The sequence below is a fragment of the Solanum lycopersicum genome, chromosome 4 (assembly GCF_036512215.1).
Source record: "Solanum lycopersicum chromosome 4, SLM_r2.1".
NCBI classification, from domain to species: Eukaryota; Viridiplantae; Streptophyta; class Magnoliopsida; order Solanales; family Solanaceae; genus Solanum; species Solanum lycopersicum.
The window spans coordinates 52991307-53042631 of record NC_090803.1 but is presented as its reverse complement, the minus strand read 5'-3'; the positions used below and the strand labels follow the sequence as shown (position 1 = coordinate 53042631).

General features: G+C 32.3%; 1 protein-coding gene, 2 long non-coding RNA genes and 3 other non-coding genes across 6 annotated transcripts; 3 read left to right on the top strand and 3 right to left on the bottom strand.

Moving 5' to 3' along the window:
* Positions 1-7832: 7832 nt before the first annotated feature.
* On the top strand, positions 7833-12212 carry LOC138348298 (uncharacterized). The gene is made up of 2 exons (XR_011220732.1): positions 7833-8716; positions 11942-12212. It is a non-coding gene; the product is annotated as an uncharacterized lncRNA (long non-coding RNA).
* Positions 12213-19263: 7051 nt separating this feature from the next.
* On the bottom strand, positions 19264-24577 carry LOC101249630 (uncharacterized). The gene is made up of 3 exons (XR_741121.4): positions 24048-24577; positions 19871-20117; positions 19264-19622 (listed from the first exon to the last, which is right to left on the bottom strand). It is a non-coding gene; the product is annotated as an uncharacterized lncRNA (long non-coding RNA).
* Positions 24578-32306: 7729 nt separating this feature from the next.
* On the top strand, positions 32307-33486 carry LOC101250109 (protein MIZU-KUSSEI 1). Its single transcript, XM_004237395.5, has one exon. The coding sequence runs from the start codon at positions 32551-32553 to the stop codon at positions 33259-33261; it is 711 nt and encodes a 236-aa protein (XP_004237443.1). The 5' UTR covers positions 32307-32550; the 3' UTR covers positions 33262-33486.
* Positions 33487-35358: 1872 nt separating this feature from the next.
* Positions 35359-35430, bottom strand: TRNAD-GUC (transfer RNA aspartic acid (anticodon GUC)). Its single transcript has one exon. It is a non-coding gene; the product is annotated as a tRNA-Asp (tRNA).
* Positions 35431-36050: 620 nt separating this feature from the next.
* On the top strand, positions 36051-36122 carry TRNAD-GUC (transfer RNA aspartic acid (anticodon GUC)). The gene has a single exon. It is a non-coding gene; the product is annotated as a tRNA-Asp (tRNA).
* A 563-nt stretch (positions 36123-36685) lies between these two features.
* LOC112941393 (U1 spliceosomal RNA) lies at positions 36686-36846 on the bottom strand. The gene has a single exon (XR_003246675.1). It is a non-coding gene; the product is annotated as a U1 spliceosomal RNA (small nuclear RNA).
* Positions 36847-51325: the final 14479 nt, after the last annotated feature.

The window sequence follows — 51325 nt, the reverse complement described above, 5'->3', positions numbered from 1 at the left end:
GTCACAGAGTCTTAAATAAAATCGACTCTCTAAACTTTGTGACGGAAGCAGTAGGACGGACCGTCGCAGGCACGACGGACCGTCACAGGCTGCGTAAACCTGACTGGGTCGGATTTATGTTAAAAGTTTAAAGGGGCGTTTTGGACTATTCCTGCTTATAATTATAAAGCTAGGGGTTTAATGTTAATAATTCAATTACTTGGGGGTTAAAGGAGACAACCTTGAAATAAATAGTGGATTACTTTTGTCATCTTTTACACTTAATTATATGGTAATTAGGGTAAAATAAAAAGAGTTTGTATAAGGAAAAATAGAAAGAACAGAAGAGGGGGAACGAACGATCGAGAGAGGGAGAAACGAAGAGGAAATCAAAGCATTGGAGAAGTAGATTTCTTGATCACGAATTCTTCGGTGGAGGTAGGTTATGATTTATGCTATTTCGTAGTAAACTCTTAATAGCGAATGATATGTATTGGATAGTATTGTAAAGTCTTCTATATGCTTAATTGTGTGCTTGCATGATGTGATTATATATAATTGTGATAAAATAAGCATGATGAGGCTGTTGAATCTTAAACCTTAAAACCTCTTTGTTAATGATGATGCCTTGGTATAAAGGAAGGCTTGATGAACTAAAAGAATGAGGTTAGTGGATCGGGTGTCACGTTCCGGTACCAGGATAGTAATAGTGGATCGGGTGTCACGTTCCGGTACCAGGATAGTAATAGTGGATCGGGTGTCACGTTCCGACACCAGGATAGTATTAATGGATCGGGTGTCACGTTCTGGCACCAGGATAGAAAAGGATCAGAGTGTCACGTTTCGACACCTAGATAGTATTAATGGATTGGGTGTCACGTTCCGACACTAGGATAGAAGAGGATCGGAGTGTCACATTCCGACACCAGGATAGTATGAGGAGGATCGGAGTGTCACGTTCCGACACCAGGATAGTAAAAAGAATGAATCTTGAATTATGTTAATATACTCAATTTAATGAACCTGATTTCCAAATGAGTATGGTGTGGAAGCTTGAGTCCTCATAGATGTGCTTGGGTTGTGCCCAATGGTTATGGTACTTGTTGTTGTCAACTGTTAAGTGTTATGGTTGATTTTACGTTATTATCTGATATATATTGCTTTCTATTTTGAGTTGGCCGATGATATCTACTCAGTACTTGTGCTTGTACTGAACCTTCTTGTATGTTTTTTCTTTGTTATTTGTGTAGTGCAACAAACGTCTCGTCGTCTTCAACTCAACCGCAACTCTAGCCAGTCTTCACCACGTCAGATTTCAGGGTGAGCTATTGTTTCTAGCTCGGACTGATTCTTTCCTTTGCGTCTTGATGTCTTGAAGTTCGGACATGGACCATCTCTTTCACTTATTTTAGCTTCTTAGATACTCTTAGATTTAGTAATTTGAGGATAGATGTTCTTGTGATGATGACTTCTGGATTTTGGGGATAATGATAAGTTTTGAGTTTTAGAAGTTATTAATTGATTTCGTTAATGAGTTTTAAGTCTTTCGCATTATATTCTATTTATTATGGTTGAAATGTTGGGGTTTAGATAGGTTGGTTCGCTCACATAGTAGGATAAGTGTGGGTGCCACTCACGGTCCGTTTTGGGTCGTGACAAACTTGGTATCAAAGCATTAGGTTCGTTGGTCTCATCACACAAGAACGAGTCTAGTAGAGTCTTGAGGAACGGTAGGGGGACACCTTTACTTTTCTTTGAGAGGCTATAGGACTTTAGGAAAATTCCATTCTTTCTTTCTTTCGTGCTATTACTTGGATCCAATTGGTATCTAGGTGATACAAATTGGTATCTGACCATCTTCACTCTATTTCGCAGATGGTTAGAACTAGAGCAACAACTTTGCCAACTCCAACACCGACAAGACAAGATGCGTCTGAGCCAGCCACTGGGGCTGTAGCTCGAAGAGGAGCAGTGGCAAGAGGCCGTGGTAGAGGTCGAGGGAGGACGTCCTCTAGAGAAAGAGGACAAGCACCTGGCCCATCTAGTACTAGGGCGGTGACTCTTCCACCGACTGAGGAAGTAGTAAGAGAGGGTGAGGAAGGGGAAAATGAACAAGTGCAGAATGAGGAATTACCACCCCAACCTACCCCAGAGATGATTAATCGGGTTCTTGCTTATCTTAGCGGGTTATCTAATCAAGGCCAGACACCTCCGGTGTTTTCTACACCAGCACCTCAGGTTCCGGGAGTACAACATGCCGCTACTGTGGCTCCCCGCATGGATGCCTCATTGGAAATAGGCACGTTTCCTCGGTTGACTATAGGGCCTATAATGACAAGTGATCAGCATGAACTTTTCAGTAAGTTCTTGAAATTGAAACCTCCAGTCTTCAAGGGTGCTGAATCTGAGGATGCTTATGATTTTCTGGTTGATTGTCATGAGTTGCTACATAAGATGGGCATAGTGGAGAGATTCGGTGTTGAGTTTGTAACCTATCAGTTTCAGGGAAATGTCAAAATGTGGTGGCGATCGTATGTTGAGTGTCAACCAGCACAAGCACCACTTATGACTTGGGCATCATTCTCTAGCTTTTTTATGGAAAAGTATATACCCCGGACTTTGAGGGATAGGAGGAGAGATGAGTTCCTGAGCCTAGAGCAAGGCAGGATGTCGGTTACTGCGTATGAGGCTAAGTTTCGTGCATTATCTAGGTATGCCACCCAGCTTTGCTTCAGTCTACAAGAGCGGATTCACCGTTTTGTGAAGGGATTGAGGTCAAATTTGCAGATTCCAGCCTTACAGGTATCTACTGCAGCAAAATCCTTTCAGGAAGTGGTAGACTTTGTGATAGAGGTTGAGGGAGTGAAGCCAGATGACTTCACCATGGCATCAGCAACTAAGAAGTTTCGTAAGAGAGGAGAGTTTAATGGTTCTTACTCCAGAGGGCAGGGCTCAGGAGGTTACCCAGCCCGACCTATTCAGTCGTCACTGCAGGCTGTAGCTGGGGGTCCACCACAGACCGGTTAACATTTCTCTGAGTTTGGAGGTTACCCCCAGACTTTATCATTCTCACAGAGACCTATGTTTGAACCCAGAGAGTGTTACGGATATGGGGAAACTGGACATATTAAGAGGTATTGTCCAAAACAGAGTTGTAGACCCCCAATAGTCAGAGGTAGAGGTGGTCATGGAAGAGGCCGCTATTCGGGAGGACGTGGAGGCCGAGGTAATGGTGGTCACCAAAACGGTCGGGGTGACGGGCAAACTGGAGCTTCTGCAGCGCAACATGGTAGGGGCAACAGACAGACAGGTGATAGGGCCCATTGTTATGCTTTCCCTGGGAGATCTGAAGCGGAGACATCAGATGTTGTTATCACAGGTAATCTTTTCATTTGTGATTGCATGGCTTCTGTATTGTTTGATCCTGGATCCACATTTTCATATGTATCTTCCTCATTTGCTACTGGTCTTAATTTACATGGTGAATTGCTTGACATACCTATTCGTGTTTCTACTCCGGTGGGTGAGTCTGTGATAGTTGAAAAGGTGTATAGGTCTTGTCTTGTGACTTTTGTGGGGAGCAATACTCATGTAGACTTGGTTATCTTAGAAATGGTTGACTTCGATGTAATTCTGGGTATGACTTGGCTGTCTCCAAATTTTGCAATCTTAGATTGTAATGCTAAAACTGTAACGTTGGCCAAGCCTGGGACAGATCCGTTAGTGTGGGAGGGTAACTACACTTCCACTCCATTTCGTATTATCTCCTTTCTTCGTGTTAATAGAATGGTTAGTAAGGGTTGTTTAGCTTTCTTGGCACACCTCAGGAATGATACTACTTAAGTACCTTCAATTGAGTCGGTTTCGATAGTCCGTGAGTTTCTGGATGTGTTTCCTGCAGACCTTCCTAGTATGCCACCGGATAGAGATATTGATTTCTGTATCGATCTGGAGCCAGGTACTCGCCCCATTTCCATACCCCCTCATAGAATGGCTCCCGCTAAGTTAAGGGAGTTAAAGGCCCAACTTCAAGAGTTGTTAGGGAAAGGCTTTATTAGACCAAGGGCATCCCCTTGGGGTGCTCCTGTCTTATTTGTGAAGAAGAAGGATGGAAGTTTTCGGATGTGCATAGACTACAGACAACTGAATAAGGTAACCATTAAGAACAGGTATCCTCTTCCTCGCATCGATGATTTTTTCGATCAGTTACAAGGTGCTTGTACCTTCTCAAAAATCGATTTGAGATCTGGTTATCATCAATTGAAAATACGGACACCGGATGTGCCCAAGACTGCTTTTTGGACCAGGTATGGACATTATGAGTTCTTAGTAATGTATTTTGGGCTTACGAATGCCCCTGCTGCTTTCATGAGTTTGATAAACAGGATTTTTAAGCCATATCTGGATCTCTTTGTCATCGTATTCATTGATGACATACTGGTATACTCAAAGAGCAAGAAAGAACATGAGGAGCACTTGAGAATTGTATTGGAAATGTTGAACGAGAAAAAGCTTTATGCCAAATTCTCCAAGTGTGAGTTTTGGCTAGATTCAGTGTCCTTCTTGGGGCATGTGGTCTCTAAGGATGGAGTGATGGTGGATCCTTCTAAGATCGAAGCAGTGAAGAGTTGGGTAAGACCTACGAATGTTACAGAGGTAAGGAGCTTTGTTGGTTTAGCTAGCTACTACCGTCGGTTTGTCAAGGGATTTTCTTCTGTTGCTTCTCACTTGACAAACTTGACTAAGCAGAGTGTTCCATTTGTATGGTCGGACGAGTGTGAAGAAAGCTTTCAGAAGCTCAAGACTTTGTTGACTACTGCACCAATTCTCACCTTGCCAGTGGAAGGAAAGAACTTCGTTGCTTATTGTGATACATCCTATTCTTGTTTGGGTGCAGTGCTAATGCAAGAGAAGAATGTAATTGCTTATGCTTCAAGACAATTAAAGGTGCATGAACGTAATTATTCGACCCACGATTTGGAGTTGGCTGCGATAGTGTTTGCATTAAAGCAATGGAGACATTATCTATATGAGGTTAAGTGTGAAGTCTATACGGATCATCGTAGCCTACAGTATGTCTTTACTCAGAAAGATTTGAATTTGAGACAGAGGAGATGGATGGAACTACTGAAGGACTACGATATCACTATTTTGTATCACCCAGGAAAAGCTAACGTTGTGGCAGATGTGTTAAGTAGAAAAGCAGGGAGCATGGGAAGTCTAGCTCACTTGCTGGTTTCTAGACGCCCATTGGCTAGAGAGGTTCAGACTCTGGCTAATGACCTTATGAGGCTAGAAGTAAATGAGAAGGGAGGATTTTTGGCCTGTGTGGAAGCAAGATCTTCCTTTCTTTATAAGATTTAGGGAAAGCAGTTTACTGATGAGAAGCTGATCCGAATTCGAGATAAGGTATTGCGAGGAGAGGCTAAAGAAACAAAAATCGATGAGGACGGTGTTTTGAGGATTAAGGGAAGAGTATGTGTACCCCGCGTCGATGATTCTAACAGAGGCTCATAGTTCAAGGTATTCTATACATCCTGGTGCAACCAAGATGTATCGTGACCTAAAGCAACATTTTTGGTGGAGTAGGATGAAGCGGGACATTGTTGATTTCGTTGCTCAATGCCCAAACTGTCAGCAGGTAAAGTATGAACACCAGAGGCCTGGAGGGACACTCTAGAGAATGGCCATTCCTGAATGGAAGTGGGAGAGCATTGCAATGGACTTCGTGGTTGGTCTTCCAAAGACAATGGGTAAGTATGACTCCATTTGGGTAATTGTTGATAGGTTAACTAAGTCTGCTCACTTCATTCCGGTTAAGGTGACTTACAATGCAGAGAAGTTGGCCAAACTTTACATCTCAGAAATTGTTCGATTGCATGGAGTTCCACTTTCCATCATATCAGATAGAGGTACACAGTTTACTTCTAAGTTTTGGAAAACATTGCATGCTGAATTAGGTACTAGGTTGGACCTTAGTACTGCATTTCACCCTCAGACTCGATGGCTAGTCAGAGCGAACGATCCATGTGTTAGAAGATATGCTTCGTGCATGTGTGATAGAATTCGGTGGTCATTGGGATAACTTCTTACCCTTAGCAGAGTTCTCATGCAACAATAGCTATCACTCAAGTATTGATATGGCCCCATTTGAGGCACTGTATGGGAGAAGATGTAGGTCTCCCATTGGGTGGTTTGATGCATTTGAGGTTAGACTTTGGGGTACTGACCTTCTGAGGGAATCATTAGATAAAGATAAATGCATTCAGGAAAAGCTTCTAGCAGCACAAAGTAGGCAGAAAGAATATGCAGATCGAAAGGTTAGAGACATGGAGTTTATGGAGGGCGAGCAAGTTTTGCTAAAGGTTTCACCCATGAAAGGGGTGATGCGGTTTGGTAAGCGAGGTAAGCTTAGTCCGAGGTATATTGGTCCATTTGAAGTTCTGAAGCGCGTGGGGGAGGTAGCTTATGAATTAGCCTTACCCCCAGGACTGTCAGGAGTGCATCCGATATTTCATGTGTCTATGTTGAAAAGATACCATGGGGATGGAAACTACATCATTTGTTGGGATTCAGTTCTTCTTGATGAGAATTTGTCTTGTGAAAAGGATTCTGTTGCTATTTTAGATAAAGAAGTCCGCAAGTTGAGGTCAAGGGAGATTGCATCCATCAAGGTTCAGTGGAAGAATCGGCCAGTCGAAGAGTCCACTTGGGAGAAGAAGGCTGATATGCAAGAAAGATACCCACGTCTGTTTTCAGATTCAGGTACTCCTTTTCACCTTGTTTTTCTTCTTGTGATCGTTCGAGGACGAACGATGGGTAAATCATCTATTGTAACGACCTGTTTAGTCGTTTTGAGCAGTAGAGTTTATTCTGATAATAACTGTCTAGGTCGACGGATCCCACGACGCACCGTCATGGGCACGACGGACCGTCGAGGGGGTCTCGTTCCAAAACACTTAGATTCTGGAAATTTGGGTACTGAGAACAACTCTCTGAACTTCGCGACGACATGACAGGACGGACCGTCGTAGGCACGACAAACCGTCACAGAGTCTTAAATAAAATCGACTCTCTAAACTTTGTGACGGAAGCAGCAGGACGGACCGTCGCAGGCACGACGGGCCGTCATAAGCTGCGTAAACCTCACTGGGTCGGATTTCTGTTAAAAGTTTAAAGGGGCGTTTTGGACTATTCCTACTTATAATTATAAAGTTAGGGGTTTAATGTTAATAATTCAATTACTTGGGAGTTAAAGGAGACAACCTTGAAATAAATAGTGGGTTACTTTTGTCATCTTTTATACTTAATTATATGGTAATTAGGGTAAAAGAAAAAGAGTTTGTATAAGGAAAAATAGAAAGAACAGAAGAGGGGGAACGAACGATCGAGAGCGGGAGAAACGAAGAGGAAAGCAAAGCATTGGAGAAGTAGATTTCTTGATCACGAATTCTTCGGTGGAGGTAGGTTATGGTTGTTGACACCCAATTTTTGACCCGCGTTGGTATAAATTAATTATCGAACTTCGTGAGTTTTTTAAATTATTTAAAGTTAGTTAGTTTTATAAATCTTGCGAAAATAAAATATATGTACATATATACATATATGTATATACATGTATGTATATGTATATATGTATATCTTAAACCCATTCCTTTACCCATCGGCCCACTCTTATTCCCAGGCCCAATTACCCCTCAACCCAACACTAACTTAAATATCCAAGCCCACTCCAACTCAAATCCCCTTTTCCAACTATGCCAGCCCAACACATTTAACCCAACTCAATTCTTACCCGACCCGACCCATTTCCCTTTCCCTTCTTCTTCCCCCAGCACCCCCACGCGACCCCCCTCCCTCTTCTTCTTTCCCTTCTCCCATAATTCCCCAGAAATCACGTGAAAAACAGAGAAACGCCAGCAACCCCATCGCGTCTCTCCCCGCGTCTCCCTCACGTCCTCTCTCCTCTCCTTCCCTCTCTCCCGCGTCTCCCCCACGCTCGCTCTCTCCTTCCCCCCTCGACAGAAACCCAGAAAAACAGACTGACTCCTGCAAACGCCAACAACCCCACGCTCTTCTCCTTCCATCTTTCTCTTCGCGTGAACCAGACAGAAGCGCAGAGACCCATACGCTGTCGAGTAGGTCTGCGAGGTGTCAATTTCATCCTCTCCAACACGCCTGTGCCATGTGAAGTTTGACCGAAATGGGATTTAGTTTCGAATTCAAAAGGAGAAAAGGGGGGCTATTTCTTCTCCTCTATAAATACCCCTTTTCTTCATCAGAAAAGGGGTTAGAGATTTTTCATCGAAAAATTCGGAAAAAAAGCAGAACTTGGGTTGGATTTTTGGTGGCTGAAAATTTTAGGGTTTTTGAAAACTTTGAGTTTGAAAAAAAAAATTCTTGAAGAACATTCTGCTTCTTTTCCTGTCTGTAGAAGAACAGTCGAAAATCTCTTGGAATTTTTGGGAAAAGGTTTTAACGGGGAGAGTTGAGAATCAAGAAGGAGTAGTTGAAACTCTCTTGGGGAAAATCAAAAAATCCTTTTGGGGCTTCACTGTTTGGTTTCAGAAGAACGGAGGAGATCGAATTTTTTTTTTTGAGAAGAGAAACGTTCTGTTTCATTAACAGTGTGTCGATCGCGGTGTTCCGTCGAAACGTCGTAGCCGTCTCGGTGTGTCCTTTTCGTCGAGGAAGTTCTTGCTCTGCTCGCTTGCCTCCAGTTCGCTGTCCGGAAAAGGTACGGCTCGTCCCTTTCGATCTTCTCTCATCTATGTCGATGTGTTGCGACGATTTTGTTTGGTGTGATTGATTCGACGGATATGCTTCAACTTGGTTTAAATTCCGTTTGAAACTGCTTGAATGCAGATTTTTGCTTTGATCGTATTTCTATTTCCAGTTTAGCGTGAGTACATGATACTAGTGCAGGTGTTGTGATTTTCCTGTTGTTTAATGGTTCAATGATCGTGTCTTGCATTCATTGTTGTGTTGTTCGAGCTATGAAACAATCGAGTTCAAGTCTGCTCTTCTCTGTTCTTTTGCTTTCCCTTCTTCCTTTGAAAAGTTTCCTACAATCTGTAATATGCCATCTTTGTTCAAGCAAATCGCCTATTCACTGTTTTGGCCTTGGTTTTCTTGGTGTTGTTTCATAGTCAATGTTTTGGCCTTAATTTCACAGTGTTGTTCGTAGTTAAGCAGTATGGTAGTGGCCTTCGTTTTGTTTCACTTTGTTTCATGCTACTTGGAGTTGATGAATCTTGTCATTTACATTCAGCCTGGGTGTGAGTTGTTTTGTTTGTAATCTTCCAATGAGAAAACATATTCTTGCCTTCCTTGAATATACTGTTTTTCGTGAATTAATCGAAATGAAGACTTTGCCCCTATGCAAGCAGAATGTGGGTTTTGTTCTCCTCTGTTTTATTTGCCTAATTTAAGTTTTCCATTGTTCATTTAGACATTCAGCATTTTAAGGGTTTAGGATAGTTTAGCTTGCCATGATTGCCGCTGTATTTATTTTTGGACATGAGGGTTCATAAGTGCACATCCATATTGCTGTTAATGCATGCTGTTTTGCTTTTCTTTTTTATGAGATTTTGTAAGCTCCTCGCTTAGCTCATACGAGTTTTTTTTTTCCCTTTGAAATCGCTGTTCCAGTTTAATTCAAATCCTCAAATGGGTGTACTTTTCTTTTTTTATTTCTCTGTTTTGCTCGAGATTCGTTTGGTTATTTTATCGCTTCATGTGCTAATCTATTCTCTTTTTATTGCATGTAAAACTATTCTCGAGTCCTCATGGACCTCACTCCAATTCCTTGCACCTTCTCGTTGAGCCATAAAGGCTCAAAACACCTTTTTCCGAGTCAGCCAACCCCTGAAAGGATGTACAGCATCGAAAGAAAACCAGCAGAAACTGCTGGAAAAGTTGTTGCAGGGATTTGAAGAACATGTATACAGCAGTATACCTGTTTTATACATCTGTTATACGCTGATATACAGGTCGAAATGTGCACAGAAGGCCTAATCCAAAATTTGGGTCGATGGCAGTGAAAATACGCTGCTTAAAATGAATTTTCAACTCTCGAAAGTCGAAAAACAGGCTGATATACAGTCTGTATACACTGATATACATACACGATATAATATAAATATGTGTAAAAAATGTGATTGGCAAGGGAACGTAGAGGGACGCCTATTCTAATTAAAATTCGGAATTATGCAAACAATGCGGACGTAGGGTGCAGCCCGTATACATTAGTATACATTATCGGGCGACGATATACACTTGTTAAGTAAGTTTTAAAAATTGTACAGGTACAAATACGCAGGGCAATACAGGGAAAAGTAGCGGAAAATATATATTCAAATAGGTGCAGGGCTTGAGAGGTCCAAATGGGTCAAATATATGCTGTATACAGCATGTATACACTTGTGTATACTTTGTGATTCTTTTTCAGGATTGGGCCAGGGCCCTTCAGCCCCCCTTTTATTAACAGGCCCAAAGGCCATTTGTTTCTGCAGGTTTTAAAGAAGGCCCAAGTATAAGGATTAGTTTATGACAAGTGGGCCAAAGCCCAAATGAAAGAATTTGGGCAATCAAGCCCAAGTTCAAATATTTCTTTCTCTATTATTTATTTGTTTGAATTATTTAATATCTTGGTAGAATATTAAAAAATCTCCTAAAGGGGTAGCCATTTTTCATTATTTAAATTTTATTATTTTTGTTTTACTTACTTTTATCACAATTTAGTTTTCCTTAAATTAATTCCCTCAAAATATTTCCCTTTAGAAATAAATAAAAATAATAACAATGAAATAAAAAATATTAAAACGAATTTCTTTTTATTTAGTTAACAATTTATTTTTAATAGTCATTTAGTCAAATCGCCGGTCAACCGCAAGTTAGCGGACATCCCGAGGGCCTAATACCTTCTCGGGATGTACATTGAACTTCGAACCTTTGTTTTTCAATTGATTTTAATCTGTTTTAAATCTTTTGAAATTTTTCTTGATTTTATCAAAATCAAGTGGCGACTCCGTAATTCGAAAAGTCGATTTTTCTTAAATAATAAGATTAATTGATTTTTCGAAACCTAGTCAATATTTTTTCATTTTTAAACCAAAAAAATAGTTAATAGTAATTTTTAAATAAAACAATGGTTTATGCTATTCCGTAGTAAACTCTTAATAGCGAATGATATGTATTGGATAGTATTGTAAAGTCTTCTATATGCTTAATTGTGTGCTTGCATGATGTGATTATATATAATTGTGATAAAATAAGCATGATGAGGCTATTGAATCTTAAACCTTAAAACCTCTTTGTTAATGATGATGTCTTGGTATAAAGGAAGGCTTGATGAACTAAAAGAATGAGGTTAGTGGATCGGGTGTCACATTCCGGCACCAGGATAGTAATAGTGGATCGGGTGTCACGTTCCGACACCAGGATAGTATTAATGGATCGGGTGTCACGTTCCGACACCAGGATAGAAGAGGATCAGAGTGTCACGTTCCGACACCAGGATAGTATTAATGGATCGGGTGTCACGTTCCGACACCAGGATAGAAGAGGATCGGAGTGTCACGTTCCGACACCAGGACAGTATGAGGAGGATCGAAGTGTCACGTTCCGACATCAGGATAGTATGAGGAGGATCGGAGTGTCACATTCCGACACGAAGATAGTAAAAAGAATGAATCTTGAATTATGTTAATATACTCAATTTAATGAACCTGATTTTCAAATGAGTATGGTGTGGAGGCTTGAGTCCTCATAGATGTGCTTGGGTTGTGTCCAATGGTTGTGGTACTTGTTGTTGTCACCTGTTAAGTGTTATGGTTGATTTTACGTTATTATCTGATATATATTGCTTTTTATTTTGAGTTGGCCGATGATATCTACTCAGTACTTGTGCTTGTACTGACCCCTACTTGTATGTTTTTTCTTTGTTATTTGTGGAGTGCAGCAAACGTACCGTCGTCTTCAACTCAACCGCAACTCTAGCCAGTCTTCACCACGTCAGATTTCAGGGTGAGCTATTGTTTCTAGCTCGGACTGGATTCTTTCCTCTGCGTCTTGATGTCTTGAAGTTCGGACATGGACCATCTCTTTTACTTATTTTAGCTTCTTAGATACTCTTAAATTTAGTAATTTGAGAATAGATGTTCTTGTGATGATGACTTCTAGATTTTGGGGATAATGATAAGTTTTGAGTTTTAGAAGTTATTAATTGATTTCGTTAATGAGTTTTAAGTCTTCCGCATTATATTCTGTTTATTATGGTTGAAATGTGGGTGCCACTCGCGGCCCGTTTTGGGTCGTGACAGTATATCTGTTTTCTCAAATATAAAAGGAAATACTTATATATAACTTTTACAAAATTTTAAATTTATTTAAAGACATGGATAAAATGAATATAAGAGTTTGAAAACTCGATGATAGTCGTAAATATTTGATACTTTAGTACATAAAGTTTGTTATGATCAATTTTTTAATGATTATAGTATTTATTAAAAGAAGATTATAGAAATCTATATACGGTTGGAATACGGATATATGTTTATTATTGGGAAAATGACGAAATTATCTTGAACATGATTTTAAAAAGATTTTTATTTATATAAATAATTGTTTTAAATGATTTAATATTGAAGAACTCAAAAATTAATTGAATTATGAAGGACCAAAAATTAAGTGCCAACAACATGAATATCAACACAAACAAAGATAACAAAATATCAAACTCAGTTTTATTCAGTTTCTGGAAGAAAATAATGCATAAGAGAAGTTTTTTATAAGTTAGAGATTTTATAAGTGAATCCAATAACATATTTATTGTCAAAACATATTTATTTGTATATCAACATAAAACTATAGACAACTCTTTAGAGAATGTTGCTAAATATTTACTATCATACAAGTCATAAAATATTTCATATGAAAATATATTTATAAATAAAAATAAGAAAATTGATATAATATGAAACATTTTAACAAAAATATTATTGAGTAACTTTCACATATAGCAAAAATAAAAATCATATTTGTATGTTATAACTATAGTTTGTATAATTGTGCTCAAACATAAATATATATATTTCGCTATACATATTTCGCTATACATATATAAAAAAAAACATATACAAAGAAGGCAATTGTATAATTCACTATACATATATAAAATAAAGTAGTTGTATACAACACGAAAGAGAGAGAAAGAAAAAGAAAATTGGGCAGGAAAGTATTTATATTGTATAATTATAAGTGTATAGGACGAAGATATATGTATTTACATGTGTATATAGAAGTTTTTCTCGTCTTATACAAATAGAAACACAGTTTATACATTTCGTTTCTGTTTGTATAAGCGATAAAGGTGAGGGTGGCAAGCAAGATTTGGGAGAATGGCGAACGAGATTTGGAAAAGTAGAGAGAGGGGAACGAAAATATATGTATATATATAATTTCCTCTCGCTTTAAACACAAACACATTTCATACAATTTGTATTTATATAAAAGTGTGCCACCAAAAGAGAGTGGCGAGCGAGATCCCACAAGGGAGAGAGACAAAAATAACAATAATTTACCATAGATACAGTTTAATCAAAGTATATTTATAACGTTTAATATGAATTAATAATTTGCTATTATATACAATTTTTCCAATATTAAATATGTATAACCCACAACATAATTTCATATCAAATCATTATTTTGTAAGTAAATTTATCAAATTCCATCTAATGTGACAAATACTACACAAGTATGAATAATCGTGTTTGTTAAACTTTCTATATATACTCTATTAATATTTCTATGCTCAATTATAATTGTCTATTACTTTAAAAATACATTTTCACTTTTATTTATTATCTTTAAAGTATCAAGAAAAACATAATTATTTATATTAAAAAAACTACATTAAAAATTTATGCACGGAAAAAAGCTAAAAAAATTATCCAATATATAGAGTGAAGTATGATCAAGAATTAAAAAGATTCAAAAAGTTTCTTGAAAAAATTCGTCTCCCAACACAAAAAAGAAGGAGTATATTGAATCAAAATCATTACTCCATCAGATAAATGGAGATTTTCTTTGGTAATTACTAACTAGTTGAAAAATATGAGAACTACGAATCTAAAGGTACAAATTATCATTTATGATATTAGCAACTAATTTCAATGCAACTCATTCATTTTTATCGAGAAGCTAATATGGTGGCAGACTAATTTGTCAACATGACCTGTACGGGCGGAAATGAAACACATTTTTTTTGCGAAGTGAAAGGTTTAATTCACCAACTCTAGCTGAGAAGTTAAATCACTTTTCTTTTTTTGGTTCAGAATTAAAATAGAACGAAAAATGAGATAGTCAATATCATGTATCTATCATAAATAACTCTATAAATAGGTCAATTCTGTGTAACCTCCTACCTCCTACCGTTCACAACATCCTTGCTTCAAATAGGTGACAAATACCTTTCATGAGGAAAAACAATATGAAAAATATAATTTTTTTATAAGCTAAATAGCTTCCCCCTCTATTGTGTGAACCTTTTATAATGTAGTCTGTTGGTTAAGGATAGTCCATGTCCTCCAACAATTATAATTGTGACGATTCAAATCATTGTAATTGGCGATGAGAGAACAATTAATACTAATTAGCTAACCAAATACTACACAACTTAATCAAAACTAGGCATTTGAAATTACAAAGGAAGGTTTAAATGCTAAAGCAAATAAATTTATCATAGACTCCAAAATTTTAATCAAACAAATACAGAATAATATCTAGAACCTAAAAAATCAATGTACCAACACATGTAAAGTTCAACAAATCTAAGAAAATGGGTACAATCCAATTAAACATAAGAAAATCATAATGTACTAGTTTAAGTCCGAAATGGGAACATAAACGAAAAGAGAACCCATGGCAGCTCGGAAGAACTGACTTACCCTTGAATTCGATGACGATCATTGATCTTCTAAATGAGATCTGTCAATGACCGCTTGAAGATGTCATGTACTCAACAAAGAAAGAGTAAGTGCTGTATCTGTACACAACCGCAGTGTATTATCACGTGACTATCCCACTAAGTGCAACATATATAAGCTGTTACAAAATAATAATAACATGCATAAATCGAACATATGCAATATCAACATCATTTACGAACAACGTACAATTTCACAATTCTCAAGATATACAGTTATGTCAAGTCAATGGTCCTTTCATGGAATTCACACTCAAATTTTAGTGTATCGGGACGTGGTACCCATTTCAAGTTAGTGTGTTTGTGACGCTCGTTCCAATGTTTATGCTGGTATGTGGCTACCGATCTCACTGTGTCGGAACGCAACACTCAATCCACTCAACAAGCACAATCACAAGTATATTCTCATAATCGGACAATCAAGTCATGATTCATGACATTCAATTATCCGTCTATCCCCATTTACGATTAGTGTGATTTATGATGTAATATTCACATACATCCAGGTATATATCATAATGAAGCAAGAACAAACATAAACAACATGAAATCACAACCATCACCTACCTCTTACAAACCTTGAATTCCCTAAGAAACTTGATTCTTCCCTTTCCGAATTTTTTCTGCTTGTTCTTGGTCTACAAATAACTAATATTACATAGGAATCAATAAACGATGTCTAATTACGCGGATTACAATCAACTCTATCAACCCTAAATCAAATTCATGATCCCAATATCTAAATTAGGATTCCTAAACCCTTTTCTAACAATAATTACCCAAAAAATTAAGTTCTATGGATCAAAAAATAGATTCTGAAAGTGAAAGCCTACCTTTAGCCTCATGAATGGTGGAAAACTGTTAAGAAAACACTTGGGATCGTTCCTTAGCTCTCAAAATAGAAAAGTGCAGAATAAAATATTTTTTGGGGTTAATTTCCGACTGGCTAGCTAGGGCGGCCCCCATCCCGCCACAATGGCCCCGCCCTGGAGGAAATAATCCCACAACAACAACTTGCATGAAACCAATGAGTCGATATAAGAGTTTCAAACCTCTATTTTCACAACACACCTTCAACCCATGACACTCAGAAATTCTACCCGTTCACGCTAAGATTAGTTTTGAGAATTTTACTCACTCGAATTCAATTCTGTAAAGTTGTACGGGTTCCTTAACGTCTTAGCTATCTACTCATGTGATCAAAATCATAATTAGATCACCCAATTGTTACTAGATTCTCCTAGACCTTACTGACTCTGATTTCTTCCAAATCTAAAATAGATTTGAAAATTCTAAATTACAACTAAAAATTTTTTTCGACCCAAAAAAAATTTTCGTTGACTTTTCTATAACGACGGAAACAGGCGTTACAATAAGTTTTTGGATTAACCTACATAGTAGGGGGCCAAGCCTAACTTACCACACCAAGAGTACACACAGAGGTGATGGCTTATTAACAAAAAAAATGTCAAAGTTCTTGTAAAATAATACTGAATTAGAAATAAAATTTATAATATAACTTTTGAAAATATCATTTACTATATAAATTTCAGAATAAAAATAAAAGTAAAATATTACGACTATGGTAGATATAGGAGATATAAACTTATTATATCCGAAAAATATATTTCAAGAGTGCACAAACTTGACCCAATATAGGGGATATAGGCTTAGTATATCCCAACTCATGGAACTAGATATAAATTTCTTATCATTGAACAATTGTGAAACATGACTTGTGATAAAAGATTATAATCTATGCTTTTATCAAGATATAACCATTGGCTCTTTATCGCATAAAAACATTTTATACACTCACAGAAACATGTTAAAGTAGCTATACATACAGATTATCCTAATTCGAATTATATACTTTTAGAATTCCACCACTACTTTGACAATTTCGAAACTCAACAAATTTTAATGAGTGATATATGTGATCATTACCTAGTAAATAATTAATGGTAAAAGGCAAAAATATAAAATAAAATAATTGTTTTTTATATATTAAAAATTACAAGTAAGAATAAATAATTTTTTTTGAAATAATAGATAAATTATGAAAAAAAAAAGAGGGGAGTATCAATTATGTTATTAAGAGATATCACCACCAACCAAATATATGCAATTCTTATTCACAATTTTATGTAATACTCAGTCGTATTATCCTTCTTGTAATCTTAAATATGAACGGTAGAAAGTTAATATTAAAGATTTATTAAAAAAAATGTCTTTATAAGTATAGTACACTAGCCAAATTTACACAAAAACAAATTCAGAGTAATTTCTTTAGAAGTACTCTAGATCAGTTTTTAAAAGGCGGGGGAGTGACGGTGAAGTGAGACGTTTTATTTAGTGTAGAAAAACGTATGTCTCGAAACGTGGGGCGTAAATTTATGGATCTTAAAAAATTTATTTACATTAAAATATAATAACACAAAATTATAAGAATGCATCAATAGTTTGAAATAATTACAAACATGATTAAGAAAATTCATACAATATAAAACTTCTAACATGATTATACAAGTATAGATAATCTAATATCTTAAATTTTTTAATAATAAAAAAATCATTATTCCTAAAAAAAAATTATTATATAGAAAATAATCAATAATAGTATTATAATAAAAACATCACTCTATAATGGATAAAAATAAAATTACTTTCAAATATCTAAATAAAATATGATAGTTTTGAGACATATGACAAAATCATAAAGATCAATAATAAGTAAAAAAAAATTTGCTACGTAATTTTAAAAGAGATGTTACGTAAGTGTTACTAAATAGTAAAGATGCGATACTGCAACTAAATATTCGAGTACTCTCAATCTTCTAAATTCTATAGATTTAAAAATTATTAAGTATCATTCATTTATTCAAGTATTATAAGGATCAATAATGTTAACTAAAGATTTTAACACTTATTTGCGTAAGATCTATTAGGCGAGCTCTAAATGTCGGGCATTGGGCGTGCTCAGGACGTAAAATCGAGTGCTTAGGGCATAAGTCTTACAGAATTAAATCCCACACTTGAGTAACGATGCGTTTTGCTAGAGTGCCGACCTGTGCGAGCCATAGCAAAGTCTTTTAAACACTGCTCTAGATCGTCACTTGTGTTTAAAAAATTATCTAATAATATTACTTCTGTTTGTTTTAAATCTACAATATCAACCAACTTTATATATTTTCCTCAAATTACACTTCATAAAAAGTATCTTTCTCTCGTAATGAATGTTGTGTCCCCTTTTTACTAATAATTAAAAAAAGAACTTCTAAAACAACCCATAAGATATACCAGTAAAAACTAATTATTACATAACGCAACATAAACATTTTTAAACAACTCATATTTATTTTCTGTTATTATGGTTAACACTAAGTATTTATTCTTAAATCATTTTTCAAATAGTCATTTTTTAAATTCTTATAGAATGTCAAGGTGAAAATTAAAAAATAGTAAAAGTGAACGAAAAAAAGAATGACATTAGAGAACAATTTTCACGTACTCTTAACAAGAATATTGTATCAACTAACTCATTTTACACATTTTTTTTGGCAACTATTCCCTATGTCCATTTTTATCTAATCATTACCTTATAAATAATTATTTATTTGTTACTTGTTTACTTTAAAAATTCAACTGATAACTTATTACTTAATTTCTAATTCATACTTATTATTAATTATAATATAATGCCGCTGTAGCTTTTAAAATTTAATATTTATTATTTTCAATGATTGATATAGTAAAATTATCTTTATATGTCAAACTAATCTGGACAAGTAAAGATATAAAATTGAACAAAAGGAATAAAAACTATAGTTCCCAAATTAAAAACTTGAAAAAATATAGCACTTCCAATTAAAGGTGTCCACTTTTCCTATTTTCTAAGAAATTAAAGAACAATGATTTTAGAAAAATAATTGACGTTAAATGTAATAATAGAAAAAAATATCTATCTCTTAGTATGCTAAGTAAAAAAACCAAAAGTGATAAATAATTCAAAAATTTTATTTACTAAATGTAATATAAGAGTTATCTTAAAAGTTAATTTTTTAATAAAAAGTGAATAATGTGACATAGCATCCCAATAAAAGAGAATACTGTTTTTTTGTGTGGAAGTATGTTTTGAAGAAAATATGCGAAAGTTATATGCAGAGCAAAAATTTATTTGTAAAAGTTCATCATAGAAACATAAATATATATATATATATATATATATGAACCCATAACTTTGATAAAAGTAGATATTACAAGCTCATATAATGTCAATTAGCAAGGCATAGTGCTCAATAAAAAGCTGGTTATCTTCTATTCTATATATACATGGTAGATACGCAATTGTATAGTAGACAAATCAATGAAAGGTTAATCTTTGCTCACATGAAAGAGCTACTACATGCTAAGAACAATAATTGAGGGTTAGAATTAAATTGCACAAAACCACTAGATAATTTTTCCTGTCAGTCCTAACCTTGGTGAGTAGAGTTACACGTTTCTATGAAAAAATAAGAAGAGGGGAAGGGGGGAGGCTTCAAAAGTCATGTGACTTGCAATATACACTTATAAATACCTACCAGCATCTACTCTTTCAAAGACCTGAACCTTTGTGCATCTCAAGAACCTAAAACTAATATAGCATCTTCCCCTGCAAAACCACATATTACATTTTAACAACAAAGTAGGTACTAAAGTTGGAAAACAAGTAATATGAAACACTTGGAAAAGCATGTCATTTTTTCTTAGAGCGGTGGTGTCTGGGCAAGCATGCACACCTCGACTATTCTACGAACCACCACCGCAAATTCTTAATTTTTTTTTTATCTTTACTATGAAAAGATGAGGTGTTGTAGTGGGGTAGGGGGAGAGGGAGAGAACTTGTGAAGAAGAGCATACATTAGTCTTCTTTAGCATGTCTTCTGGTGTTACAATTGTCGCGATCGGAATCAAAGCCCAAGCACTTGAGAAATGCTTGTTTGGCTAGTCCAAAGTAATTGCAAGGGTGCTCTGTACGTACACAACACTTAAAAATGGCTGTGTCCTTTTCTGCAGATCCTTCTCTTTCTTGAGATTCATCTGCGCTGATTTCACGGCTAGTGCTAGCTTCATTTTCTCCTTTGGCATGTTGGTTTAGGTTCCGATGCTGAAAATACTAAATGTTCAGAAAAAAGAGCTCTTCGAATTTAACAAAAGGAAATAATCGCAATTGCATGTTACATCAAGTTAACAACTTTCACAGATTATATGTACTGTGAAACACTAAGTTGCAGATACATTTAAGTAACTAGAGTAAATACAATTAGTTAGTTACAACATTATTCCAGCTAAAAACTAAGTTTTTTCAGCCAAAATATCATCTACTTTGCCTCTCATTGTAAGCAACAGAACAACATACCAGTACAATCCCATAAGTGAGATTAGGAGAGGGCGATATGAACACAAACCTTATTCCTACTTTGTAAGAGTAGAGAGGTTGATTCCAAAAGACCCTCGAGTCAAGAAAAGAAAAAAAAAATTGGCATGAAAAGGATATACAATAGTGACAAAGCCGTGTTGACAATAATGGAGTAAAGAACACTAGCAACAACAAATAATACGATAACTGAAGCAAAGGAAACATGCAATAATAAAATTGAAGAATAAAATAGTAGGAGAGTAATAATAACATAATAATACTGATACGGAAAAAGTAATTAGCGCTCAACTACATACTAACATTTTACGCTAATCCTCAACCTCCAGATCCTCCTACCCACCCAAAGCCATATTGACTCTCATTGTAAGCAAAGCGTAGAAATATATAATCTTGGAAAAAACAGCAATAACTACCAAGAGATAATTGACCATGAATCTTTCTGTTTCTAGCTGAACAACAGTCAATCAGAGGACAATTTATTCACAGAAAACAAAACCATAATTTTGGTACTTAAATTGAAAGTATCTCAAATCACAAACAAATGAACACATTTATTAAGTAAATGAATTAACTAGCTCATAGAAAAAAAAATATGGGGTGAAACTTATTAAGTGAAGAAAAAGGGTGAATAGAATATAACTGCTTAATAAAATATACGTTTTTTTGTCTACTTCTTGTACCACTCTCTTTAATATGTCTAATACAGGATAAATCTTTGTAGGTCCTAACAACACCTATTGTAAAAAACAAGAAAGTGCCCTATCATACACAGTTATTTTTGGCCGTGTTACAGACAATATCTCAAAACAAAGAAGTCTTATGAAAGAAGAGGTCTCAAAACAAAAACAAAAAAAAAAAAAAAAACATAGTACAAGGGGTGCTAAGCAAATAAAATATTTCATTAAATATAAAAAAATAAAAATGGACATGCTAACAAGCACCTCATAGAATATCTCTGTGTACTTTTGGTAGCCAGCTAATGCAAGCAAAATCTAGGTGATAAGAACACATGTCTTAATAGTATATCTGTCTTGTTACTCTCCTTCTCAATCTCTCTCTCCGCTCTCATATTTTAAACAACCTCGGAAGCTGGCATGAACAAAGACCAGTCATTTAGCTGGATGGATACACCAAAATGAAGAATCACCGATGCAACATTTCAATTATAAGAATCACAACGAGGAGTATTCAATGATATAATGGGTCGATCTTAATTAAACCATAGACTTTCCATTATCATTCTTCTAAACTACATTAAGCACAAAAAATATTTGGCAAAATGGTAATTTCAAGACTTACGCTAGTTGCCTCTATTGCTGTTTAATTTGAAACTTCGAACACAAATTGTATCACAAAATCAAAATAGTGAGCAAAAGTAAGTTTATTATAGGTAAAAGTGGAAAACAACTGCCCAATCTATCCAGAGAAAGAATGAAGGTTCAAACTTAGAAAGTATTTTATGCCATACTCAAGGAAAATGAAATGACTTCCAACAAAACTACAACTATCTACTTCATTTTATATTTTTGATAGTGTTCCGGCCGCCCAGTTTCCATGCACATCGACTAATTCCATGAGATACATGGTACCTCCCTCCAACAAAAAGTACCAAGTAACTTTGTCCATCAATGTTAGGATAGCTGGAAAAAATCAATTAGGGGTCATTTGGTGGGAGGTATTAAGAGAAATAGTCACATGTATTATGTATTATGTATTATGTATGGTATTATTTAGTATTATGTTTGGTAGAATATTTGGGCCTAAGTATAGTATTATGTTTGGTAGAATGTTTGGGCCCAAGTATAACTAATCCATGGAATAGTTATAGACCCTACATGGTATTATCGGATGTATTACCAGTACCTTCCATTTGGTGGTATTAGTAATACATTGGATTAATACCATAGGATTATCTATGTAAAGACAAACATATCCCTCAAATCATTTTATTTATTTATTGTGATTTTATATTTTATATTTATATTAGTAAATTTTTTAAATAAATTAGCTAACACATTTTATTATTTAGAGAGAGTTGTTTGTTGATAAATAAATGCAATATTTAAAATGTGAATTGTTTAACATTTACTAATTGAAAAGACAAATATATCCCCACATGACGTTTGTGATCAGAATTGAATACATTATTTGTTGATTTCTAATTATTTGTATTTTGAAAAAATTCATAAATTTGCATACATATTAAAACTACAACTTGCAATTTTTATTGTAAATGTAGATGATTTATTCGATTTTACTATTGTTAACCGTATTTTCGGTTTTAAAAATAGATGGTCTATCTATTCTAGATTAAAAATTTAACATTTTTTAAGTAATTAATTTATTAAGATAACAATTGTTTAGCCTCAAATAATTCAAGTGAAAAATTAGCAAACATGACAATAAAATTGTTCTTCCCTAGCTAGTTAGAAGACCATAAAAAATATTGTCCAGCAATTATCTACCTTGAAAGATTACATAAAATAGAAAATCTCATAATAATGCAAGGGTATAATTGAAAAGAAATTAGTTGAAGAGTTTTAATCCAAACACAAGATGAGGTCAAAAGCAATGAACCGAACACTTGATAAAAAATATACCCTACATTACTAATCTCAGCACTACTAATCCCTGCGTGATTAATCCCTACACGACTAATTCCTACATTATTTATTTTTCTAACAAACGACCCCCCAATGTTTTTGTCTTTGGGATAGCTGAGACCTCATGTTTTCAACACACTATTCTATTTCATTTTGCTTTCACTTAAATTGCCTACATCTAGCGGTCCAGAACAAGAGTTCACCATTATCTACAACCTTTGCTTTTGGTAGAAAATATTAATACTACTATCAACCTTTGTGTGAAATTAGGCATTAGACCTAACTCACACCCCAAAAACTAACTCAAAGGGAGGAGGAGGGTTGATCAAGTCTTATAAGGAATCCACCCATCTCATTAAGCACCGATGTGGGACTTTTGTCATACTTTAACACTTTGCAAAGTGAAAAGTGAAAGTTGAGAATTCCATGCTTTGGCCGGTGGCATAAGCAATCTAATTCTCCTAACTTGACAAAGACTTGTGCTTTACTTTGACAACAACCAATCCCACCAGCCACCACTCAAAAAAAATGCATTTTTTTTTCTCAAAAACTAATGGAGGATGAATCATTTTTTTCCATTATCGAATAATTACAGAAAAAAGAATTTGAAGATGTACACACCGGAATTTACTCAAAAAAAAGCTTTTACATCTCACAAATATTCAAAAGTATTTGTTATTATACTATTATAAGAAATGTCATTATAAGAATGTATCATTTCTATTATTAATTATTATCTCATTTGACCTTTTCCCTTGTCAATTGGCCCACACTCAAAATAACAAGCATTTTCCAATGCACAATCAACGATAGTACTTTTGTTCATCTCTGCAATTGAAATTAAACATCAAAGAACAGTAAATTAAAAGGGTAAAACTACTATGTACTAATCATCTAGCAATTAAAACATATAATTTCAGACTTAATGTAACAAAAAGAAATCCACAATCAACTCAGAAACAAATCAAACAAAAGTTCTCATTTCCACTTTAATCACAAACAAAAAAAGAAACCACACAAATAAATAAGGGGAAAAGGAATTCTTTTCTCAAACCTGAAGGATTGTAATTGCATTAGAGGGCAAAGAAGAACCTTGCGAAGAAGTTCCAGAAGTAGAGTTATTTGAAAGATCCAAAACACTAAACCCAAAGAAAAGAAGCAACACAAGAAGAATCATCACCACTAACTGAATCCAAATCAACCATGGAATTTTAAAGCTATCAATTATCAATTCATCCCCAAAGTCATACATTTTTTCTTCAGAAAACAAAAAAAGAAAACTGTCAATTTTTGTTTTCTTCCAAATGGGTTTGTGGGGGTTTACAAGAAAAGTGGTGACTGTGAGAAGAATTTATTTTTTCAAGAATCTTCAAAGGATGTTACAACTCTAAGAAGACGCAACCATTTGGAACTATTTGGTTTGTTTTACACAAATTCAATAAAAGGGTATTTTGGTCATTAAAAGGTTCGCCTATCAAACAAGAAAAAGCGGATAAAGTGGGTGTTAGGCGGTAGGGTACCTTTATTTAGCCCAAAACATTGTATGTATCATAATTGCGATCGTGATTTTATGGATATACAGATATTTAGACTCCAACATCACTTATTTTTAAATAAAGTTCTTTTTACTTGTTTAAATATTTTTAACCTATTAAGAAAATATGATAATTTTTTTCATATTTTAGTTTCAACATTAAATAATTATTTTTTAAAATATTAATATTTAATATGACATAATTTGATAAAATACGTGTATTATTATTTATTTTCTTAACAAATATATCTAATTATATTGAAACAAATAAAGTGAACGAATTAAATATTAATCACAAAGGTACTTTTAGATAAATTATTAATGATAGAAGTATATTTAGAACAATTATTAATTGATAATATTTTTATTTAATTTCACATAATTTAAAAATATATTATTTTCCTCAAATATATATAATCTACACAGATGGACAAGTTGATGAAGTACCAAGAATAGTAAGAGGATGAATTGACATATTCATCTCTCTTATCCAACTTTCAACTAGTTCTTCTTTGAAACAAGAAAGAAAGTTTATTTAAAATTATTTCACTCAATAAAATTAGCAAAAATATTTAATTATGACTATAATTCTTTTAAAGGATATTTATTACGAGTCTACAATCTATAAAATTGTTTGTTAGAAGTTATGTTAAGAAACTCAGTTCATATTAATATTAAGAGTCTATTTGACGTTGTTGTTAAAAACTGCTTATTTTTTAAAATGCATTTACAATATAACGTTTTAGAAAATATTTTTAAAAAAAAAACATTTATACTCGCAAATTATTAAAAAATGTTTTGATAAGCAATTTCTGTTTGGCTTATTTTATTTTTTTTTTAAAAAGTGTTTTTGATAATTAAATTACGAAAAAATACATGTATCAGTGTTATTAATTAAAATGTGCATGTTCAAATTTTAAATTAATATCATACATAAATAAATATTATTAAAAAATATTGAAAAGATGAATCTTTTGTTATTTGTTACTCAATATTTTTTTGAATTCAATTTTAGTAGTTGTTGAAAAATGTACAAGTACACCCTAAACTATGACCAAAATTTTAGAGACATGCTTTAACTAAACTAAGTTCTTATTACCTCTCTGAACTTATAGTTTTTTTTGTAATTTTGTACACCTTTTGTCTTACGTGGCACACTCCATGACTCCACGCAATTAAGGCACTTGAGAGATATTTGGATGTCACGTAATTAGCCGAAAAGGTGCAAAAATTACAAAAAAAAAAATTCAGGGAGGTAATAGAACCTTAATTTAGTTAAGGTGTGTCTTTGAAATTTCGGTCATAACCTAAGGGGTACTTGTGCATTTTTCCTTTTTGTTATAGTACTCGAAAGTTTTAAGAAATTTAATTTTTTTTTTTAAAAAAAATGTAAATTAAGAAAAGTAAATGTTGTTATTTGTTATTACATTTTTGGGAGAGTCTAAAACTTTAGTTATTACTATTTTCTAATCCTCCAAAAATATTGTTGTTACTTTTATTTCTTATTGTGTAAAGTAATATATACAATATAAAGTATAAATAATAATATAAAATAAAAAATTTATCATATAAAAATAAAAAATTGAATGACAATCAATCAAACTTATGAGATATATTAATTAATAAGGGATACATTGATAAATATATATACAAGTAAAAGAGATTTTAGTTTTAAAAAAATAATTTTCTGCTTCTACTACTTCTTCTTTTTTAAAACACATTTTTAAAATTTCTTTCCAACATCAGAAAAATTGGTACTACTTCTCTTTAAAAACAATTTTAAGAATTTGCCAACCAATTAGTTTTTCAAACAAAAAAAGTGTTATTTCTAAAAGAAAAACCACTTCTAGCCTCCCAATAATAATACCAAACAGACTCTTACGCTTTGTTTGGATCATTATTACTTATTGTTTTATAATTTATTATATTGTACTGTATTATACTTTACTATACTATATTGCATGGTAGACACATTGTTTGGCTATACTGTATTGTTTGTTGTTGTTTAATATTTTAATTGTGTGACTTGATTGTATCATGATGTATTATAATTATAAATTTATTAAAATATTTTTAATTATTCTAGGGTAGGAGGTTTGATTAAAATTAAATAATAAAGATAAAGAGTAAAAGAATATTTTGAAATATTATATAAAGATATAATTAGAAAAAAAAAATGGAAACACATCAAACCGATTGTTTTATAAAATAAAAATTTTCATTGTTCATTGTAAATATAATAAATATAATATAATGGATAATACTGATCGTGTAAATGTAAACTATAATATACGTCGTTTGGTTTCTACAAAACCAATGCTTATGCCTTTTGGGGGGCCAAATTTTTTTATCAAGAATACATTATGTATTAAATTCTTTATAGGAAAAATTGATTATTTATGGTAAAAAATATAAAAATAAGTTTCAAAAAATTTATATATCTGTTTTAACGCCTTTTGTACTTTGTCAAAAGTATGAATCAATAGTAAAAATAGGTTGAACAATGTAAATTCAAATGATTATTATTATTTCTTTTAAATTTTAATTTCAAGCATTACAACAAACATATTAAAGTGGGGTATATGAAGTCATCAACTTTTTGAATTGGATTTTATAATTCTAATTGTTATCTTTATTTAATATTTGTGAACTTATTACCTGTAGAATTATGTTAACAATTCATATGATAATTGCCTCATTATGAGAATGTTTCTCAATATTGAGTTGATAAATTTTACCTAAAACTAAATAACTAATAATTTTCATCTAAATAATGTAAGAAAAATAAATTTTGAATAAATACGCATAAAAAGTTTATTTATATTTAGGCCAAAAATTGAAGTTTTACTTTAGGTCCTCAACTATGTTGCTGCTTCATGTATTCAGTTTAATATATTTGATCAAATAAATGTTTTCCCTATAATGTGTATACACTAGTTATTTCCATATTTTTTTTGTATATCACTTGCATAATCTACATTTAGTATTAGGCGTCCATGCGTATATATAGTAATATTTACTATGTATACATTCAATTGAAAGAGGTATACATTAAATTGTTATAGAGTTTTACCTCAATGTATATACAAATTTCATGTTTAACATTTAAATAAGATTCAAACGTTTCTGAAGTAAGTTTACATGTGTTGAAATAGGTGAAATCATTTCAAATCAAAATTATTATTATTCATACTCATAATTGACGATTTTCAAACTCAACAATATCGTTATTCCGTTCATCATTTCCTCCAAAGATTTAATATTATCATTGTAATCTTCACCACTCTATACACATTTTCTCTTTTCAGAATGAATAATTATTCTTAACCCAGCTTTTGAAATACAATGCACCAGAAAGTATAAAATTTGTTTTAAAAAACTTGTATTCAATGACAAGATATTAGAAACATAAAACCTTCAAAAAATAAAAAATCACAAATAATCAATAAAAATTTATTTTGGGGGTGATTTGAGGAGTTACTTAATGCGAAAGAGTTATTATTGTAATTGATCTCTAATGAAAATATTTAAGTGAAGAAGATAAAAATATTAAAGTCGAAACAGGGAGGGAAAAAAGGGAAAAAGAGAAGAAATGGGGGTTTTGAAAAAAATCAGTTGAAAATTTCTCTTTTTAAGGAACAAAATGTGGTTATTAAAGTGACAAAATAAATACAAAAATATTAACCCAAAAAATTAAAATAAGAGGGTTATTTGTTGCCTATTTAGTCTATAGATTGTCATGTATCAATCTTCTTGTAACAATTTTTATGAAAATTTTACGCAAAGTTTATAGTGTTAAAAGCCCATTACATCATATTATTATTCTTCTTCAAATTACGAAAAATTATTTAAATTTAGTGGAATTTGGATATTTCCCAAAATATCTTGATATATCGTCTTTTGATTCTCGATATATCGTTGGATACATCGTATTTGATTATGAATACATCACTCAATATTCTGATATATTGTATAGATCTCAATACATATTGTAAAGTGATATATTTAGTCGATAAGTCACATAAAATGGTGTATCCAATCGATACATTGCATAAAGTGATGTATCAGATCGATATATCGCGTAAAATGATGTATCCAAAAATAGTTGAGAGTAATTTTTTAAAAATTCTTCAAATTATAAAAAAATTTAATATATTGTAAGTTATATATTTAAGTAATTTTTTCTATCCATATATTTTATCTTCATGAGAAGAATCTTATAAAATGATTTAATTTCAACAAAATGCTCTTGATTTTTGGTCCCATTTATTCATAGACGTTCAAAACATTTCAAATGGTTCAAGGATATCTGGGGCGGGGGTTAAGGTTACGTGGGGCAGTGCAAATGCGGGGTAAATTGAAGTGTTTTTTTTACAAAAAATTAATATGAGACGCGGTGGATTGAGGGTACATGTGATTTTATGTGAGTTCAAATTTTATTGTAACTTTTTACATGTTATAGAGTGATACAACATTATTTCTTAAGATAATTTTATTAAATCTATTAAAATATTCAAGATAATAAATAAAAATGGTTCAATAAAAAATAATACAATTTCTTGTATGTTTTTCAATTGACTCTAAAAAATAAAAATTTAAGTCACTATCCTATTAAATTAATATAACTTAATGAAAGAATGAATTTATTTTTATGAATTTTATTTTCAGTATCAAACATAATTAAAAAAAATAAAATATTTAAAAAATTATTAGGGCGGGTTCAGCGGAGCGGGGTGGGAAAAATATTTAAAAAATTATTGGGGCGGGTTCAGCGGAGCGGGGTGGGACGGATTGAAAATAAAAAGTGCGACTATGCAAAATAGGACGAATTAAAAATTTTGTGAGTTAAAGCTCAACTCACACCGGCTCTGCGCCCTACACCGACCTATTGCCATCCCTAGTTATTACCCATCGGGCATAAGTTAGTTTTTGTTAAGCCCCTTAGCTATGTTTTGCCTCTAAGGCTATATAGTGTAAGTTGTGGACCGATAAGATATAAATTTGTTATTTTAATCTCGGAAATTTGTTTTCAAGTTATAGTCATTTTTAAAAAATATATAATAATTTTGATGAAACTATTAATTTTATATAATTAATAAGAAGATGAAAAAAGTTATATTTAATTATTTCTAAATAATAAAAAAATGAGATTTGAATGAGGGGATTCATATGGATCAAATTGAGGATTTCGTAATTAATTCTGGGAAAATAATTATGTTTGTACATTGAAAAAATGAAACAAACTCAAGACAATGATACTTGAAGTTTAAAATCCATCGTACCAAAATAAGGCTTAAAAAAAACTTCTTTAGACAAGAGATTCACCCACAATGGTTACAACAATAAAATAAGGAGAGAAAAAAAATCATAGACAAGACTAGCTAGAATGAAACTTTTTAATCTTCTTTTTTTCAGTTGTGATTTTATTATTTTCTTGATTTATGTGGATGATATATATTTATCGTTTGCATAAATCTAGCATTATAGTCTCTAGAAATTGAGGTCAACAAAGAAAATTTTGGGCATGAAAATTCACCAACATAAATTAAAGTATAGAAGTTCTTCTTTTTATCCCAAGGCATTGTATTAAGAAGGTACTCAAGAGGATCACATGAGAAAGGCAAGCTAGTTAGTAATCCTCTTGCTAAGCACTTCAAGTAATTATTAGATTCCAAAAAGGAGAAGGATACTTAATCCACTCTCCGTCAGGTACTTTGATTCGATATAAAATTTAAGAAAGGAAGAAAATTTTTTAAAACTTGTGACCTAAAATAAATGATAAAAATTTAAGAAAGGAAGAAAGATTTTTAAAACTTGTGATCTAAAATAAATGATAAAAATTTGTGTGACTATAAATCATTTCAATAAGAATAAAAATAGATATTTTAAAGTTTAGTTGTTATTTAATATAGAGTTGTGTCATTTTTTGAATTGACTAAAAAAAAAATTATACAAATTGATAAATTTGTACATGTCATTGGCAGTCTTAGTAGATTTATTTATAATCCTTTAAAGGAACATGGGGTTGCAGTACATTCGTGGTTAATTAAGATATTTGAAAGGTACTCTAGCAAAAAAAAAAAACCTAAAGTAGTACTACTAATTATAGAAGTGATTTGTCTTAATTTTATGATAATCAGAGTGTTACATATTTATCTAAAGTCACTCATATATATGTTTGTTTTCGATATTTTATGATTTATGTGCTTTTATTTAAGGTGATTAAATGTATCAACTTTATATGTGTACCTTTCATTATTGGAAAATATGATCAGTTGCGATCAGCCAAAATAATTGAGCTTTTCCTATTCATGTGAGCCCATCATCATCTTCTTCTATTTTAGCCTTTTTGGTTCACTATGCATTTGTTTGGTTTTCTTTTCAAAGTGTAAACGCTACAAATCTTATAAGTTTACCATTATTATTTTCCTTCGCGTTAGTTTTTAATATTATATTTTCTATTAAAAAAATAGGTGTGTTGGATATATACGTATTTATCGCATTCAGATACATATATTTGATATACATTTATTTTAAGCAGAATACAAACTAAAACATTTGTTTAATTAAGGGCGGTAATTAAAATGCTCAACTTAAGGAGTAAATCAATCTTTTAACAACTTTTGAGTATATTTTAATTTAACAACTTCTAAAAAATACGAAAAAGTTCCATTTATTTTCAAGCACAACAAAGTGAACAACTTTTTTCCATAAATTTGAATTAATTTTTTAAAATTTCAAGACTTCTCTTTTCAATTTTTCATGTTTAGAACACTGTGTTTCACATACTCTAGTTTGTTGAATATTCTGTGCATGTTTCACATACTCTAGTTTGTTGAATATTCTGTGCTCTTTTACTAATGTATCCAAATCAAGTATTTGATTCATGCACCTAATTTCATTAGATGTATTTTTTTGTGTTTTAAACTTATGAACAATCAAATATTTTACATATACTTGTATTCTAACACATACTTCATGACTTAGATGGATTACTAGATACATGTACGGAAACTTCTTATATTCAATATTTATTCTTTTCAATAAAATTTCAATTGATAAATGTGTGCTTTATCTTTGCGTTTCTTTGTTATAATTGCTAACTATATTTGGTAAATTTGTGATTGTCGTAAATTTACAAAGTGTAAACTATAATGATCTCGTTAAAATATGACCAGATATACGACAGAATCATCTCAGATACACTAAAGGGAACACGCTAGAGCATGACAGAAAGAACTCAAATATTCATTGAATAACATGCTTAGATGCATGACAGAAAGAACTCAAATATTCATTGAATAACATGCTTAGATACATGACAGTAAACAACTCATCTTTATTTAATAGAGAATACAAGTATATAAAATAGTTTGACTAGATACATGACAGAATCATCACAAATACACTGAATGAATGTACTACGTACCTTCTTATTACAAAGATCATACTCTTCATCGTCTTCCTTCATTTTTCTTGTTATAATGCTTTGAGAAATGCTTTTTTTTTTATTACAAAATTAGTTGTTATAGTGACGCTATTTGAATTTCGAGATTTTCTTATATTTACTTTTGCTTCAAAGACATTAAAATTTGATATTCTTTATTTTCTCTTTTTGTATTTATCCACGTTTGCTTTTTGTCGCAACTTAAATTTATATCTATAAATCCAACAAAAATATTAGATATACATTTATTTTGCATATTTTTTTCCTATTATTCTTCTATAATCTAATATCCAATAAAAAATGTGTAATCATTACTATTCTATCCAACTCCACAAATTCAGGTACCGAATAGTAGATCAAAAAAAAGTAAACTCAAGTCAAATATCATTTTTCAAAACATCAACTTTATTGATACACAAATTATATCTATCTCATTATTCTTCCTCTATATAATTTACCTAATTTGGATTCAATCAACCTTAATTATCTCTCTTTAATGGCAATGTTTCCATTGCTGGTTCTAAATCTCCGACCTTAATTTTTTTATTTAAAAAAAGGTGAATTAATTAACCAGCAATGGAAGAGCCACAATCATCATCATTACCACCACCACCACCACCACCAGCTCCCCCCACAACTCCTTTATCCCTGGTAAAGCCTTCATCGAAAACCGATAAAAAACGTCCCGTAAAAATCTTTAGAGCGTTTCGTAATGTGTTGCGATCGTTCCCTATTATTACCCCCGTATGTAAACTCCCTTCCCTCCCCGGTGGCCGGATACCCGAAACTAAAGTGGGTGTATCCGGCACGTTGTTTGGGTATAGAAAAGGGCGTGTTAGCCTTTCTATTCAGGAAAATCCAGGAACCCTGCCTACGCTGGTAATTGACCTAGCCATGCAAACCAACACGTTGCAGAAGGAAATGAGCCTTGGGATGGTTCGTATCGCGTTGGAATGCGAAAAAAGACCTGATCATAAGGAGAAAATGAAACTTCTAGATGAGCCATGTTGGACTATGTTTGTAAATGGTAAAAAATGTGGTTATTGTTCAAAGAGAGATGCCACAGAAGAAGACCTCCATCTTATGGAGGTACTTAAGGCGGTGTCGATGGGGGCAGGCGTACTGCCCCCAAAGCCCGATGTACAAGGACAAGTGGACGATGAAATGGCCTATATGAGGGCACATTTTGAAAGAGTGGTCGGATCAAAAGACTCAGAAACCTTATACATGTTGAGCCCAGATGGAAAAAGTGAACCTGAATTGAGTATTTTCTTTGTGAGGATATGAATATATATATATATATATACACAATCATTGTAAAATGTTTTTGTTAGTTTTGTAGATATATTAATTTGTATCTTTGTAGGTGGGGAAATTATTGAACTATTTGGTGTACAGAGTTAAAAAACATTCAAAGGTTCTTAGGGTTATCTAATTTTAGATTTTTATTTTTTTCTTACAATTTTCATGTTTTGCTTTGTTGATAAATAATTCATTTTAGGGTTTAATTAATTTTGTTTGTTAGGACTTTATCACCTCCAAATTGTTGATTCTTCCTTTCTTAAAGGCTAGAGCCATTTCAATTCTTTTCAAGAAAAAGTCTGCTTGAGCGACAAATTCTAGATAGAGTGCTCGCTAAATTCAAGATATACGTGTAGGTTTATGTTTTGGTAAGTTGAGAAGGCATTGGAGTTTCTTTAATTTTTTATTTGCAGATCGTGTCTTCGATAAGCTGCATGTGTTTCACGTCTTATCTAATCATCTCTCTTCAATACATTAGGCAACTCGCTGCAATTGATGCTTTTGCACTAAACATGAAAAAGATGGAACTTGTTTCTAAAAAATTTACTCATTTCATCCTATATTTCACTTTCAAAATCCCCTAATCTAATCAGACGAATATCCCTCTTTTTCAATCAAATGAAGGGGGAATACTTATCACTATATAATTTCGAAAGGGAAGCATGGATTCACGTGAATCTAATGACATCTATGAAACTCGCCATTTCATAGATGTTACTATTTGTTGTTGTATCCGACTGTCGAGAGCTCTATATAAAACTATTGCCACAGTAAAAATGATTATTAATTACCGCTAAATATGTATTTTTAGTGGTAATTGACACTCTTTGTATATGTCCCTAAAGACATTGGTTATAATGATACTTAATCAATGCCGATAAAAAATTTAACACTTTTTATTAACATTAATATTTAATGCCGCTAAAATGTATTTAGGTATCCAAGTGAACTCATGAGAATATTTCAAAAACTATTACCTCGGGAATCGATAAAGACTCCATGTATGTCTTCTTTGACGGAAAGTTTCAAAAGAATTTTGGTAAAATAAGCAAACTCTTTTGCCTTTTAACTATTTCATTCCTTTTGTAAAATAAATAAATAAATAGGAGTAGGTTAGGTTTGATATTTTCTTTTGTTGATCAATAAGCAATTAAAATTTATTTAAAAATGGGATTAAACACATAACCATACTTATGATTAATTAACTGAAATTATTAATTTTAAACAAATCTTATAGTTACCGGTGCAACATAGAAAAAATATGTAGATATATAATTGTTTTTAATTGATTATTCAAAAAAAATTAATCAATTAATTCTAAAGTAAGTAGAATTTCTTCCTTTATTGTTATTTCGATTACAACTTTGTAAATGATGCAATTGTACTAGTTTAGTGTATGTGCATTAGTTTTAAATTACTAAATATAAGAAAAAGACTCCTAAATCTAAAAGATCTGTAAGAGCTAGGATTTTTTCCAACGTGCAATTATTACTTATCTTTTATAAAGTTGGTTTATTGCATAGTTTTAATAACGAAAAAATTAACAATTCTAATTTTAGTTGATTTCAAACTCCTAAATATTAGAATAATAATTAAATGATATATGAAATCTGAAAAGCACGGAATGATGCATTGTGTAATAACAAAGTTCAAGTGATGAGGAAACAAACATTAGAGTTCTAAATAGGAACAAGTGGATAGAGATGTGCATTCATACACTGGGGTTAAGTGGTCAGAGGAAACTAGAGTTTCTGCTCTGCTTTAATTTTTAGTTTTCCTTTATCTTTTAGGTGGTGTTTATTTTGTTTATAAATAAAACTCCCAATAAATTTGATTTTATAGATATATCTATGAAATTTGATTCGGACATTACCAATTTAGAAATGAATTTAAAATGCATTAATCATTTGGACAAAAAAATTGAGAATATATATATATGTTGAAAGTTTCAAATAATTTTGGTGAAAATAAGGAACCTTTTACCGTTTTAGGAAATTTTAATATCAAAAAAAGAATTGAAAATTATTGATGCCTTATTTTCAACTTTAAGGAATCCAAACATATTATAATATCCCAAAAAAACGCCGCTGCCGGGGATCGAACCCGGGTCACCCGCGTGACAGGCGGGAATACTTACCACTATACTACAACGACCTTATTGTTGAAAATATGATTCAATATTTAATTCAATTTTATGACACATTGGTCCCACATGACAATTGTGCTTCCTACATCGCATCCTACATGTATCATGCTATGTAGGATACAAGTTCTACTTGTTTAATTTTACACAAATTTAAGTGTCTAATTATGCACACTCAAAGTTAGAGGACATAATTGTCCGCTGAAATCAAGCTAAGGGTCATTTTTATGTATTATGCCTATATATAACTCCACTAACGTAAACTACCTTCTCAAGTGTCACAACAAAATTGGTAATACTTTTTATGGCCTCAACATCTCAGTTCAATCTCCTTTACAAATCCTTTAGCCACGTCAAAATCTATCATTAATTTAGTTAGAACAATAAAAAATCGCAATAAAATATGTTATAAGTTGGTAAAACTGAATCAATCATACTATAAATTGTAAGTTTGTCAATTCTAAAATGATACAATATAGTTGCCCCTTTTCAAGCAAATTGTTAGATGATAATAATTAATCTTTTCATATTTGGGAAGTGAAAAGGACAAATATTGTAAGACGAGGAACAAAATATTTATGAAAATAAAGATATTGACAATTAAATAATATCCATTTGATTTGACAACAAAGTCGTTGTAGTATAGTGGTAAGTATTCCCGCCTGTCACGCGGGTGACCCGGGTTCGATCCCCGGCAACGGCGCTTTTTTTTTTTGGCTAACAACAATTCCTAAATAAGATAAAAAAATATTTTCTGAACTGAATTTTTTTAAAATTAAAAAGAACCTTAATTAGGAAAATAAGGCGTCAATAATTTCCCCACAATTAAAAAAACGTATTATGATAGGAAAGTCTCATGAATAAAATCAGTATTAAATTTTGTAATTCTCTAGTATCTAAAATCAGTTTTGGTGGAATATGGTACAAGTAGAATTAAATTCATTGTGCAAAGTTGTACACTATAGTGACGCCTCTTCATGTTGATAATTTCAACAATATAATGTGCGTTCATGGTTTGTTTTGGTGCTCGATGGAACCCATGGAGCGCGTTACAATTTGCGAGTGTCCTAAAATTGATTATCCCGACTATTTTTATTCCATATATAGCTTTTGATCCAGAAGAAAAGACCTAGGTCTTTACTCATTTTAATTAAGTGACATTAAATTGAATATTCAATAAGCAACATATGTACAAGATTCAACGTTTTAGAATCATACTCGCTTGAAAATTCAGATGAACGTAACAAAGTTAAGGCTTAGTATTGGGCAGGGGCCGCGCGAACGCAGGCCCCCTCAGCAACAAATTATGACGTAGGCTCGACCACTTGGGTCGACCTTAGGCAGGCACCCCTCCAAAGTGCAATGGAGGTCACAAGCCTAGGCCATGGGTCTTATTGATCACCCATTGACCCTGTCCAGGTAAGTATGTTAACCACTCTGCTCAGCCCATTACTTATGCTATGGCTTTTGCTCCGCTTTCTCTTAAATGATGATGTGGGACATAATTCATGAGAGATGTATCATTCTAATAAGTTTCTCTTTGTTTTTTTCTTTCTATTTAATGGATTGAATTTTGATTTACCAAGTACTTACAATTTGTTTGAATGGTAGTTGTATATATTTCGATAATGTATTGTATTATTTTGAGGAATGGAAAATTTTAAAAGAAGTTTAATTCTTCATCGTTACATAGTATCATATTTACTTGGTATTTTTCTAAAAAAAATAATCTAAAAATCTACATGTTTTTAATCTTCAATATGGTTCAACTTAACCTTAAAAAGTAGAGTATGACATTTATAATATCAGCATATTCGTCCTTATTTTTCCAAATTTGGTGTATTTAGTTTTTATAGAAGATAAATAACAACAGATTTTAACATTTCTTGCATAAATATACATGGGAAAAATGATAAAATGCTTGTATATTTCCAACACATTAGAAGAGAAACTTTAGTCACAAGCTATAATTTGTTTAAGCATAAAACCTTTTAAAGTATCTAAATATCTATTACACTTCTTAAAATCCCTAACTGAACTTTTTCCTGGTAAAGCTAAAAAAATAGGTACATTTTTGGTTCCTAAGTCACAAAGTAAAATTTTGGCATCCTAAAAACCTAAGGAGAAAGAAAACAAACACATACAATACCACTTTACATATAGTAACTTAGTTGGATCTCATATGCTGGCCAGTGTTATCAAAGTAAGTAGTATATCTTAGTTTTGTTGGGTTGAAAACTAGGGCGTCATGCGGAAGCTTACAATTAAAAATTACATAGTTCATAAATTATAAGGTAAAAATTTATATCCAAAACATAATATTATTATATGAAAACTAATATAAGGGGAAAATATTAAAACTATTGAGATAACAAATCTCCCCATAAACTAAACTCTTAAATGTCTATATTGTGAAAACTATTGTGAGAATAAAAATCTTCAATTTATATGATCCCACTATTAATAGAATGATCTTGTTGACTTATATTACTAAAATCTTAACAAAATGAAGATTAATTAGTCAATTCTCATAATGTTTTTATTTTACGTTATTTTAATTTGAGAAATAATTTATAGTAATAACAATTATGGGTCGAAGTACTTCATAAAGAAACAACAAAAATATCCAAAAGCAAAATTGTCATCATACCAAGCATATGAATTTTAACACTACGGAAAGCTACCGTTAATATATAATGTTTATGTTTAAATAAACTATTAGGCTTAATATTGCATATATGGAAATGTAACTGTCTTTTTTATTTGAAAATTGAATTGTTAAATCTCATATTGTATAAATTATAGAAAAATAAAAAATGAAACAAAAGGGGTGAAAATGAACAATATATGTGTGTTCACAAACATATTGCATAAAGTATTATCAAATTCATCATGTATTAATAGAAGTTTATCAATTAAGTAGCACTTAAAAGAACGAAAAAAGGTTAAAATTATCCTTGAGCTATCCGAAATAGCTTAAATATACCCTTGAACTATATTTCGGTTCAAATATACCTTTCTCCTCAAATTATAGGTTCAAAAATACCCTTCTCATTAACATGATCTGTTAAACGCCACTTGGATGCCATGTGAATTCCACATGACGTGCCACATAAGTCAATAGAGTTTCACTCATGCCACGTAGAAAATAAACTTACTCCTAATTTCACTCAATTTTCTCTATTTCCCTTAGAATTTAGAAACGATTTCACTGAAGAATATAGAATCCCTTTCCCTTAGAACTTATGTATTTTGTGAAATCGTTGTAAGGAAATAGAGAAATGAGGAAAAGGGATTCTATGTTCTTCAGTGAAATCGTTTCTAAATTCTACGGAAAATGGAGAAAATTGGGGGAAATCAGGGGTAAGTTTATTAGTCTACGTGGCATGAGTGACACTCTATTGGCTTATGTGGCATTCCATGTGACATTCACATGGTATCTAAGTGACATTTAACCGATTTTGTTAATGAGAAGGGTATTTATGACCCTATAGTTTGACGGTAAGGGTATATTTGAGCCGAAATATAGTTCAAGGGTATATTTGAGCTATTTCTGATAGTTCAAAGGTATTTTTGACCCTTTTCCGCTTAAAAGAATAATGATTAATGACACAAAACAAAAACAATACAAAATGATACGAAATTTCATAAAAATATGAGTTGCATATCAAATTTATTTTGGACAACCATGCCTTAACTCCAAAATGGAAAAGAAAAGCTCAAAACATAAGCTGATATAAAAAAGATCTAAAGGAATATATATATATAGGACATTTCTTGTACTTTTATGCTTAATATTTGAACTATATGTCAAAAGCTGATCTTTTTAATTTCAAAATGAAGTTATATGTTTTTCTCCTCAGTTAGTTTTTGATGACATGTAACTATATCATCAATTATAATTATAACGTCATAACTAAAAAAATCAAGTGTAGTTGTTGGACTTCACACACTATCATGATGTAATTAGAATATTACTATTTAATGAATAAATAATTTTATTTTGATTTAGTGAAGGAGCAAAATGGTAATCCAACTCTAAAGGTTGGAGCTTTCCATTTTTATAATATATGATGATAAAATAAAATAAAATATAATATATATTATGATGATATAAATATTGATTTGATTATTATTTTTGTAATAAAATTGTATTATGTCTCTATTTATAAAATATCAATATAAAATATCAAATGATATTATGAACATGACTATTAATATGGAAGAGTAATGTATGAAAAACTGAATTCTTTGTTAACACCATTGTTGGCTTGCTATAACAAAATATTTTTGTAATACTATCTTGCCTATGTTGAAGAAATCGGAGCATCTTTCCAATCATAATGTTGTGTAGCAGTACTTGTTGCAGTCATATACTCTATTTCAGCAGTTGATAAAACAACAATTTGTTGTTTCTTTGAAGACCATGAAAGTACATCAGATTCCAAATAAAATGCATAGTCAGAAGTACTTTTTCTTTGCATCGTATCACTGGGGGTGGACATTCGGTAAGTTGGTTTGGTTTCAATTTTTTTTTGTTTTTTTTATTTTCGATTTTTGTACAACGTATATCGAATATTGAATCGAAATAATTTGATTCGATTCGATTTTTATTATTTCGGTTTGGTTTTTTTATTTCGATTTTTTTAATGGGCCTGCTTAGTGGGCTTTTTAAAATTTAAAATTTTACAAATTTTTTTGTTTGATTTTTCAGCTTAATGGTCTAAAAATAGTTACATCAAAAAGTGTCTTTTACTTTTTAAAATTTTTATTTTAAATTATAATATTTATTATTTAACATTAATAATTAATATAATATAAATATATATATCATAATATAATATATTTCAGTAAATCAAAATACCGAATAACACAAAATTACATATCAAAACAGAATCAAAATATCGAAAAATACAAAAATGTATATCGAATACCGAATCGAAAATCGAAATCAAAATACCAAAAAAAATTGATTCAGTTCGGAATTTCGGTGTTTATGCACAATCCTACATATCACTAGCCCAATCACTATCAGCAAATTCAACAAGATTACTATCACTAGTCTTTCACTACAGGAAAATTGCGAATTATATGGAGATTTATTTCGGAATTAGTATGAAAATTTGTAAGATAATAAATTTCCTGCGAATTTTCATACAAATCTCCAGAAAAATCATCATATAATTCACAATGTTTTTGTAGTGTTCGATAAAATATGTCATGAGAGTGTGTACCTTGCATATACCTTAAAATTTTCTTGGTTGCTTGCAAGTAAGATTGATGAGGAACCTCCATAAATCTGCTAATTAATCCAACTCCATAAGCAATATCATACCTTATACACTATAATAAAAATAATTTTTATCGACATTAAATATTGACACTAATAAAGAATGCTAAAGTCTTTATCGATATAAGTTAAGTGTCATTAGAACCAATGTCGCAAAAGGTTTTAGGGACATATAAAAAGAGTAACAATTGCCACTAAAAATACATATTTAGCAGTAATTAAGAATTTAATGTCGCTAACGATACTTTTGTTATAGTGGTAGAAGTTACGTGTTTTAGACTCCCTACCATTTTTTTTAATTATGTAGCATCAACAAAATCGTATGTGTCATCTTTGGTAAACTTCAAGTTCTCTCGGCAGAATTCAGGATCAATTAGACTTTATTCATATTTGATATATTTTAAAAATATCATCTCATTATTTTTTATTTTTTATTTTCTTGTATCCTTGAATAACCATTCTTCCTTAAAATCATTTGCTTCTCCAATTGAATTGTAGTTGTTCTTACATGTCTATTCGACGTCACTTGATCATGTAATATGATATCTAAAAACAATCTACGTTTATCGACAAATTTTAACAATGAACAAATTTTTGTTATTAAATAATGGCGAATCATCTACAAAGTTACAAATACGTCACTAAAAAAACTAAAAGTAGATCAACTTCATATGATGGGCTAGCGATGAAATATCAAATACATTGCCAAAATTTGGCGCCAATTTTACGCACCATAAATTTAATCGGATCAAAATAGTGTACAATAGTTTGGTAGTTTCTAAATTAAATAGCTACTAATGGATGATGATATAATTAACTAGAATTTTTATACCCCATTTTAATTGGATCAAAATTGTGTATAATATTTTGGTAATTTCTAAATTAATTATCTAAGTTAAGAAGTCGTCACCTAATTATTACGGTGAATTAGGGCACTTAAAATTAATTAAACTCTTTGTCTAAAGTTAACTCCATTTAAGATCTTACTAACCATTAGATTCTAGGTACAAAGTTCAATTAATCTAAAGGAAGGGATTGATTCATCCTTTCAGATCCATAAAAAATGGTTAATCAGCCGAACTTAATTGATTAGTTTGGTTAAGTGAATAGATAATAATAAGGGTAAATTAATTGACTAAGAAATCTTTTATATTTGAAAGTAATATGGATGTAGAAAAGTTTTACACTTGGACACATGAACCAAGACAATCATAAAATAAGAGTTGATTTTTATATAGAAACCATTTGTTGTTGAAATCTTTATTTTACAAAAAAAAAAGAATTTGTCAAGGTTATATCATGTGTCGAGTGGGCTAAAACAATGTATAGACTTCGTCTTTTTGAAAAAATAAAAACTATCATTTTTTTTAACTAAATTAAAACTTCAAGATTTGACCTAAAGTAGGACTCGTCGACTCCGACGGTCTACATGTCAAAAAAAAAAGATTTGTTAGGAAAGGTAAGATGCTCCTTTTTAATAGTGAGAAAGAACCTTGGACTGCTTTTTAAATTGGGCTAATAATTGAGTATAAATCTAACGACCTTTTCCCCTTTAATTAATTAATTAATTAGGGTTTCTTATCAATAACTAGCACAAAAAAATTTAGCAAGTAAGAAACTTGAAATAAAGTAACAGCTAACGACAATCTATTTAAAGAAGACAACAATAAAGTAATAGTAGTAAAGTTTTGAAAATAAAATATATAATTTTAAGATAGTGAAAATGATAATAGGAAGATAATGTTCATAAAAAAAAATAAAAGCTAAAGTAATATATATAATTACTGTGTAATAGTAATAAATGTAAAATAGTAGTGAATTATAAAGTATTCCGCATATTTGTAATTTTAGAAGCTAAAAAAATGAATGAGAGGAAAGGAGGGACAAAATTGGGCGTGAACAAAAATATTATGACCAAATTAGCAACTAAATATACATCGCTAGGCCTTTTAATATTTATCTAACTCTTGTATGCACAATTTCTACCTAAAATCCATAGCTAATATTTAGAAAAAAAATATTTAACTTTTTAAAAGTAAAATCTCGCTAATATTTTAAGACTAAAAAGACATAGGATTTTGTAAGACTAAATTATTTTTTTTTGGAAATCTGAAAAAAGAAATTCTCTCTATTGATATGAAGAACTCTCCAGAACTCTTTGAAGACTAGGGTTTCTCTCGTATCGATCCTCTCCGTTGAACCATCACCCTACTGTATGCAGTTTTCGACAAACCCTTTCATCAACAAATATCTCAGGCAAACTCTTGTGAGTTTAGGGGGAAAACTCTTGTGTCAATTAGAGAATTCTACAACAAAGAAGGCAAGGAATCACCTACTACAAAAGGTAATAATCATTTTATTAGATTTTTTTTAGAAATGAAGTCTTTGTTAACCCCCCTCCCCCCCCCCCCCCACACACACCACCACCAATTGTCAAGATTATAATTTCATTATACTGAATTAAAATTGAATTAAAAATTTTTACTACCTAAAATAAAACAAAGCATAAACATAAACATAAACTAATCAGCATTCCCTTGACGAATGAATAACCTGATAGAAGAAGAAGGAGAAGAATTAGAGGAAGGAGAAGAAATAGAAGGAAATGAGAAGAGAATCTGGACAAAAGAGAATTTAGAAAAGATGAGAAAATACCATTGTTCATGTAAGAACCCCACTTTCCCATGTCAGGGTGGTTATGATAGTGTTAACTGCCCTGATTTCATGGTTGAATCCTCGCCCTTGCTATTCTTTAAACTGATCTCAATCTCAGTCGTTCAATTTAAAATAAATGATATTAGTCTCCTTTACTTTACTCGATTTCAACTCTCTACAACTACATTTGTGTCATTGGAATTCTCATATCATAACATATTAGCTCCCATGAATTCAGCCTTGACCTCAAGGATCAACAATCAAACCCTAGAAACTTTGCCTTAAGGGATTGGTGGTCCTCCCATGTTGCATTTTCCGGAGGAAGATTAGACTATTGCACCAATACCTTTACAACTACAACATTATTTCTCTTAATTTGTTGTCTGTGAAGACTAGCTATTGGCTTCACTTGAAATTGATCATCTTTTCCCGTACTAGGTAGATTAGTCTGAATTACGACTTTGTCACCCACCTTTTTCTTGAGAAGCGATACATGGAACACTAAGTGAATCTTAAAATCAGGGAGGAGTTCTAACTTGTAAGCTACATTACCAACCTTAGCAATCACTCTATAGGGTCCACAATACTTGGATCTTAGTTTTAAGTGTTGGCAACAAAAAATTATTTATATAGTTGTAATTTGAGGTAGACCTAGTCATTCACCTGAAATTCTCTTTTTTGATCTCTTATTGTCTGCATATAGTTTCATCATTTTCTGCGCTTAACTGAGGTTATCCTTCAATAGTTGAAGCCGTTGTTGCCGTATTACTTCATCATCAGCCGCAGTACCATGGTTTTAAGTAGAGGACCAATTTACACTTGAGGTGGAGAGTAACCATATAAAGCTTTAAAAGGTATGCATTATAGATTAGTGTGAAAATTTGTGCAATGACTCCCTCGAGTAGGTCTGTTTGCAATCATACACCTCAAGTAATTTTCGAAACATGTATTCACTTGTTCTGTTTGGCCATCACTTTGAGGGTGATATGCAGTAATATAGTTCAATTATATACCTAACTTCTTGAACGGGGGCTGCCAAAAGTTGCTCAAATTTTTTTTGTATCTGTCAGTGACAATAGACTCGGAAACTCCATGTAAACAGTGTATCTTTTCCAAAAATATATCATCTATAGTGACTACATTATAGGGATGTTAAAGTGTAATGAAGTGAGCATACTTGGTCATGTTGTCCACCACCACCAGTATGATCTTTTTTCTAGACTTCGGTAACCCATCTATGATATCCATAAAAATATGACTCTATGATATCCACATATACTTTTCCTTTTTAAAAAAGAAATACTCGAAGAAGAATGCCATAGATTAAGACCTTGTTGTCCTACAGTAGTCTAAGCTAGCAACGTAAGAATTGACTATCACCCTCATAGTTATTGGTCACTTCCTGTATCCACAATGGAATTATGGTGTTGATCGTCATTAGTTGACCAGTCTCTTGCATTCGAATACCATATACAATCTCTTTCTGTCTACAAAGGGCAATAACAACCCTATTTTCAGCAACCCTTTTATATTGTACTTCGTAGTCTAACCCCATTAATGTTGTTAGGACCTTCTGTAAGATAGCTGGATGACATTTTACTCCCAAATATTTAAAGTTATAATGATCATTTCTAACCACAAAATGCTTGAATTAGAGGTAATGTCTCCATTTATATACCACATTCAAAAAGACCATATACTCCTTATAGATATACTTACCCCTATGTGTAAGTGATAAAACCTTACTAAAGTATCTATAGGTATACCTTTTTGCAGGAGAAAAACACCTATACCCCCATAGCTTACATCAGTTTCAACAATAAAAACCTGAGTATAATCAGGTACGACTAACACTAGGGTAGATGACATCTCAGTTTAAGAGCATTAAAAGTTGATTTTGACTCCGTGCTCCACCAAAATACCTCTTTCATAAGTAGATCAATCAGGGGTCTGCATATAGTACCATAAAAGCCACTTATTTCTGCTAATAAACTGTCAAACTGAAATAATTTCTAGAAGCCTTTACTAAGTGTTGTCTAGGGCACTCGACCATCGCCTGAATCTTGCTTGGGTAAGTAGATACTCTTTCATTGGTGATAATATGACTCAAGTACTCTATCCTTGACTGGCTAAATGAGGATTGTTCCCTCAATGTCTTAAAAACAGTTAATAGATGTTGTACATGATCTTCAATTTAAAGACTGTAAATGAAAATATCATAAAAAAGAATACCAAGACAAACCTCCTAATATAAGGATGAAAACTTGATTCATCAAGGGTTGAAATGTGGCATGGATATTTATCAATCCAAAGGGCAAAATGCGAAACTTATATTGCCCCAAATAAGTCCTAAATGCAGTCTTATACAGATCCTCACTCTTCATCATAATTTGATGATATCCAACTCTTAGATCAACCTTGGAAAAAATTAGAAATCTGTGTAACTCACCTAACAAATACTCTACAATAAGAATTGAATACTTGTCTTTGACAGTGATATCATTCAACCCTCAATAATTGATACAAAATCTCAAGTTCATCCTTTTCTTTTACCAACAAGGCCAGGGACGAGAACGAAGACTGAATTGGTCTGATTATTTCATTATTCAACATCTCTTTAACTTGTTTTTCCAACTCATTTTTTGGAAATAATTGTATCTATTAGGACTTAAGCTCACTGGGTCAGACCTAAGCATTAAATTAATATTTGTGAAATTTGATTGGAGGTAAGGACTTCGACTCATACATCAACAAACTTATCTAATACCTATAGTATAACCTCCATTTTCTTAATCCTGATCTGTTGTATTGTTCATCATGAATAGATGGGTAGTTAAATCATTTCTCCTTTTAAGTTACTTACCCATAACACCACTATTGATCATGCTAAGCCTGCCATCTTCAAATGCCTTTCAACACTAACTTATTATTCTTCCTCCCAATAGTTACACAATTCCTCTCAGGGTCAAACTTAGTAGGGTTATAGATTTTCATCCAATCATTCCCTATAACAAGATCACATACACCTAGTGGAATTATCAACAGACCTTCTTGAAATGTCTTAGCATGCATTTTCCATTGGAATCCAAGAACAAGAAAGAGTTACCGTCTGCTACTATTACTCGCACCAGGGGGCAATATATAACATGGTAACCTATCTCTTTGACAGTGTCAGCATCCATGAAACTATGGGTACTCCGAGAGTCTATCAGTATAGTAAATTCTATGTTCTTAATGTTATCCTTCACTAATATTGAATTGACCCCTTGATTGTGTCCAGACAATGCACTTAAGCACAACTTCCTCTATTGCTGTTCAATATCACCTTCAATTACCATATCTGCTGGTAATTCACTGATTTTTGTATTGGCCTCCACTCTGATGGGGTTGTTCATAGTCTCTCCCAATGCAAGAGGACTAGGCTCGCTTTCACCCTTTAAACAATTTAGCTGCTTTCTTAGGCACTGATGGCTTGGAAAAAACTTATCGCCACATAAAAAATAAAGACGTTTGCTATTCCTATACTCACACACCTCTAGAATAGTATTGAAAGGAGAGTTCCTAGAAGTAGAATTAACATTGGCCCTAGAGTTAGTAGATTGATTCACCATAAGGTGGGGTTTTTTGATGGGCTTATGTCTCCTTTGTACAACCTCAATTGCATTCTTATGCATCCGAGCCTTTTCAATAACACCTTTGAAGGTAGTAGGTTTAAACATCTTCATTGCGAACTTGATTTCTTCCTTTAAAGCCCCCACAAAGTTGGACAGGAAGCGTGCTTTAGTTAAAACTGGAATCCTAAGGATCGTTTGTGCATTCAAATCTTCAAACCTCCCTAGAAATTCGTCTACTATACGATTTAAGTTCAATTTATTAAACTCCTCCACTTAATACTCTAGTAATTTTCCCCCAAATTGGTTGTATAGTTCCCCTTTAAACTCAGCCCATCCAAGTACCCCAACAATCAATATCAATAAATGATACCAATTCTCAGCAATCTATCCGGATATAATGCAGCAACTTTTACTTTTTAATTATCAGAGGTCTTGTAGAGGTTGAAATAGCTCTCATAATCATAAATCCACACCTTAGGGTCATGACCTTCGAAAGATGGTAACTCACACTTAGGGTGGATGAGCAAGCACAACTTTAAGTCTATTTTTCCTGGAGTCTACTCTAATGGGCAACAATCCACCACATAGCTGTTGCTCAACAAGAGCACTGTTAAGAGCCCTTTACGATGCAGTAAGATAATCTAAGATAATTTCAAGTGTACCTTGGATTCCTGTTTGGGTGTTGCGAACATCCTTATGATTATTCAACAAGTCTATTAACTGCTTATCATGACAAGCAAGTTCTCCTCTAACTGCTTTATATGGGTACCCTAATACATTTTAAGATCACCATTTGTAAGATCTAAGGCTCTGATGCCATTGTCAAGATCAAACTATTTTACTCATAAATAATTGAAAATATGCAACACAATATAACTTTTTGAGACAATTTTCTAGAATTTCATTTAACTGAATTAAAATTGATTGAAAGTTTCTACAGCCTAATAAGAAAATAGGACATAAACATAAACTAATTAGTATTCCCTTGAGAAACGATTGGCCTGATAGAAGAAGAAGTAGAAGAGAATTAGAGGGAAAAAAAGAAACAGAAGGAGATGAAATGAGAAGAGAATCTAGGCAACATAGAATTTAGAAGAGATAGGAAAAAACCACTTTTCATGAAATGACCCCACTTTCATATGTCAGGGTTGTTATAGCAGTGTTAACTGCACTGGTCTCGTGGTTGAATACACACCCTTGCTAATCATAAATTGATTTCGATCTCAATTGTTCAATTTAAATGAAACAAAAGTAGTGCCTTTCTTTACTCAACTTCGGCTCTCTATAGTTACGTTTGTTTTATTGGACTTCACAAATTATTATATTCCAGATACAACTTTGAAATCCTCCTATGTTGCATCTTCTGACGGAGGATTAGATCATTGCACTAGTATCTTCACAACTACAATATTATTTCTCATAATTTATTATCTCTGAGGAATAGATTCTGGCTTCACCTGAAATTGACCATCTTCTCCCGTAGTAGGCAGATTAGTCTGAACTATGACTTTATCACCCACCTGAAGCTGGACATTTGGCAGAAACTAGAGATGGGGAACTACAAGATCATTATTGATGGAAGTTATAAGCAAAAGGTTCGTACTATGATTGGTGGCATAATGAGAGATAGCAATGGAGATTTGATCTTTGCCATTCTCATAGAGTATTAAGAGCACAAGCTCTATTTACACAGAATCATATCAAAACCAAAACTAAATCAAATATTATCGATTTTAAAAATTAAAAACCGAACCTAGCCAAACCACATCAACTATCAATTTTTAATAAGTTTGATTTGAATTATTGTTTGATTTTATATAGCCATGAACAACCTCATCTATGGATGCAAAATTTGGTTTGATTGCTTGCAATTGTAATGTTCTTAACAACTGCAACTTAGAAAATGGACTTTGTAGTAATTTTGAACATGTTGAATAACAAGAGAACTCGCAACAAGAAGTTGAAAAATACTATTACGGATATCACTCAAAGAAACACGAATATCAATGTTGATATAACTCAGAAAGCTAACATTAATGTTGAGTTCCTGGATAAATTTTCTTCAACTAGTAAAACAAACCTTCTATACCTTTGTTCAACACCTTATAAATGAAGTTAAAGGTTTACTTCAACTAGACAAATGTCAAATCCCCACCATGAGGAAAATATATGAGATGAGCAATTTTTTTTAGCTAAAACTTTTCATTAACTATCATGTAGAAATGGATGTATAGGATCCTTTTCCCACCTCCACTGGAGGTTGTTTTGGTGTAGATAATGATAGTTGGAAAGGTTTGGTTCATGACTTCGTCCAACTTTGTATCTATTGGAAATTAATTGACATGGTTGAGGTGAAGCCTAACCCGCCACCCCACCCCACCCCTTCTATACCAATGCCTCACAACCATTGGTTTGGGCTATAAAATAAACACAAATGGGTCAAAGGGAGTACATTTAAAAGGATGTGCTCTACCTGTCTTTTTCTCTTAAATTAAAAACAATTGTTACGTCAATATACATCTAGATAAACCCAAAAAAATCAAATATCTAGGTCAATATATAGATGTATATTGACGTAATGATTGCTTTTGACTTAAGATAAAAAGATTTGTAGAATACATCCTTTTAAATGTACTCCCTCTAACCTATTTGTGTCAATTACATTTTAAAAAATATTTTTTCTTAAATCCATCACCAAGGGTTGTGAGTCACTGATGTAGACCAACCATGTCCATTAATTCCCAAAAAAAATGTCAATATTGACGGTGTCTGAACAAAAACCTTTTAAGTTAAGGTGAAAGGTTTACTTCAACTAGACAAGTGTCAACTCCCCATCATGAGGAGAAGATATGATAAAAGTAATTTTAGTTAGCTTAATATTTTCATTAAGTGTCTTGTAGAAATGGATGTACAGGTTGATCCTTTTCTCACATACAATGGATATTATTTTTGTATAGATGATGATAGTTGGAAATGTTTACTTTGTATATTCCTCGGGAATTTATGGACATGGTTGGGGTCAAGTCTAACCCATTTTCTAAGCCAATGACTCATAACCCTTGATGATGGCTTTAAAAATGACTCTTTAAAAGGTAGTCGACATAAATGGGTCAGAGAGAATGCATATAGATGTACACCAGTCTTTTTATCTTAAGTTAAAAGCATTTTTTATGTCAATATACATCGAAATAAATCCCAAAAATATATTTTAAAAAATCCCATCAATACAAATTTCTATGTCATTATTTAGATGTATACTGGCGTTACAATTGCTTTTGTCTTTAAATAAAAAGATTGGTTGAGTATACATCCTTTTAGATGTACTCCCTCTGACCCATTTGTGTCAATTACCTTTTAAAGAATCATTTTTTTAAAGACAACACCAAGGGTTGTGATTCTCTTGTGTAGAGGTGAGGGAAGGTTAGGCTTGACCCCAACCATGTCTATTAATTCCCATAAAAGATACAATGTTGGACGGGGTCATGAACCAACACCTTTTAAATAAGATAAAGAGTTTACTTCAACTAGAAAAATGTCAAATCCCCATCACGAGGATAAGATATGAGAAGAGGAATTTTAGTTAGCTAAATATTTTCACTAACTGTCTTGTAGAAATGGATGCATAGGCCAATCATTTTCTCAGTGGAGGTTATTTTGGTATAGGTGATGATAGTTTGAAATTTTTGGTTCATGACCCCGACAAACTTTTTATCTTTATTAGGAATAAATGGACATGGTTTGACTCAAGCCTAACCCCCCACATTACACTAGTGACTCACAATCGGTGGTGATGGCTATAAAGATGATTCTCTAAAAGGTAATAGACACAAATTGGTCAGAGGGGATACATGAAAATATATTTAACTGTTCTCTACCAGACTTTTTCTCTTAAGTTAAAAACAATTGTTATGTCAATATACATATAAATAATTCCAAAACTCAAATTTCTAGGTCAATATTAGATGTATATTGACTTAACAATTGCTTTTGACTTAGGAAAAAAAGATTGGTAGAGTATATTATTTTAGATGTACTCCTTCAGACCTATTTGTGTTAATTACCTTTTAAGGAATCATTTTTTTAAAAGTCATCACCAAGGGTTGTGATTCACTAGTGTATGATGTGTGCGCGGGGGGGGAGGCTTGATCCCAACTATGTCCATTATTTCCAAAAAATATACAAAGTTGGACGGGGTCATGAACCATAATCTTCTATGTAAGTTAAAAGTTTACTTCAACTAGAAAATGCCAACGCCCACTATGAGGAGAAGACATGAGAAGAGAAATTTTTGTTAGCTAATTTTTCCATTAATTGTTTTATAGAAATGTATGTATAGGTGATCATTTT

Excerpts from the sequence above, each read along its gene's own strand:
- LOC101250109 (XM_004237395.5), top strand. The coding sequence starts at position 32,551 with ATGGAAGAGCCACAATCATCATCATTACCACCACCACCACCACCACCA.